This window comes from Mercurialis annua, linkage group LG8, assembly GCF_937616625.2.
Source record: "Mercurialis annua linkage group LG8, ddMerAnnu1.2, whole genome shotgun sequence".
NCBI lineage: Eukaryota > Viridiplantae > Streptophyta > Magnoliopsida > Malpighiales > Euphorbiaceae > Mercurialis > Mercurialis annua.
The window spans coordinates 8116953-8178161 of record NC_065577.1 but is presented as its reverse complement, the minus strand read 5'-3'; the positions used below and the strand labels follow the sequence as shown (position 1 = coordinate 8178161).

General features: G+C 31.2%; 5 protein-coding genes across 6 annotated transcripts; 1 reads left to right on the top strand and 4 right to left on the bottom strand.

Moving 5' to 3' along the window:
* Nucleotides 1-9063: 9063 nt before the first annotated feature.
* On the bottom strand, nt 9064-11632 carry LOC126659628 (pectinesterase-like). The gene is made up of 2 exons (XM_050352941.1): nt 10433-11632; nt 9064-9970 (listed from the first exon to the last, which is right to left on the bottom strand). Exons 1-2 carry the CDS (start codon nt 11448-11450, stop codon nt 9264-9266), a joined length of 1725 nt encoding a protein of 574 aa, XP_050208898.1. The 5' UTR covers nt 11451-11632; the 3' UTR covers nt 9064-9263.
* Nucleotides 11633-27171: 15539 nt separating this feature from the next.
* On the top strand, nt 27172-29760 carry LOC126660646 (pectinesterase-like). Its single transcript, XM_050354225.2, has 2 exons — nt 27172-28308; nt 28803-29760. Exons 1-2 carry the CDS (start codon nt 27333-27335, stop codon nt 29498-29500), a joined length of 1674 nt encoding a protein of 557 aa, XP_050210182.1. The 5' UTR covers nt 27172-27332; the 3' UTR covers nt 29501-29760.
* Nucleotides 29761-32921: 3161 nt separating this feature from the next.
* Nucleotides 32922-37247, bottom strand: LOC126660647 (partner of Y14 and mago). 2 transcript variants are annotated; one of them, XM_050354227.2, is made up of 4 exons: nt 36933-37247; nt 36611-36730; nt 33943-34173; nt 32922-33462 (listed from the first exon to the last, which is right to left on the bottom strand). In XM_050354227.2, the coding sequence occupies exons 1-4, from the start codon at nt 37119-37121 to the stop codon at nt 33319-33321; spliced, it is 684 nt and encodes a 227-aa protein (XP_050210184.1). In that variant the 5' UTR covers nt 37122-37247; the 3' UTR covers nt 32922-33318. The 2 variants fall into 2 exon arrangements, with proteins under 2 accessions (XP_050210184.1, XP_050210183.1); XM_050354226.2 differs by having other exon boundaries at nt 33943-34188; nt 36933-37246.
* A 3642-nt stretch (nt 37248-40889) lies between these two features.
* On the bottom strand, nt 40890-45192 carry LOC126661184 (uncharacterized). Its single transcript, XM_050354999.2, has 5 exons — nt 44760-45192; nt 42973-43909; nt 42765-42860; nt 41996-42132; nt 40890-41376 (listed from the first exon to the last, which is right to left on the bottom strand). The coding sequence occupies exons 1-5, from the start codon at nt 44969-44971 to the stop codon at nt 41211-41213; spliced, it is 1548 nt and encodes a 515-aa protein (XP_050210956.1). The 5' UTR covers nt 44972-45192; the 3' UTR covers nt 40890-41210.
* Nucleotides 45193-46301: 1109 nt separating this feature from the next.
* Nucleotides 46302-57307, bottom strand: LOC130014950 (GATA transcription factor 26-like). Its single transcript, XM_056104105.1, has 4 exons — nt 57268-57307; nt 52276-52620; nt 51084-51334; nt 46302-46370 (listed from the first exon to the last, which is right to left on the bottom strand). Exons 1-4 carry the CDS (start codon nt 57305-57307, stop codon nt 46302-46304), a joined length of 705 nt encoding a protein of 234 aa, XP_055960080.1.
* Nucleotides 57308-61209: the final 3902 nt, after the last annotated feature.

The following is a 61209-nucleotide window of genomic DNA, read 5'->3' as shown; positions in this document are numbered from 1 at the left end:
TAATTTTTTTCCGTTTTCCACCTCTCATACCTAACTAAATTTCGACAAAGCCGGTTATGATACAATTTCATTTCATCCAACAAAAGTTTATTTCACTGACAATATTATCTTATTTGTCAATGTTAAAATAAAAAAAATCAGTTGATATCAACATAAAGTCAACATAAAATCAACAACACTGTAACATTACAATGATTCAGCAATCAATCATCATCAATAAATTGTTTTGCAGAATAAAAAAACGCAGAAATACAACAAAACACAAAAAATGCAGAAAACAACAGAATTTTATTACATAAAATCACAAAATTATTCTACATAACATGAAATAAGTATTAGATTCTTTAAATATACTCTTTATACATGTTTAATGGTGGATAGACAGTAAAAGATAAACAAATTACAGATCTGAAAATGAAAAAAAAAAAAGAACAACAAATTTCAGATCTAAAATCAAAAAGATAAAAGAAATATGGCGCGGCGAGACAAAGACGAAACGGCGGAAATAGAACGGCGGAGGCGGAACGGCGGAAGCGGAACGGCGGAACGGCAGAGGCGGAACGGCGGAAGCGGAACGGCGGAAGCGAAAGAGCAGAAATCGTGGAAATTTTCTTTCACATCTCAAAAGAAATCATGGAGAAGAAGAAGAACAATGATTGAGAGAAATAAGAAAAATCGTATAAAAGAAAAAAATTTGAAGTACAAGTTATTAAAGTAAGAAAATGAGGTAGGTAAAGTAAAGATTTAACTTGTACTGTATAAAAGTAAATGGGCTGCCAAAATCAGTATTTTATATAAAAAGCCCTTTTTTATACCAAATACGACATTTGACAGATTCTTTATAGGGCTTTTTACATAAACAACCTACTTTGTCAAATTTTTAACTTTTATACGGGTGCAGGTTTGGGTTTTCTAAACTATCATGTGCGGGCTGAATTATAACTTTTATACGGACTCTATATATTAAAGGGCTTTTTATATGAAATACTGTTTTTTCTCCAACATTTATTTTTTTACCACCTCTTCTAAATCTTTACATTTCATACCAGTTTTCTTTTCTTTTATACAATTTTGGCTTAATTCCTTAAAAAACCCTCACCTTGATTTTTTTTTTCGTTTATACCCCGACCTTGTAAAAACACCATTTGTACCCAATTTTGAGTTTTTATGTTTCATCTCTATCCAAAAGCATTAAATTTTACTCTTTTCATTTAAAAAAGAGTTTAAAACAATCCTTCATTTTTAACTTATATACTAATTAGATATTAAAGTTATTAATAGTACAAAAATACCATCTTCTTCAAAAAATTAAAAATAATAATAATTTTTTTTAATCTTTTTTAAAAATAATTTCGAATTTTTTGTTTATTTTTTTAATTTTTTTTAATTTTTTTAAAAAATATTTCTAACAAAAAATTAAAAATAACAATAATTTTTTTTATTTTTTTTTATTTTTTTATTTTATATAATTAAAAAATTAATTAATTATTTGGATATATTTGATCATTTTTTAAATTTGAGGATTTATTTGTATTTTTAAAAATAAAAAAAAGTATGTTTTAACTCTTTTCTAAATGAAAAGAGTACAATTTGATACTTTTGGGTAGGGATGAAACATAAAAATCCAAAATTGGGTACAAATGGTGTTTTTACAAGGTCAGGATATAAACGAAAAAAAAGTGCAAGGTGGGGGTTTTTTAAGAAATTAAGCCTACAATTTTTTGAAAAAATTTTACTTTTTATATTAATTCACATTTTCCATCATTTTCTTTCATCATTTTTAATTATTTTTTTAACCATTATATTCTTGCACTTAATATTTATCACATATTTTAATTTCAATTTTTTTCAATTTTTTCAATTTTTTTTGGATTTTGACTTTTTTTTACTGCTGATGTTTTTCGTCAGTTTTAATATCAACATGAAATCAACACGAAATCAACATATGTAATAAATTCACTAATTTAAATTTTTCAATCTTTTTTTGCACTAACTTTTATTTTTTAAACATTTTTTCAATTTGATATCAATTTTTTTATTTTATTTCACATATAATGTGTTCTTTTTTGTTAATATTAAATCAAGTAAATATCAACATAATATCAACACAATATCAACATAAGATCAACATTATAACATTATAATAATTTAACATCATTATTGTCTTCTTCACCGATGATAAAATCAACAAAATATCAACCGAAAATCAACACAATATCAACACTGTAATATTACAATAATTCAACATCATTATATGTCTTCTCCTTGAGGCTACCATATCATTTCTAGTCTCAATTTGATTTAATTTAATTTTTTTAGTTGATTTCACAGACATATTATCTTATTTTTCAATATTAAAATATAAAAAAATCAGTTGATATCAACATAATATCAACATAAAATCAACAACACTGTAACATTACAATAATTCAGCAATCAATCATCATCGAGAAATCGTTTTGCAGAATAAAAAAACACAGAAACACAAAAAAATGCAGAAATAACATAATTTTATTCTATAAAATTACAAAATTATTCTACATAACATGAAATGAGTATTAAATTCTTTAAATATACTCTTTATACATGTTTAATGGTGAAAAAAAAGTAATAAATAAACAAATTACAGATCTGAAAAATAAAAGAAAGAACAAAAAATTTAACATCTGAAATCAAAACGATAAAAGAAAGCTAACGGCGAGACGAAGGCGGAACGGCGGAGGCGAAACGGCGGAGGCGGAACGGCGGAGGCGGAACGGCGGAGGCGGAACGGCGGAGGCGGAACGACGAAAATGGAACGGCGGAGGCGGATTGATGCAAAGAACAAAAGGTGAGTTGAGAGAAAAAGGCGAGAGAAAATAATCTTGTTTATGAGGGTTTGTGCTATTAGGGTTCTATTTATATGAATGGTATAAAAGTAATAATTTTTTTTGTATGGTAGTTTTAAAATGTCAAACATGAGTCAGTATAAAAGTAAATCAAATTTGAATGTTGGTTATTTCAGTAAAAAAACCCTATATTAAACTCTAACAGCATACAAATCATAATTTCATTTATTTTCTCTCTCCTCATCATTCAATTCTCTCTTTCTCTCAGTTCATCTTTCTCTCTCTTTTTTACCGTTCGCCGTCTTCCGCTGAGCCGTCCTTTGTTCCTCCGCTCCTCCGTCATCGTTCTCATCACCGTCTCCGTTGTCATCTTCGTCAACGCTATCATCTCCTCTGCTCATCGTCGTCATCTATTTGATTTCAGATCTATAATTTATTCATTGTTCTTCTTCTTCTTCTTTTTTATTTTCAGATCTACAATTTTTTTACTATTTTTTCACCATTAAACATTTATAGAGATTGTATTTTAAGAATATAATGCTAATTTCATGTTATGTAATATAAATTTATGGTTATATGGAATAAATTTTTGTTATTTCTGCATTTTTTTGTGTTTGGTTGTATTTCTGTGTTTTTTTATTCTGCAGTTCGATTTATTGATGATGGTTGATTGCTGAAATATTATAATATTACAGTGTTGTTGATTTTATGTTGATTTTGTGTTGATAATCAGTTGGTATTTCCTTAATTTTAACATTGAAAAAATTTATTCTAAAAAAACATTAGCAAATTAGATAATTTTGTGCGTGAAATAAACTTAAAAAAACAAAATTTAAATGAGATTAGATAAAGATATGTTAGCATTATCATGTTGACATATTGTTGATTTCTTGTTGATATTTTATCGATTGTCACAAATTTTTAAAAAATTATGTTTTATTTTATTCCTTATGTTGATTCGTTGTTGATTTATTGTTGACATTACGTTGATAAGTATTTCAACTTTTTTTGATTTTCAATTTTATGTTGACATGTTGTTGATATACTGTTGATAACATGTTGATTTTTTTCAATCATTGAAAGAAAAATAAAGTTAGTCTTAAATTGATGTATTAATGAACTATTAATATGTTTTTGATAATATGTTGATTGTTTTTGACTTAAACCAATCAATGTTCTCATTTTACAAACATTATGACTAAATTAGCATTAATTGTTGATTCGTTGTTGATTTATTATTGACATTATGTTGATAAGTATTTCAACTTTTTTTGATTTTCAATTTTATGTTGACATGTTGTTGATATACTGTTGATAACATGTTGATTTTTCAATCATTAAAAGAAAAGTAAAGTTAGTCTTAAATTGCTGTATTGATGAGTTGTTGACATGTTTTTGATAATATGTTGATTGTTTTTGGCTTGAATCAATCGATGTTCTCATTTTACAAACATCTTGACTAAATTAGCATTAATTGTTGATATCGTGTTGACATTATATTGATAACTTGTTAATATGATAGTAGTAATTCTACTAAAAAACAACAAAGGTACAAAATGTTTAAAATAAATGAATCAGATAAAAATATTAGTAGAGTAAGTAATCAAAATAATATGAAAAAACAACAACAATAATTCAAATGAAAAAATAAAATTATTCTTACATATAAAAATAAAAATATATTAGATATACACCAACACAACAGTTCACAAATTAAAGAAATCTATCTCAAAATATTTTTTTCCCTCAATTCTCTTTGCAGCTGCACAGTTTCTTCAAAATCACTTGAATAATTGTTTTGCGTTCCACCTCTTATACCTAACTAAATTTTGACAAAGACGGTTACGATACAGTTTCATTTCATACAAAGAAAGTTTATTTCACAGACAATATTATCTTATTTGTCAATGTTCAAATAAAAAGAATTAGTAGATATCAACATAATATCAACATAAAGTCAACATAAAATCAAAAACACTGTAATTTTACAATAATTCAACAATCAATCATCATCAACAAATCGTTCTGCAGAATAAAAAAAACGCAAAAATACAAAAAAACACAAAAAAATGCAGAAATAACAGAATTTTATTATATAAAATCACAAAATTATTCTATATAACATGAAATAAGTATTAGATTGTTTAAAGATACTCTTTATACATGTTTAATGGTGAATAAACAGTAAAAGATAAACATATTACAGATCTGAAAATAAAAAAAATAAAAAATTTCAGATCTAAAATTAAAAAGATAAAAGAAAGATGGCGCAACGAGACAAAGGCGGAACGTTGAAGGCGAAACGGCGGAAGCAAAGGAGGAGAAATCATGGAATTTTTTTTTCACAGCTCAAAAGAATTTACTGTTATATAAGTAAGAACAGTTGAGATAATGATGAAATAGAGATGAAAATGAGAGAAGCAAGAGGAGTCGTGTAGTAGTGGAGATAATGCACAACAAAATCGTGGAAAAGAGAAGCAAAAATGGTGGAGAAGAATGAAGAAACCGCCAATTGAGAAGGAAAATAAGAAAACGGTAAAAAGAAAGAAGTTCAAAAGAAAAGGTTAGGTTTCATAAAATTGATGGTGTGAAAAGTAAAAATATGGATTGGACTGTATAAAAGTAAAGTCTAACCCAAATCCTGTATTTTATATAAAAAGCCCTTCTTTATATTTATACAGTCCATCTCATTTTTTTACTTTTCCCATTATCTTTTTTATTAAATATAACCTAACATTTCAGCACCGTGCATGAATTTGAGAAAAAGTGGTAGTTCGTGCATGAAAATGAGAAAATTTAAACTGCATGATTAAAATAAAAAAATGTGTAAAATTCGTGATTTTTTTAATATTAACCCTTATATTTATAGCTAGTTAATTAATATTCCATCCGTTTCAAAGTAATATCCACTTTTCTCTTTTTATACAGTTTAAGAAACACAAGAGTATATTCGTGTCAATATATGTCTAGCTAATTTTATGGGAGTACTATCATAATGAGTATATTTTATATTACTAGTGTAGCTTTACGTGTTTCACACGTGGCTCGTAGTGTGACTCGTCAAATTATCAAATGATATTTAAAATTGTATTAATAGTAATTAAAGTAGTTTATCTTATTTAAAATTTTATATAATTAAAAATAATTAAAATACTAATTATTAAATATTTTAAGTAGTCTATTTTAGTTGGTACTCTAAACAATTATTTTAATATAATAGTTTATTTTAAATAGAAACTATATCACGCTCGTGATTTAATATGACCCGCTATATATAATTTTAATTTATTACTATTAATAATATTTGTGTTTTTATATAATGTTTTATATAAGTTAAAATAATACCATCCACGTAATATATAAATATATTGAACTTTAATTAATCTAACAAAAAAGACTAAATTAAACAAATAGAATAATATAATATTATTTTTCATATATTTTTACACATTAAAATTATGTATAGCTCGTGACTACTAACCTTTACTTTATATTTAACATTATGCATGCTCAGTGCCAATGGAGATCCACATAGTGAAGATAAAAAAACAGAAGGACTCGAACAAAGCAAACATTAGAGCATCTCCATTATATATGCTATATAGTATGCTATTTTTAGCACAAAATATAGAAAAATGCTAAATATAGTACGAATTTTAAATTTGATCTCCAATGCATAATGCTATATTAAATGCTAAACTATTAATTTAATATTAATTTATTTTATATATAAAAAACGTAAAATATTTATTTATAAGTTTTATTTTAATTTTGATGTTTAAATCTCATTACTAATCACTAATTACATATTATAATATAGATATTTAATAAATAAATTTAATAGAGCATAATATTATTTTTAAATTTAAATATACATGATAAAAATATTATAATTTTTTTTTATTTAGTATGCTATTAGCTAATTATTTGAATTATTTTTTTAATATTAATTATTATTATAATTTATTAATTTAAATTTAAAAAAATTATGTATTATGGTAAATAAAATTGCTATAAATAATATTTTTATAGTTAATTTAAATGGATAAAGATTTAGCATATGCTAAAAAATGTGCCAAATTTAGCATGAGTTTTAGCATGTGCTAAATTTAGCACGTCATATAGCATAGCAATGGAGAAGCACATTTTCATTTTAAATGCTAAATTTAGCATTGTGATGTTGATTTAGCATAGGAATGGAGATGCTCTTATCAAGCAAAGAAACGTTATTAAACAGCAATAATTAGTTTCCTATCTAATTTGAAACATATATAGGTCTAATTACAAGGTAGTTTATTTTGTTAAGTATTCTAAGTGGTAGTACTAGTAGTTTAGTTTAAATGAATAAGTGTGACATAACTAATTTAGCCGGCATCTATGAGAAAGTTATTTAAATAGAATTAGTCTCTTTATATTATTTAGATATAAATATAAATTATACCCTTAATGAAGACTAATTTTGTAATTTTGCCTGTCCCCCCCCATCCGTGCTTTTATATATAGTACTAGTTTTTCGCCACGTGCTACGCACGTGAGCGATATTTATATGACCCGTTATATATTAAAAATATTGAATAATATGATATTAATATGAATTGAATTATTAAATATACTTGTAGCACATACAAAATATTTGTATGACTAATTAATATCAATTAGATTATTAAATATAAAATTTCACAATCCTTAAAAATTACTAAATTAAATTAGTTGTCCTTGAATTTTATGTTTTAGCATATATAGATTTATTATCATGTTGTAACTGACATAAATTAGATGAAAAAGTGATACATTAATGGTTGCAAACCCTAATAAGAAAGATCTACGTGGGTCAAACAACATTCATGGTGGCTATTATAAATATAAATGCCCTATGACATAAAAAAAATCAAAATCAATAGAGACAAACTAAGTTAAAGGATAAAATTGAAGATTAAAACGATTGAAGTAAAACAGAATATACTTAATAAATCAAAATAAAGTTTTGATACAAACCATATATTCTCACCAGAGTCATAACTCATTATCACACAACTAACATAAATAATGTAATTGTTCTTAGGCAATTGAGATATCAGTCCAAAAACAAACTATAATAGCTAAAGTTTATATCCATGTCACACGTACCTTAGTAGAAGCAAATATACAATCAATCCCTTTGATGAAATTCTTCTAGCTATTCGTTTTCTTATTTAACTTTTAGGTTATGTATAAGGTTTTTTATTTAATTTATACAATTGTTATAGATAAATTTATGTGTAGTAGTTTAGTTTAACTTAATAACCGTGGCATGACTATTTCAATTAGAATTAGTTTCTTTATATTAATTGACACTAAAAATGACAATTATAATTATTTTATTATTTTCCTAAGAACTTGTATTGTATGAGTTAAACTTTTGTAATTAAACTCTTAATTAATTAATTATAATCTTTTATTATTAGCTTTGTTTTAAATAGTAATTAAGCAATCAAAATATTTTATTATTGGCTTTGTTTTCAATAGTAATTAAATAATCCTACTTTCAAACGTGTATTTGTGGATAAAATTATAAAGAATCTTTATTATGTTATTGAATTTATTCTTATTAGAGTTATAGTTAGACTCAACTTCTCTTTCTTTATTAGAACTGAAGTCGTACTTAGTTTCATTTTTTTAATTTAGTGTTTATTTATTTATTAGAATTAGACTTGTATTTAATTTAGTAAATTTTTGAATTATTGGAGGCTAATACTGTAAATTTGCTTGTCCCCCCCTTCACACTTATAGAATAGTTATAGATAGATAGTTATAGATAGATAGATATGTAGCTCACATGTCCCGTTAAGTCTTTATAAGTAATTTTTGTATTAAATACACATGTTTTTTTATCAAAGTATTAAGACAAATTCTATCTATAGGTCTCTATACTTTAGACTCTCTCTTTTTAGAGGTCCTTATATTTCAATTTTTTATTACTTGATCCCTTTACTTGTTTATTTTTTAATTTTTATGTGGCTGGAGAGAAAAAAATCATAAATAAAGGGACCGGAAAAAACTATAACAGAACTTGAAAATCGAAAAATAGATAGAAAGGACCAAGTAATACAAAATTAAAATATAAAGACCTCCGTAAAAAAAAGTTTAAAGTATAGGGACCTTCAAATGGGTTTAGCCGAATATTAAATACACATGTAGATTTCACATACACATACATATTTATATAATATAGAAACATTAATAAGACAGAAAACAATGGATCAAAAAGAAACAATACATTAAAAGTACATAAAATAATACAAACAAACTAGTAAGATTAATTTTAGGCATATAATAAATTTCCATTTTTGCCTAAGTTTCACCAAACACTATAGCTAATTATATCCCCATACACCACATTTTGATACAAAATCATCATCATCATCATCATATATTACTAAATCATATCATTTAATTTCATGCCTTAGTGCTAGTAAAGCCCATGCTGAAGGGTATTCCTGTCCCATTAAGCCATTCAGCACCTTGAATAAAAGGTCCAGTAGTCCATTGTTCAGCCTCCTTTTTATCAGTAATGACATGAAAGCCCTTCCATGCAACTCTCTTATCAGTTGCAGAAGCTAAACCAGTATTTGCATACTCAGCGTAATCTAGTGTGTCCAGGAACAAATCTCCGTTCCATGGAGCCCATCCGTCGGGCTGAATCACGTCTGTAATCTCCGATTCCATCACGATCGTCCTCGAAAACGCCTTCCAAGGCCGTCCGAGGTACGATTTAGTGGTATTTCGTTCGGGGAATAACTTGTCTTCAGCAACGATCTTGCAGTTTTGGATTACTAGTCCGGTTGTTTCGTGTACCATTGATCTGCCGTGTGCGGTGACTGTGTTTAACTGGCCTTTCAATGGTAACCGGGCGATGATCTTTGAATTTTGAATGACGACGGAGGCGTCTCCGAAGATGAAATCGACGGTGCCGGAAATGGAACAGTTGTAGTAGAATTGCCTGTGAGCTTGAGTGTATAAGGTGTCTTGATAACCGTCGATATTGCAGTCGAAAAATGATGCCCTATCTGCTTGTACACGTAGTGCTACGGCTTGGTGACCTTCGGGACCTGCTGTGTTTTCGAATGCCATGGATTTGGCCATGAATCCAGCTCCGAGAGCAGCTGCAAGATTAACATACAAATTATACTTCATACAAATATAATACCATGTCGGATTGTTCCGTTTGATTTTGAAAATAAAAAGTTAGTTCCATTTTAATAGAAACCGTATCGAAAAATAAAATTAATTTTGGTGATATCTCATAACTTTTCGATCTCATCTGACAAACGAATCATATTTTTAAGATATATTGCTACATCAGTCGCCAAATCATTTGTTAAGTGAGTACATCCAACATAACATTTTACATAATATCATATTTTTATAATATTATATCACTCATTGTCACATCAACTTATTTTAAGTCGATATGGCGATCAGATGAAGCATATTCTTATAACATGTTATCACATTGATTACTAAATCAGTCGCCATTAATGTGAAGTCTTATATAGGAGCATATTCTTAAAATGTTACCATTGACATTAAAAATTTGGAAAATTTGTGTTCATAATAAAACTTACCAAATGTTGCAGATCTCATGGTTTTCCATCCAGTTTTATTGCTATGGTCACCAGTGATAATAGTCTTCAAAGGTCCATCACCATACATGAACACATTAATCATCTTCTTATCAACAATCACATACTCCTTATAAACACCGGCCTTAACATAAATCACGAACGGATCCACATTCTTCTTAGGGTAAGTAGCAAGAGCTTCAGTAATAGTCTTAAAATCACCCGTACCATCCTGAGCAACGGTCAAATTAGGCTTAACACCGCCCACGCCCGCATCACCCACCGCCATAAGCCTACGCTTGGCGGCGTTAAACCACGTTGGATAACCCTCTTCGTCGATCGAAAGAAGCCTCCGGGAATTCTCGCTGATGTCGGTAAGATCAAATTTGAGATCGAAAGTCGACAGCATTTTCGCCAACGCGTTAACAATGGCTAACGCATTGCTCGTAAGCTGCGTAGAATCGACCATACCGTCTTGCATTTGGGATTTATATTTGCTGTTCGGATCACCGAATTCATCTAAACAAGTTGATTGGTATGAAACAACAGCGCTTAGCCAGTTTTGAAGCTCAGCTATTTTTTTATCCATCGTGTTCATTGTGCTTTGTCCCACGGTCGAAAACGAAGCTTGAAGCTCTTGAACCGCGTCTTGTAATAAATCTTTACAATCTTCTAACGACATTTTAGTATCATCATCTTCACTTCCCTTAGCGTTAACTATTAAATTGTCGGATAAATTCAACGATTTGCTTACAGCTTCTGCCGTAGCTAAAATGGCTGCTTTTACATATTCTTTAGGATCTTTAGTATTGTTTACAGCGCTCAGACTTTTCTCACAGATATCTTTGTAATCTGTTGGCTGACATATTTGAGCTACAGATTTTGATGAGGTGGAAACCTGTTGGGCCGCTTCGCTCTCTCCGGCGCTGTTATTATTCCGTTGAACCACCGCTACGATCCCGATCACCACCCCAACTACAAGAATCAATGAAAAAACTGATACAACAACTTTCCCTACCATTTTTTCTTTATTTTTTTTTCTTTTTTTGAAAATTTATGATTTATATTTAATATTAATATAACCCGATTCCCATCAACGTATTCGATCGAGCGGTTTATAATGCGAATCGGAGAGAAAAAAATGAAACGAGGAAGAAGAGGGAGGACTTTTTCTTTATTTTTCCAACTCTAAGTAAGAGTTATAGAGGTTTGCATGTTTAGGGCAAACTTTATAGGGTTATAGGTTTTCCAAGAAAAGAAAGTTAGGGTAATTAATGGTTCATCGATTTTCCAGTTCATATAATAAGTATTTGTGGCTTGAAAATGAGAATAGTTAGTAAAGAGTTGGTAAATAGAAAACAACCTTAAATTAGTGGTTAATTTGTTCATAATCACAAGGACATTAGAAACTAAAAATAGTTAGAATAGTGTTTATTATGTATGGTGTAAAATGATTTATTATAATTTGAAAATATATAATATATGCTGTCATGATCAAGGTTTATGGATGCTTATGGATATTTTTTCCAATTAATTCTAATTTAAAGTAAACTTTTATAGAGATATGAATTGGTCGTATTATAAAATAGGGAAAATGTACCTTTTTAATGACTCAGAAAATGTATATTTTCAGAAAAGGACTATAGGTCATTTGTTATGTATACACAGTGGTTCAGACAAAAAAATGTATACACAGTGGCGGATATAATTTTTTTTTTTATAATTATATTGAAAATTTATAAAATGAGTAAAATTGATAAACTATTAATTTTTAAATAGGTATACTATAAATTTTAAAGTAGTAAGTTTAAACTATATAATTATATACTATTTTTTTAATAGAATTTAAAATTATAAAATGAACAATTATCAATTATATGCTCTTTTTACTATCCACCCTCATTTACAATATATATATATATATATATATATATATATATATATATATATATATATATATATATATATATTATCATTTTGGTCCAATATACTTATTATGTAAATAATGTTATTTTTCAAAATAAATTCGGAAAACAATATTTATAAAAATATTGATAAAAAAAATTGAGGTACTGAAAAAAGTGTGTATAAAAATATTAGAAAAATACACATAAAAAAACACTAAAACATACATAATTGATGGATACCGAATCCTATTGTAAGTATAATGGAGCCGAGTCACAGGAAATCCATTCTCAGATGATACCGGACTCCCCCTGAAGATCCGAAGATAGGGAAGAGACGCCGAATCCTTAGAGATTCGGAGATATGCTAATAAAAACTGAATCCTTAGAGATTCGGAGATATGCTAATAAAGACCGAATCCCACATGATCCGCCCAAAGCGCGTTAATTCCGGGATTCGGGTAATCGACTGAGAATGGAAGTATTGTCCTATTCGGACACAAACACTATATATGGAAGGATAAACTCTACTTTAGGAAGATAAGACTATTTAGGAAGACGTTCCTAAATAGGACTCTTATCAGATTAAGGTAGATCACGACAAATCAGGAGAATCCCTACGATATCGCCGAATCCCTGCAAAGTAGGATTCACCTGCCTAATACAACTCTACTAGGTATATTCGACTACTATAAAAGGAGCACGAGGTATGCCTAGAATCACAATTACATTCATATACACAAAACGCTGCTCAAAGCTCTAAACTGACTTTAGCATCGGAGAGTTAATCGGACAACCACCGTCCGGTTAGCTTCTACCCTGTTTTGCAGGTCTTACTCACCGGTTCAGAAGGCAGACTCCATCAATTAGCGCCGTCTGTGGGAAAGGCTTAACTAAACTTCAAAAGAAGGAGCTTTTCTGAACTCAAAAACAAATCTCATTGAAGAAGATGACTTCTGAAAGAGTAAATCTGAAAGACAAACAACCAATGGACCCAAAAAACACTCCGGAGATAATCAACGTGACGGAAGACGGGCTTCACAACTCCGGGGGAAAAAGCAATACCGGAGGGCCCTCTTTTTCAACACCTCAATACCAAACTAATCCGATGAGGGGAAGCAACTCAATTGCTTTCAATCTGGGCACTGAAGAACAACAAGCACCAAGCGTAACAGCACAAGATTCACACAACGAAATGCTGAAAAAGATACTAGAATCAGTACAGGCAAATCTAGACAGATTGGCTAGCGAAGCCAAAAAAACGAACGACAGGCACGAAGAAACCATGAAAATCCTAAGGGAAAATTTCAGCCCTACAGCTCCCAGAAGAAGAGGAAGAACAGAAAACGCAAACCCAAGCCGACGAGAGACAAGAGCAGAAAACAATAAGAGCAAGGAACCCCGAACCAGAGGGAATGGAGAAAGAAACGAAGCAAGAAACCAGCGAGAAAATAGAACCAGCGACGAGGAAAGTCCGAACAGAGACAAATCTAACGAGGAATCACCAGAGACACCCAGAAATGAGCACAACCAGGAGGACGCCCGGAGTGGTTTGAATTCAAAGAGAGACGAACGGAGGGAGAAGGAAAAAGAAGACGCCCCGCCAAAGAGCAAGCGACAAGAAAGAGATGCAGGGAAAGAGCAAACTAAGAAAAAACACCAAGAAGGAGAGGGCGAATCGTCCGAGACACCCCAAAAAAGCAAGGCCACATATGTGGTGGAAGAAGATTTGGAAGAGATGATCGCCAAAGCACTCAAAAAACTAAAATCTGAAGAATTGGATATAGACGATCTCAGGTTGAAAGGATCACCCCTCTCGCCCGAGATCATGGAGGAAACCATCCCACACAGCATGAAGCTACCGATCCTGCCAACTTTCAATGGGGAAGGAGACCCCCGAGACCATACTTCTAGATTCACAGCGACCATGGGGCTACTCAGCGTATCAGACGCCATTCTCTGCAGGGTTTTCCCTACCACACTCACGGGCACGACCCAGAGATGGTATAACAAATTAAAACCAGGCTCGATCAAAAGCTTCGCTTCGCTTTCAACAGAGTTCCTTAATAGATATCTCACAAACATCCCGGCTAAAACCACTACCAGCATCCTAAGATCCTGCATCCAAGAAGAAGGAGAAACCCTGCGAAGCTACATCGAACGATTCAACAAGCAAGCTATGAAGATTGACAACCTGAACGTCGACATGGCGACAGAAGCATTGCGAGAAGGGACGCGATTCGGAAAACTGGTGGACAAGCTACTAGTCAATAAGCCCACGACTTTCTCGAACTTAATGGGCATAGCCCAGAAATACTTCGAGTTAGACGAAGGGCGAAGGGCGATGCGTGGAAAGGAAGCAAAAGGAAAAGAGTCAAAAGAGAGATCCAGAGAAAAAACCAAGTCCAAAACTGATGACAGGAGAGGAAGGCCAGAGGAGAACAGACGATTCGCCCCCCAGACAAGATATGAATCGAGATATGATCCCAGAGATGACGAGAATAACTTCACTCCGCTAAACACCAGCCGAACTAATGTCCTCATGTGGATCAAAGAAAACGCCAAAAATGTGGTATGGCCACCAAAGATGAAAGCAGAGGTAAGAGACACCAGAAAATACTGCAAATTTCACGACGATTACGGACATGAAACGGATAGCTGCAGAGACTTAAAGGTCGAGATCGAAAGGATGATCGACACAGGCGAGCTGAGGAAATTTGTGGCCCGAAAAGAGAAGAGCAATGACAAAGGAGAAAAAAGAAGCAGAGAAGACAAGCCGAAAGAGAAAGAAGACGAGCGCCCATCCAAAATTTTGGGAACCATACACATGATTAATGGTGGAGGACATAGCAGCTCCACGATCAGGAGAAAGCAGAGGAAGGAAGTGATGAACATACGAGAAACTCACATGCCACCGGTGATCTTTGATGTAGAAGACTATGAATACGTCAAAGCGCCCCACAACGATGCTTTGGTAGTAACTACTATCATTGAAAATTGGAACATGGAGCGAATCCTAATCGACGAAGGAAGCGCGGTAAACCTCATGACAAACGCAGCATACAAAATGCTCGGAGGAACGGCATCAAGGCTACGCCGAGTCCCAATTCCGTTATCAGGACTCGGTGGCCCCTCCATCACTCCACTGGGAGCAGTCACCTTGGAAGTAATAATCGGCCCAGAAAGAGGAATAAACAAGAAAGTCATGTCACTGTTTAACATAGTGGACATGGAATTAACATACAATGCCATCCTAGGAAGACCTTTCCTCCATGATTCGGCGGCAGTAACTAGCATAAGAGCGTTGGCAATGAAAATACCAACCGAAAAGGGAGTAGTGACGCTGAGAGGAGACCAAGGAATAGCCAAGAAGTGCTACGACGAGTCAGTAGTGGATCTCCAAGAAAACAAGACCGAAAAGAAGGAAGAATAGGAACGGAAAACGACCCATCATCGGTAACGACTTTACGTCTTACCAGATGGCGTCAAATCTATCTTTAATATTTTGTATGCCATCTTTTTATCAATAAAAGTTCAATTTTCCTACTATCTGATTAGCCAGACGAACCAATAAAGAAATAAAAATCAAGAACAGCCACGAATGATTAAATCAAAGATGAAAGAAGAAAAAATAAATTAAAGATCAAACTCAAGAAAGGCAAAATCACCAAACAAGGCGAATCAACACGAAAAGGCTAATAGCCAAGAAAATGAGTTTAAATTAACTCAAGGCAAAATCGCCAAACTAGGCAAATCGCCACAGAAGGCTAATAGCCAAGAAAATGAGTTTAAATTAACTCAAGGCAAAATCGCCAAACTAGGCAAATCGCCACAAAAGGCGGATAGCCAAGAAAAACGAGTTTAAATTAACTCAGAAAAGGCAAATCGCCAAAAAAGAGTTTAGATTAACTCGAAATAAAAACAAAAATAAAAGAGTTTAGATTAACTCTATAAAAAAAGCAACGCCAAGAACAGGGTTTAGAATAACCCTCGAGGCAAGACAAGTACATAAACAAAAAATTGATATAAGGCGAAAGCGCACTTTCGAAGAAACACGAAGAAAATATATTCATAAATTGCGAATTACAAAAAACAAAATTCGTACATTAGCAAATACAATCAAAATAAAAACTACTGGACACGGTCTTTAGATATCTTGACAAGAAGGTCACGAGCGATGGCCTGGGGATCCAACCCATTAACTCCAGAAAGATCAATATTAGGATTCTGCTCTAGAAGCTTCCTCCCAATCGCAAGGCGATACTTGCTTATCAAAGCAGAATAAAAAGCTTTCGTATCCAGCAAACGGATGTGAAGACCTTCAACCTCCGATCTTAGCTTATCCCTCTCCCCACCAACAAGGGAATTGATTCGAATAAGCTCCTCAATCTCTTGAGTCAAGTCATCGGTTTTCTTCTCGATCACTTTAACTTGGCGATCGTTAATCGCATCCTGCGCCTTAAGTTGCGCCAAAAGGGAATCATGCTCTTCCAAAGATGCCTTCAATTTTGCCCTTTCAGACTCGGAAGTCGCCAAAAGAGAAGATAGACGCTCGACCTCCTCCTCGGCACACTGTCGGCGGTCGTTCAATACCAGAACAGATTGAAGAGCCTACAAACACCAAAAACAAATAAGTAAGGAAACAACAGAATATAAAAAATATATTATATTCAAGAAAGAAAACACTTACAGAGAAACCATGAAAACAAGCCAGATCGGAAAGCTCCTGACCCGGCCTAGCACAAAACCACGTGACATCATCAGGAATCGCCAAAGTTCGGATATATTCCGCTAGCACTCTAGGATTCAGCAAACTAGCGGGATCCTGACCTTCGACCCACTGCACCAAATCTGGAGCAGAAGAAGAGCTTCCAGGAAAACTCTCCCTCGATGGAGAACCATCGCCAACTCGACGTCTTTTCCTAGACGGAGAATCTAGGTCTCGACCCAAAGAAATCTCTCCCGAATCAGCAACAACCAGCCCATCTGAATTCACACCCCCAACTCCCCCCGAGACGGTAAATGATGCTAGAGGGGGAAGTAGCGATGGAACCGCCTCGTCACCTACTGGATCAGCCAAGTCATCATCATCATCTACAACAATAACCTCATCACCCGCAGGCAACGCTATCTCGACGGGAGCAATGGGAATATCAGCAGGAGCCACATCCACATCAACGTCGCCAGGAATAATGTTGGCGATATGAACGTCAGGACCACCCATCGGAACGTCCAAATCTACTTGAAACCCGGAAAGGAAATCGTCAGAAGAAGAAGACATCCTACAAAAGAAACATCAAAAAGAACTTAAGCAAATTAATATACCTTGAACAAAAGAGTAGCAAAGATCCGCCAAGCCTCGAGGAGGATCCTCCAAAGGAAACCATCGACGCCGAAGATGACTATTGACCAAGACATCTAGAACGCGACGCGATATAGCACCACAGAAAGATATGTCAAAAGCAAGTTTTGACTCGGATAAACTTAAAGGAGACGGACAACTCTGAACTTGGTGAGAAGAAAAACCATCCGAAAAATGAAGAAAAACAAATTTATGGTAAACAATAAAGAAACGCCTTCGCCAGCGACTGGTTAGGCAAGGAAGATAAATACGAGATCGCCCTTCTCTGCCAAGGGCGAAAACGAAGCAACCATCGCACTTCCTAAAGTCTACGAAATGATACAACACGTTGAGAGAAGGGGCACAACCCCGAAGTCTACACGCCTCCGAAAAGGCGAGCACTACTTTAATCGTACCGGGATAAAGTTGTCCCAGAGCAACCTTTAAATCCCTGCACACTTCTACTAAAAATGAGTCTAAAGGAAACCTAAGACCAGCAGCAAATTGCTCTTCGAAGAGAACCGCCCTACAACAAGATCCTGGAGAATCGGAAGCAGCCATATCGGCACCGGGTAATATTACCCTATAATCGAAAGGAAAGCTATACTTAAAATAGATATCTAAGACTTCACTCCTACGAAGCTTTGATCTGGTAAAAGCCATGGCAGCGCATGCATCTTCCACTCGACTAAGAGGCATCCTAGAACAGGAAATCACAAATATAAATACAAAATAAAGATCAAACAAGAAATATATTGAAGAACACATTGAAGAACACATCGAAGAACACCAAGTACAGAAAAGGAATTTCCAGAACGATGATCATGAAGAACATATACAAGGAAGAAAACCATATTAACATCCAAGTAACAAAAGAGAACATACCTGAAAATCTGGATAAAACAAGTCACGAAGAACCAAATAATCAGACAAAGAACGAAAAGGAAATAGCTGCAAGAAATAAGAACAAATACGAAAAACAAGTAAGAGGGAAAAGAAGAAATGCAAAGAGATTAAATACGAAGAGTTTTTGAATAAATCATTAATCGTTAAATCACTAAATGTCGACACGTGGCAACACAGAATCTTACTAAAGAAGAAACGTCATCCACAAACATATGAAACGACTCGCCCGGAATATAAAGCGACTCGCCCGTATAAGGGAACTCAGCTCCAAAAGAGCTAAAATCCACTAAGGCATAAATGCCAAACTACTTCAGCTCACTTGCGGGGGGGGGGGGGGGGGGGGGGGGGGCTAATGATGGATACCGAATCCTATTGTAAGTATAATGGAGCCGAGTCACAGGAGATCCATTCTCAGATGATACCGGACTCCCCCTGAAGATCCGAAGATAGGGAAGAGACGTCGAATCCTTAAAGAGTCGGATATGCTAATAAAGACCGAATCCTTAGAGATTCAGAGATATGCTAATAAAGACCGAATCCCACATGATCCGCCCAAAGCGCGTTAATTCCGGGATTCGGGTAATCGACTGAGAATGGAAGTATTGTCCTATTCGGACACAAACACTATATATGGAAGGATAAGCTCTACTTTAGGAAGATAAGACTATTTAGGAAGACGTTCCTAAATAGGACTCTTATCAGATTAAGGTAGATCACGACAAATCAGGAGAATCCCTACGATATCGCCGAATCCCTGCAAAGTAGGATTCACCTGCCTAATACAACTCTACTAGGTATATTCGACTACTATAAAAGGAGCACGAGGTATGCCTGGAATCACAATTACATTCATATACACAAAACGCTGCTCAAAGCTCTAAACTGACTTTAGCATCGGAGAGTTAATCGGACAACCACCGTCCGGTTAGCTTCTACCCTGTTTTGCAGGTCTTACTCACCGGTTCAGAAGGCAGACTCCATCAATAATAAACACAAAAAGCGCAAAAAAAAAAGAATTGGAAACCAAAACTATATTGAAAAAACACCACAAAAACAAAAAACACACCTAAGATATACTTAAAAAACATTTATTTATAAAAGCCAACAAAAATCAACACTCCACTAATCAACAGTGCACTTGGTGACTGCCGTTGACTGTCGCCGTTTATAAAAAGTTTTGGCCGAATTCTGGCGACTGGTCATTAGACTCTGATAGTATTTTTTTTAATGTTTAGGTTGTCGCAAAAGAATAGGAACCACATGAAGAAAAAATAAACTTAAATTATACAACAACTCGTTATTTAAATGTTTTTTCTGGTTGATTTATATTTTTTTTTGAAGAAAACTTATATTTTTTAAATGTAGTATTTTTTTATAAAAAAAAAACTAAAATAAAGTCTTATAGTAAATTAAAATCCAAACCGTTACGGTGTTGCAATTTTATTCAAATTTTTCAATTTTTAAAATAATAACATGATTTTAATATTTTATTGTAATTTTAGTCAAATAAATTTACAATTAATTTAATTGTTTTAATTTTTAAAGTATGAATATAATTTTTAAAACTTTACAGTATTTATATAAATAAATTTTAAAAATATGTAGTGTACTTTCTTTTTAAAATAAAATTATTTCTCAATCAAAAAGTTTAATTAGTAAAAAAATCAATCTCTCAATTTATGATTATAGCAAATAAAATTATACAAATAATTATAATTAATTTACAGAAATTGTAGTAAATATAATAACAAAAAAATTAAAATAAAAAAAGCTATAAAGTGTTTTAATTATTAATTTTTATTTTCAGTTGTCATTATTACTGTATGGCGTTTGTTTAGTGAGTCTTTTTATAGTCTAAAAAGGATATCAATGAAAGGACCATTTTAACCCAAGACGCATGTGAGTTGCTAAAATACTCTTCTGGCTTAAGTGAGATCGGGATTCGAACCGTTCTCATATATGCAGCCGTTTAAAACTTAGGCCAGAGTTTTACCTCCCGCAAAGGACCTATCCGGATCGGATAAGGATTAATTTAAATATGAAATTTAGGTTTAAAGATGTTGTTTTATAGTATAAATCTATTAAGAAAATTTCATGATCAAGACAAAAATAAAATAAAAGGACCATTTTCATATCTTTTAGTGTCTTTTTCAACTCAATCCTCTTTTAACCCTTTTACATGTAGAGTAAGTAAACCAAAAAGATATCTGAGGGATTAGGCTGATGGCCAAGTCACTCATTGTACATGAAGAGATAAGGGATTCGACCTTGCTTCTCTCTAAGTAGTTGTTTCACCTGTTTTAAAAAAATTATTAATTTCCGCTAACAACTAATTTAAAGTAGATTTATTTTTAAAAAAGATAAATAAAATAAACACAAAATACAGCCTATTTGACAGAATATTAGCCCTGTTAATGGATTTTACTTATTTAGTGAAATTAATAATTTTATTAAAAAGAATTAATAAAAGAATACCTTAATTTTTTAAAGTATGTATAGAATTATGGTTTTTTTTTCGAAATAAAAAATATTGACTTAATTTTATTATAAGGCTTAATAACCAAATAACCCTCCACCTTTTAGCTCTTTTCAGTTGCATCCCGACGTTGAAATTTTATCCAATTCACCCAAATTTGCTCCTTTGGGTTTCAATTCCACCCTCAAGGAAAAAGTTAAAATAAGTCATTCATTTTTAACTTTTTGTGTGGAAAAAAGTTCAAACAAGTACATTATAAGAGTTTTTATGAATTTTTTCCGAGTGGAAAAGAATCCAATTTGATTTTGAGGGTGGAATTGGAAACCAAAGGTGTGAATTTGGGTGAATTGGACAAAATTACAACGTTGAGGTGCAACTGAAATGGGGCTGAAAGGTGGAGCATTTTTTTGGTGATTAAGCCGTTTTATAAAATACCAAAAATAATAAAATATTGATGAATATTTTTTAAAAATATCATGATGAAATAACAATTTAAATATTTTTTCTATATTTATTTGCGCTGATCCAAAATAAATTTATGAGTTTTTTTTGGTCAAAAAACCATTTAATTATATTTTTTTAATTTTTATTTAGTTAATATTAATTATCTTGTTAATTTAGCTAGTATTTATCTAAATAGAAAGTTATATGACATTAGACTGGTTTTTTTATTATTGTTTATATTTAGCTAGCTTATTGTATTTGATATCTATCGATCAATAAACAATAACCATTTCAAAGCTCCAGTTTTTTGTCCTTAGTCCTTTGTTAACTTAGAAATTGTTGTTATGTTAATTTCACATGAGCTTCTTAATTTTTAGATTCATTTTATATAATGTAGTTTAGCTTAGTTTTTCTAGTTTAGCTTAGCTTCAACTACAAATGTGTTATGCATTCATTTGTTTTCTTTAGCCTTGTCCTTTCCCTTATCCATCTGTTTGCTTCTCATTGCATCCCTTTGCTGCTCCAATTGTGATTGTGTAATGCTAGGACCTCTATTCCATTGCAAACCAGATATTGAAAATTGTAAATTTTATACACTCACATGTGTACTTTACAATCCTTGTGAAACTGGAAGAAGCTGATTGCTGCACACGAGCCTGCCTTCTTATCTGCCTTAAATAGTTTTCATTAGGGATTGGAAACCTGTTTTTAGGATCAATTTCTACTAAGGAAGAACATGCAGAAAAGATGGTCTTATGACTATTTTAGTTGGCATTCCAGGCTGTGAAAAAATAATGCCAAATCATACATGTAAACTAATTGCCGAATCAACATGTAAAAAAATTGTCAAATCATTTGAAGAGAAAACACTTACATCTAAAGTAATTTGCCCTGTCTCATAATCCCCTTGAGGCCCACATCAAACTTCACTAGTATGCACTATTTGGCCTAAGTTCCTCATTGCAGACCCATCTTACATTCTCTGGCCTTGCCTCGCTCTTCTAACTGAAGGCCCACCACTATATGTTGTAGAAGAAGGCCCAGCACTGGTTGTTGCAGATGCATGCCCATCACTAGTTGTTGCAGATGCAGGCCCAGTACTAGTTGCTCCAAATGCAGGCCCAAAATCAGTGGATACTCTAGGCTAAAGCCAAGATGGAAAGTCAACATTTAGCCTAGCAATGGCAGTTTCCTTTTGCAACTCAATAATGTACAACCACTCAACACATTCACAGTAACAATTCAACCCAAAATACAAAAGTAATTCACAACCACTCAATCAAAAAGCACTAATAGATTACTTGATCTGGTCTTGTGAGATTCTGACAATTGATCCTGTTGTGACCTTCTTCTCCATATTTTTCACAGATTTTCTTCTTCCCGCTTTTGCTTAACCTTGTTGTAGATGTAGATCTTGGTTCATTAGACCCTCTTATTCTCTTTTTCCTTGGTCTTCATGTCATCTTAGTTATTGGGGGAGGTTCTATAGATTGGAACAAATGACATTTGAAGAACCTTCTTCCAGGAACTGGTTGTAGGCAGAATTGATATGCTATTTTGTACATTTCCTTTGAGTACTAGTTGCTTAAATGGTCCTTTGGTTCATCCTTAAGACTTAGCATAGCACAAATTACACGAGGACATGGGATTCCACTCTGTTCACATGCCCTACAAGTGCATTGTTGCTTGTCCAAAAACACAGTATGCTTGTCCTCTTCTTCACCATATTCAAAACCATTATCAACATTAAAAATTGTTTTACAATTTTTTGTTGCATATTCTTTTTAATCCTGGAACAGATCCATGCAAATAGGGCTCCAATTACTTCTCCATTTAGCATCTCCTCCTCTGTTATAGGCTATTCTCATCATTGTTTTCAGTCTGATCTCTTCAAGCATGGAAACAATTGGCTTGTTCCTTGCCTCTCTGATCCATGAATTGAAGCACTCAAATATGTTGTTGTCCACTGTCCAAGAGGCACATTTGCTGGTAAAGTAAGCCCTACACTAATTAGGAGGAGTATAATGCATAAGGTTTGTAACTGCATGCAGATTGACTTCACCAATTTATTTTAAGTTATCTTCAAAATCTTCCTCAAAGGTGCTCCATGCTACAATCCAAAACAGTTTCTCCAAGTCTCCTCAACTTAATACTATACACATAGTTAGAATGTACAATTTAATAATATAGATAGGAGTTATAACGTACCTTCTGCATATCAGTTATCAGTGTACATTTGCTGTTATCTTCAAAATTTAGATCCTTTACCAATAACTCCAAAAACCAGGTCCAATTTCTGGTATTTTCTTTGACTGTACTGCTCAGGCGATTGGGTACATTTGGTCATTGGCATCTTTGCCTACTGCTGCTAGAAGTTGCCCTTTACAGTGAGCCTTTAAAAAAACATCCATCTAGCCCTATGAATGGTCTACAACCAGCCAACTAGCCCATCGTACATGCTAAAAAACACACACATACATCCTATTAAACACTCTTTTTCCCTCCCTCAAACTTGACCCACAAAGATCTATCCTAATAGTTCTTATAGGATTACTTCTAATCAAGACATCTGCATATGCCTCTAAATATTCAAATTCAGCCTTATAGCTCCCATTCAACTCCTGCATTGCCAGTCTTTTTGCCCTTTTACATTTAGGAATTGGAACTCTAACTTTCAAATCATACTCTACTGATTGCTTAAACTCAACAATTACAATTTTTTCTTTATTGCCATAGCCACATACTCAGCAGTCCCTCTTCATCCCCAATTTCTGGCCCATCTGCAACCCCTTCTGGACCCTCTTTATCCTCTATTGCCAACTCTTCATCCATAATTGGCTTCTGTTCATCCTCTATTTCCACCTTTTCATGCACAATTGGCCTTTGCTCATCCCTTAGTTGCTCCTCTTCTTCCACAGTTGGCCCTTGTTCTTCCATAATTAACTCTTCTACCTCATCAACTACACCATGTACTTCGTCTATTGGTTCATTTAACTCCCATGCTGGTTCATTTAGTTCCCGCAGCAGCTCATTTACTGTCCCTGATGGCTCAGCCACATCCCCTAGCCTTTCAAGATATAGCATTAATCTATGAAACACTGGGTCATCTGCCCTATGATCAACATATACGTATATATCACTGCACCAGCTATTTTTCCTCATGTAGTTCAACATTTTTTTGGTATCATCATCACCATCCAATAGAAATACTCCATCATTTAGCTTTGTACAAGGCTTTAACACAAATATGTATTCAACATTTTTAAACCCCAATTTCTCAGCATATCGCGGCTGTAAATCACTCAACTTTATGTAGTTGGATCAAAGTTATATATTGTATCCACATCACCATTTGCAAGTCAAGATTATAAACTCATTCTCCCCCATAATTAAAATGTATATCAACCCCCTTCGTCCATTCTGAAATAAGCAAAAAGTAACATGGATAAATGAATTAAATTAATTTACAATACGAGCAACCAATTTATATAATTAAGAATTAAAAATTTAAGCCTAACTGTTAAACAAATATTGTTTTGCGAAATCCTAGGCTGTTTCCAGTATTTTAATTGTAGAAATAATGGTGGTCAACATTACCCCGTTGCTTTTAAAATAATAAACAAGAATAGAGAGGACCACATTACCTTGTTAAGTCCACGTTTTTTTCTGTCTTTCTCATCTTTCACCACTGACAGACCTTATTCTTTTTGAGTCAAAAAGTAGCGATTTAGGGTTTGAAATTAAAGAGAAAAAAAGAGGGGACATAAGATTCGACAGGGGTTTGAAGATTAAAGAGAAGAAAGAGGGGACATAAGATTCGACACAGAGATTTAATTTAGGGTTTTAATTTCTCTGATTTCGGTAGTTGGATTAATTGATTAGAGAAACAAAAAGAAAGGGGAGGGGAATCGTCTTCACACGTGGAAAATAGGGATGTAGATCACTAACCTTTTCTTAAATTACAGAACGGTAACTTAATAAACTTTTCTTACAAAATGATCAGTAAACTATAACTTTTGTTACAAAAATGTTTCTCTTGTTACGAAAAGATCACTAAATTTTTTGTGAATTACAAAAAGGTCATTGAGTTATACATTTTATTACAAAAAATCACTGAATTATGTTCCTTTTCGTAATTTCGGCTTGCCACGTAAGTAAAAATGTTGTATTTTTGCGTGAAAACGGTCTGTTTTTTTATGGGTGTACCCTTTTGTAATAAAAGGTATAGTTCAATGACCATTTTGTAAGAAAGGTTTGTTTAGTAACCTTTCTGTAATTTGAAAAAAGTTTGGTGACCTACAGAGATGAAAAATAGAGATTTGCCACATCAGATATACTACGGCTATTTCAATCCATGTCAGCATGTTCACAACGAATGTGTAACACCGTGAAATTGGTGTGTTTTTCTGATACTTTTTAACGACGTCAGGATCATATTTGAGATCGCAAATATATTAGAGGCAATAAGATACACGGAGCATACATGAGGGTCATTTTAAAACTTTTTTCCAAAATATAACATATATATATATATATATATATATATATATATATATATATATATATGTATATGAAAAATGGTCTATATATAATTCTCGATATAAACAAACATTTTCTCTAATTATTATCCTTTTGTTGAGTAGTTCCATTTCATACAGTGTTTATCCTGGGATATTAAACACCCTAGGTCACTGAACTGATCTGTTATTACAGAAAGGGTATTAAACCTTATTTTGTTACAAAACGATCACTGAGTTATACCTTTTATTATAACGGGAGGTCACTACGGCGGATTCGGTTAAATTTTGTTACAAAAAGGTCACTAAACTTATTGTGAATTACAAAAAGGTCACTAAGTTATATTCCTATTTGTAGTTCCGGCTTGCCACATAAGCAAAAACGGTGCGTTTTAGTGTCAAAACGGTGCGTTTTATATGAGTGACATCGTCATAATAAAATATATAGTTTAGTGACTTTTTTGTAACAAAATAAAGTTTAGTACCCTTTCTGTAATAATAAGTAAGTTCATTGACTTGGAGTGTTTAATATCCGTTTATCATGTGTTAATATTAATTAATGCACTTGTTCAGGAAAATATATTTATTTATAATGCATAAAAAATGTTTATATAAGCCGGTGCTCTTGTAGCACAATGGTAACAACCACATGCAATTTGGTAAGAGGTCTCGTGTTCGAGTCTTACTCTCTCCTCCCTAATTATAAAAATAAATGTTCATATAAATAATAAATATGATACTTTTTGACTAAATGAATTAAAGAAAAACTATTAAAATTATTAATTCTCCCCTAAAATTTAATAGGTATGTATCATAAATCCAACGAATGGTTGTAAAACAGCCGGTACGAAATAGTAAAATCTACATATTGGATGGTGAAGTATTTTCCTAGTATCCTCAAAATTCCTACTCACAAAATTGTTTTTTTCTTAAAAGTTTATACTAAATTTAGAGAGAAACTAGAATTACCTTTGGCTTAAAATGACTTGTTTCTATTTAGAGATCATTTAGCATTTTCTTATCCACAGTACACACCTAAATCAACTGAACAAAAGGTCTACCATTCAATTCTTTAAGGAATATTTCATGCAAAATTAAGGTTTGATAAATTAAGAAAATTCACAATCCTATAAATACCAACATTTTCGATATCATCATCATCGTCACCAATAAAGACATAGAGAGTAAATAAAAAAACTCTCTTCCTCTCCGACTTTAACCCCTTTCACATCGGCCCATATCATTTGTCGGTAGGGGCCGGTCACCAGAGGGAGAGATTAAAATAAATCGAAATTACGAAAAAAAAATTAAAAAAATGATCGGAAAGATAGTAGTTTCAGGGATTTCCCTGATTCTTGTCGTCGGTGTCGTTATCGGAGTGGTGGCAGCCGTCAACAGGACCAGCGTATCAAATACTGTTGAAAATTTGACACCACACATGAAAGCTGTTACACAATTGTGCGGGCCTACTGATTACAAGGAAGCTTGCACACAAACCCTAGGTGCTATTAATAGTACCGATCCTAAAGAGCTAATCAGAGCAGGAATATTAGCAATTTCATCTTCATTTACAAAATCATTGAACTTGAGTGATGATCTTGTCGTAAAAGCCAGCGGGTTACCTCGTACGAAACTGGCTTTGGAAGATTGTAAAACATTGTTGAACGATGCAAATGAGGAGCTCCAAGAAATTCTTGGCAAAATGAAAGATATAAACATCAAAACCCTAGCGGACCAAGCTGATGATTTCCGTATCTATCTAAGTTCTTTGATTTCGTATCAAGAATTGTGCATGGACGGATTCGATCAGGAAAACGAGATGAAATCCGCGATGCAGAAAAGCACGGAATTCGGAAATCAGCTTACGGATAACGTGTTGAACATTCTTTCAGGAATTTCTGATGTTCTGAGATCTTTCGGTCTTGAGATTAAGCTTCCAGGCACGAACTCTCGTCGTCTTCTTCAGGCCGACGGGTATCCAACCTGGTTGTCCGGTCCTGACCGTAAGCTCTTGGCGGCTCGCGACAATGGCAAGCTTCCACCAAATGCAGTTGTGGCTCGTGACGGGAGTGGTCAGTTTAAATCCATTAACGATGCTATAAACTCATACCCTAAGGGACATAAGGGCAGATATGTTATCTATGTTAAGGCTGGACTTTATAATGAAGCCGTTAAGGTGCCAAAGACTCACCAGAATATTTACATGTACGGTGACGGACCTAGACACACCATAGTCACCGGAAAGAAGAGCTTCGCCAGCGGTGTTAACACCTGGAACACCGCTTCTTTTGGTAAGTTTTCCATCATAATAATTTTAAAATGGTACCAAATATTTTCCCTCTATTTCAATTTGGCATCAAAACTTTAATTTCTATCAAAATGGTAGTTTTTAAGGTATAGATAGTACTCCAAATTTTTCAAATCGGTTTTAGGCGACCCAAAAATCGACGGCAATATAATAAAAACTATTCTCTTACGTTAGATGTCACGTAAGATGATGATTACTATGACAACTGTTGAGAGTATATTTTAATAGTATGTTTCATTCGATCGTATTTTTAAATTGAAAATTGACGGTATAATATTACTATCTGAGTAATATAAAATATTAAAATAATTCTTCCATACGAATTGAAGTTTTGGTACTAATTAATACATAGGGTAAATTTGTATCAACGATACTGAAATTGTCTTCAGGATTGTGAGTTAACAAAATAGAACTCAGTGAGTCAGGCATTATCAAAACTAACCCTAATTTTATCTGAATTCTGATGATTAATTACAGTGGTTGAAGCTGATGGTTTCATATGCAAGTCCATGGGATTCCAAAACACAGCCGGACCAGACGGTCACCAAGCCGTTGCCCTCCGAGTCAACTCAGACATGTCAGTTTTCCACAACTGTAGAATGGACGGTTATCAAGACACACTCTTATACCAAGCCAAACGTCAATTCTACCGTAACTGTGTCATCTCCGGCACCATCGATTTCCTCTTCGGTTACGGAGCCGCCGTCATTCAAAACTCACTGATCATCGTCAGGAAACCAAACGAGAACCAGTTCAACACAGTAACAGCCGACGGCAGAAAGGAAAAGGGCCAAAACACCGGACTCGTCATCCACAACTGCCGAATCGTTCCCGAGGCGAAACTCGTCCCCGACAGACTCACCACCAGAACATACTTGGGCAGACCATGGAAGGCACATTCAAGAACCGTGATCATGGAGACTCAACTCGGTGACTTCATCCAGCCCGAAGGATGGATGCCGTGGGCCGGAAGCGAGTTCCTCGACACATTATACTACGCTGAGTACAGCAACAGAGGACCCGGGGCCAACACTGCCCGGAGAATTAAGTGGAAGACACTTCATTTCTTGACCAGGAACGATGCACAACAGTTCACTGTCGGAACTTTCCTTCCTGGTTCGAGGCAATGGATTGCCGGCGCCGGAGCTCCGTTCTTGGTTGGGTTCAAGAGATAGAGTGTAAGATAGGTATGTACAAGCCATAGAAGAGGAAGAAGAAGAAGAAGATCATTGCCTGAAATAGTTTGTGTTGTTTGTTTTTCTTTGTCTTATATTGTGGTATTGGTTTATTTTTGCTTTTGTTTTTGCACATTTGAATAAAGTGAAAAAAAATATGTTGCTTCGTATATAATAATTATGTGTTTATGTATTGGTGGTCGTTTGTAACAATAATAATATAATATGTTATATATGAAGCTTCATGATCTTTTTGTTTATTTGTATTCAATTATTTGTCACTAATAAAAATTTAGTTGTTTCAATTATTACTACAATGAAGAATGAAAACTAAAAATTACAAATAGAATATTTGAATAGTAGTTGTAGCAAAGTTATAACTAACAAATTGACTTATAAAATATAAGTGACAATCAAATAATAAATTATTTTTATAGCTTATAAATTTCAAAATAAAAAATTAACACATAGTATTATCTAATATTTATTACTTAAAATTTATTTTATACATGAATACATTTTTTAAAATTTTCTGAGTAATAATTTTTTATAATTTAACTTTAATTATATCTGGATTTTAAATTTTAATTTAATAATTTAACTTTAAAAAATACTTTGAGTATTTTTAGCATTGAGAGAAATACTCCTTATTTTAAAAAAGAAGAAGTTAAGATATGCACAAGGAAAATATTATGTTTTAAAAAATTTGTTCGATGCAATTCGGCTATTGCACTTAGAACATTTCCAAAGATGTTCTTTATTATAAAGAGCATCTTTTATAAAGTAAATAATATTTTAAAAATAAAAACTTATACTTTTAAAGCTTAATAGCGTAAAAAATCACAAATTTTTTATTTTGATAAATTTAGACACTAACTTTTGATTTTTTATAGTTTTAGCACCGAGTAATTTTCTGTTAAAAAAATACTGATGTGAACGCCGGAAAATGGTTATTTCGGTGCAGTGGCGTATTTAGTAAAATAATACAATAATAAGATAATTTTTTATAATTATTCTCGACAGATTTTCATTTTTAAAACATATTTGATAACTACTCTATTAAACATATTAATTTCAATATAGGCCATTAAATAATATTCCATCCACTAGTCGCTCATTTTACTTCTTAAATTACTCTGTATAATTCGTGTTGCATATATAAATTTGTTCAAGTGTCGAGTATGACAACTTATTAAATTTGAGTGTGAATAAATTTTATTTTTTATATCTCAATGCAATTTATTGAAAAAAGTATATATAAGATTAAATTATTAAATAAAATTAAACAAGCATAAACTTTTGAAATTTAATAGTAATTAATAAATTACAAATATGTAAAATTTTCTTCTCTATATTTATATTATTTATGGTCTAATTACTTAAAAAATTTGTTCGATGCAATTCGGCTATTGCACTTAGAACATTTCTAAAGATGCTCTTTATTTTAAAGAGCATCTTTTATAAAGTAAATAATATTTTAGAAATAAAAATTTAAATTTTTAAGGGTTAATAGCGTAAAAAATCACAAATTTTTTGTTTTGATAAATTTAGACACTAACTTTTGATTTTTTGTAATTTTAGCACTGAGTAATTTTCTGTCAGAAAAATACTGATGTGAATGCCGAAAAATGGTTATTTTGGTGCAGTGGCGTATTTAGTAAAATAATACAATAATTAGATAATTTTTTTATAATTACTCTCCACAGATTTTCATTTTCTAAACATATTTGATAACTACTCTATTAAACATATTAACTTCAATATAGGCCATTAAATAATATCCCATCCACTAGTCGCTCATTTTACTTCTTAAATTACTATGTATCATTCGTGTTGCATATATAAATTTGTTCAAGTGTCGAGTTAGATAATTGAAAAATAACAACTTATTAAATTTGAGTGTGAATAAATTTTATTTTTTATATCTCAATGCAATTTATTGAAAAAAGTATATATAAGATTAAATTATTAAATAAAATTAAACAAGCATAAACTTTTGAAATTTAATAGTAATTAATAAATTACAAATATGTAAAATTTTCTTCTCTATATTTACATTTTATATATATATATATATATATATATATATATATATATATATATATATAAATAAAAACTCATAATATATACACTCGGCGATTTATTGATACTCGGCATTTTAAAAGGAATAAAAATTTACATTATAACATTATACTGTTTATTCATTTTTAACGTAAAATTTATAATTTTGGTTTAAAACAATAATTTAGGATTAAAAAGTTTGTTTACTATTATTTTAATTTAAAAGTGTAAATCACATAATGCGTAAATGAATTAGATAATAAATTTATTTATTTTATAAGATAAATACAATAAAAACAATCTATAGAAGTTTTTTAACTAATTTTTATTAATAATGGGTCTACAATATTAATTTAGTGGGTTTTTGATTTATATATACAGGTAATTTTATTTTTCTCAAAAGAGGTGGGTCCATATATATACTTACATTTGTCACTATTCTAGTGTACACATCAGCAAATTTCCGACAGAAAATTACCCGGTGTCTAAAATTGCAAAAAAAAATCCTATAATTCATGTACTAATTTGCCAAAATTAAAGTTCCATGTTAAATTTACAAAATGCGCTAAAATTTGTGATTTTTACGATATTAAGCCTATTTTTAATTTTAGTCTAATGGACTCTCTAATATCAGCTCTTTATTTTATTTTATTTTATTTTATTTTTATAAATAATAAAAAAATTAAATAATATTAATGTTTATTTATTTATTCTCATGTTAAAAGATAAAAATATAATATTTTAAACACAAAATAACTAGTTTCTTTTTAATATATGAAATTTTTATTTTTAATTAAAAAATGAAATAGAGTGAAAATGACTTTCTAAGTGTATAGAATCATTTTCAATCTCTAATTTAAATTTTAATAATAAAGAGTCATTTATTGTGAAACTCTTTAAAAAGGAATTTGACCATTTTAAAAAGGTCATTAGACATGCTCTTATATTAGGGAAACTCTTACCTAGACCTGGTCCATGAATTTTCTATGTACCTATTCAATGAGGTGTTAGAAAATCAAACACAATTTTCTCTCTTTTCTCATTATTTTATTTTTCTTCTCATTTCTCTAACACTTCATTGGATGGATCCAATTTTTCATAAACCAGGTCTAGGTAAGAACTTCCCCTTATATTATTAGTAAAAATCAACTCTTTTAATTTAACCAACTCTGTTTATATTTCAGTTAAAAAGATTTGATTTGCACTGATTTTTAATTGGAGTTTAGCTGTATAAATATTCTTTTACCAATAAATTTAGGGGTGTATTTGCACAGTGTTAATGAGGAACCTATAATGACAAAATTACAAATACAACTAAATAAAAATGAAATAAAAATTAAAAAAATTAAAATTCATAATATGAAAGTACAAAAAGAAGAGTCATTGCACTAAGAATCAACTTTACACATATTACAAATCCATGCACGAAAAAGGCAAAACGTCTGTCTACAAAATTTGGGAGTGAGAATTGAATTGGAGATCATACATTTCTAAGAAACATGGAACTTGGAATGATTAATGCTAAGCTAATCTCTGAAAGACCACTAATCTGGATTAGTCCAGTTGCTAATAGCAAGATGAGGTCTACAAGAAGAGAATGAACCACAGGGTTCATAGGCACACACAACTACAGTTGGAAAAATCTGGATGCAAGAATCTTTTGATCCCACAATGCAAGATTGTTCATATCTTAGAAAAGAAAAAGAAATCTTAATTTAAAAGCTACACAATTTGTTCCGTGTTGAACAAATCGGCACTCATGATGCTGCCTGTTCGGAATGTTTACACTCTAAAAGCTTTAGCTCATGTTGCCAGCCCTCCAATTTTGACAACTTCTCCATCTGCTCCGCCTTCATATCCTGTGAAGCAATTTTCTGCAGCTGAGCTTCTAGAAGTCGAATCTGGATAAAGTGACGGACAGAACAATCAGATGAGCCAATCATATAAATGAGTTTAGAGCTTCATCATAATGTCGACAAAACCCAATACCCTCGAGCTTTAATTGAAAACTAAAAACTGGAAAATATACAAGAGATCCCAAATTGTAATGGTAATTATTTTGGAAAATATACAAGAGATCTCAAATTGTAATGGTAATTATAAAAAATAATTTGAGCAATGATCATGACAAGTTGAGATGGAAAAATTATGACATGCACAATCCCAGAAAATTACCTAATTCAGACCAAATATATGTTTAGTGTATTTATTTTGTCCATTTTCATATATGTGTTTGCTTATGCGTTTTGTAAAGTACATGTAAATATATGGAATATCCAAAAAGGGGAAGCTAGACAAATAACAATATCTTAAAAGGGCATAATCTAGTGAAGAATTATAAACATCATTCTAAAAATATGCTAGGGCATGATTAAGCATACCTTCTTTTTAAGCGCCCGAATTCTTTTATCGGTGTCTTGAGATAGAACACTTGGTTCTGAATTCCCTGACGTGTCTCCAGGGGCGCTCGCAACATGATTGGCAGAGACATCTAGCTCATTCATCTGAGTTGTCAATAACTTCACAGAATCAGATGCATGACTTACAGTTTCCTCAGGCAACAGTTCTTCCCTTTTCATATCCCCATCTGATGATGCTTCCAAGTTCTTACCCTTGTCAACAGCGGCCTGCCAAAGTCAGTACACAGCTGAATTTTTACTGAAATTTGGTGCATAAGCAAGTATTGAAAAAACAAAAACAAAAGAAATCATCAGTTAGGAATTAAGCAGTATTACAATCAATAGATGGAGTAGGTTGCACAGTGTTTTAAAAACCAAACCGGTGGCTGCACTGGTTCCTGGTTCAACTTCCAGTTCGGTTGAGTAAATTGTCCATAATTTTTTTTGACATGGGTTAGGGTCTAACCGGATGAACTGCCGGTTCAACTGGGTCAACTCCCGGTTCAACCGGCAGTTCAATACGGGTCAACCGGTGGCTGTTTTCAGGCTTTTAGGGTCAACCGGAACGGACAGCTGTCCGGTTCCCGGTTCAACCAGCCGTCCGGACTGGTTTTTTAACTGGTTGGTTATACGTGCGCAGCCAATGCAGCAAAAGTTACTAGAGTCTAAATTTGGGTTGGACTGTTGGATAGCATTCATTCCTCAATGTACATAGGAGCATTCATTCCTCAATGTACACAGGGTTACTGAATCTGAGATATTGTAAGGTTATCAGTTAATTAATAACAAAAAATATAACTCTCTATTTTTCTCTCTAGCACATTCTCTCTCTACTTTAATCCTAGTCAGTTATTCAGTTTCCTTTCCCTTTATTCTCATTCCCTTTCCTTTTGCTAGCTATTCACGGTGTTCTAATGAACTTGTTTACAAAATATAAAAGCCCTATAATCATATTATCAGAAAAAGAATTTAACATGATAAGACTTTGCAGAAAATTCAAACAAAAAACAACTGCACCAGTAGCCATTCATTACACAATAATGAAACAGAAACCAACAAGCATATTCATGGATTTCATAAACATACAGCATTTGTAAGCAACTATCATAATTAATATTCTTTAGCTATTAGCTGATGGAATATAAATCTAATAGCTGACGGAATATAAATCTAATATAATTGTTAGATAATGAGAGAAGGAATGCCGAAATAAACTTCTGGACATCCCTGGAATTCTATTGAGCCCTTCTCAATGCAGTACTTAAGTGTATCTTCAGAATGCATTGAAAAATACCTAGTTCAAAGAACCCAGACTTCATGCATATATCATGGATCAATTTTAAATGAAGTCTGTAGAACTTGACTGATTATTCATTAGCAGGACATACAATTTCTTATTACATGTCTTCCGCAATCATTCTACAGTGGGAGGTAAACATTGAGGACACATAGCGAGTTCATAACAAGTAATTCCATCCCTTGGGAAACCATAGAATTATTGGCGGACAAATATATTCCCACTCGAGGACTTATCTCTACAGCTATAGCTATGTTCGGTTCATGGAATGGAATAACATGGAATAGAATAGCTATTCCATAAGGAATGTAATAGCTATTCTTTACTTGTTGAGAGTCGTAGTTATTCCACAAAATCATGGAATAGCAATTCCATGTAGTTACTATTCCATGAACCAAAGCAAGGAATAGCTATTCTATACTTAATAGCTATTCTATTCCGGACCAATTCCGTGAACCAAACATAGCCTGCCAGCAATCATTGAGTTCCAAATATGAGTGTCATGCTCATGTTGTATTAAACCCTTCGTTTGAAAAAATTTCTAGACAGAATTGCGAAATGATGTACATAAAGATCCCCAACACGTGAAACTGACTTAATTGTAATGGAATTTAGCAACTGAGAAATTAAAAAGTTGATCCATAAGTTAAGATAAAATCAATGGTCTCTCCTTCCCTTCTCCCATTCCTCAACTTAAAAATACAAAGGAAGTCTGAGACTCTGCCCTAATTGAAGGATCAATCAAATTCCTAAATTGCTCCCTATATCTAGAAAGTCGGATATTTCACATGGAGGTGTGCAAAAATAGCTGAAAGGTGTTGCAAAAATTGCTGAAAGGTATTGCAAGCGAGCTGAGACAAGTAATTTCCCAACAACTAAGCAAGCACTATGCGCATGTTTTCATAAATATGGTCTCATTCACTAAGAGGAAACACCCCGGTTTTAATTTCCCCCAAGAAATTTGCTAACACCGTACAAGGTTAGAGAAATTAATCTTGCAGTGATCGAAACATCCTACATTATGATTTCGTTATATTCTTAGACCTATTAAACATAAATTCTCAGGAATTGGAGTCAATTATGGCTAGTGAAGGAACAAATTGTGAAATTGCTTTGCATTAATTTAGGAAGTTCATTGATCTCTCATGACTATAATTTACAAATGCATTTGATTTAGTAAGTTGGACCACAAATGCACAACATGCATGAGTTGCAACAATAACAAGAATCAACCACCTAAAACAGTTACAACCCACAACCGCCCAAGATTACTTTCGTCCTTTTAACAAACACAAAGACGATTAACCATATAAACATATAGCACATTACCAAAAGCATAAGCAAGGTATATACCTGTAATCTCTTCTCTTTCTTTCTTTCATTCCTCCTCTCCGCCTTCGTCTTCGGTTTTGCATCGTAATCCGGATCATAACCCGGCGGAACTAGCTGCTGAGATTGCATCTCTTTTTTCCACTACATTCCAAAAAATAACAACCCCTGTGAATTTATACCTCGGCTTTTCAATTCCATACACTATCAAAAGCTTGAATTATCTACCTAAAAATTCACTATTCAAAATTAAATCATACATAACACTACAAAAATTCAAATGAATTGAAATCTGACAAATTTCTGAATTCAAATAAGGGCTAATTAAAGCAATTAAAATACATACCAAAGCACCTTTAGATAGATAGATGGGAACTTCTTCTTGAGGGACAAAACCGGCACGAATCTTAATAGGTTTACGAAAACTACCGTCGGGTCTTCGAGTCGGGGCAAGTAGTTTTTCTCCTTCTTTTAGGGTTTTGCTTATCTCTGCTAATTTCTTGATTTCATCGTCTTCTCTGTTACTGCTGCCCATTTTGATCTTTAATTTAATTGAAATCAAAATTTAATTCCAATTTTTTTTCTCGCAAATTGATCTGAATTGATTCTGAATCAGTCAGTCGATAGCTAGCTGCTGCTATTGCTGTAGAAACTAAAACTTGGTAAAAAGATGAAGATACTGTCTTAGACTTTTGATGAAAGCATTTATGCCCCTAAACTATAATTAAGTACAACTTGATACTTAAACTTTGTAAAATTGGTGCAAATCAATCCTTTTCTTAACAAAAAATTAAGCGGAATTGGTTTGATTTCTAAAATTTACTCTATGAAAATTAATGTTTATTTAATATAAATATATATATTATTACTTTAATTTAACTACATAGTTCTTATTTTTTATGGTTGAAAATATATTTTTTCACTTTAATTTTAACTCCTAAAATCTCATATATATATTAAATTGTTTGCTGTTATAAATTAAAAAAATTTGAATAAATCGGTTGAAATAATTATATTTGAAAACATTTGAACTTTAATTATATTTGAACTACATATTATATTCAAAATAATTTTAATTTTAATTAAACTTTGTTTTATAATTTATTTGTCATGTGTATTGTATTAGTCGTATTTTTAAATATATTAGGATTATACTCTTAATTTTATTTAAAATTAGTAAAAAGTGCAGATACACCCTTAAAGCTTATGAATAATTTTTTATATCCCTAAATTTTAATTCGATAAAACTAGAGCCTTAAAATTAAAAAATTGGATCATCCTCTTGAACGAACCATTCATATTTTCATTAGAAAATAGATTATTTGCACGAAATTTAGATATTTAAGAATATGATTGCACTGAGTAAAGTTAAGAAGTGTAAATATTTTTTTTAGTTTAATACATAGTTTAATCCCTGAACTTATATCCTATTACCCATCTAACCTCTAAACTTAACGTGTATCCTATTGAACCTTTGAACTTGTTAAATAATCCTTTTTAACCCCTGAAACAGAAATTAAGTCTCAAACGCGCTGACGTGGCAAAAGACCTTTGACCGGGATGCCAGCTCGTTTGCCACATCACCAAAAACATAACGCTTAATACATCGTTTGACCCCTGAATTTATACTAATTTACCTATTTGACCCCTAAATATTTTGTTTAGCCCATCACACCTCTAAACTCATTAAATTATCATTCTTAACTCATGAACTTGAGAGTTTTAAATTTATTTCAATTTACATTTTATTTTTAATATATATTTAGTTTAATTAATAATTACTAACAAAAAAATATTGTTTTTCCATACTTTATATACTATTTGTTTAAATGATACCGTTTATTTTGTATATATTATCAATTCTAATAAAAATCCAATAAAAAATAGTTATAATTTATTAAATAATCATTTTTATTTAATTTAATATTTATTTTTATTTATTTTGCAAAAGACGAGATAAAATATGAATGATCAGGTGAGACTTGTTAAATAAATATTATATAAGAAAATAATAATAAAATAATTAAAAAATAAAATAAAATAAAATAAATATTAAATTAAATTAAATGAAAATAATTACTATATAAGGTATAACTATTTTTCATTAAAATTTTATTAGAACTGATAATGAATACAAAATAAATGCAAAATAAATGATATCTATTAAAGAAATATTATATAAAGTATTGAAAAGGAATAATTATTTTATATACAATTATTTTATTAATAATTATTATTAAATAAAATATATATTAAAAATAAAATATAAATTAAAATAAACTTAAAACATTCAAGTTCAAGGATTAAGAAGGATAATTTAACAAATTTATAGGTTTGATAGGTTGAACAAAAAATTTAGGGGTCAAGTAGATAATCTAGTATAAGTTAAAGGGCCAAACGACGTATTAAACGATTTTATTTTGTCCACCTAAGCTTTGCTTTTCTGCCATGACACGCCAATTTTTGTTTGAACACACGCGCTAAAGCCAGGTGGACAAATAAGGGTTAAACGTTTTTAAATTATCAAATTCATGGGTCAAAAAGAATTATTTAACAAGTTTAAAGGTTCGATAGGATACACGTTTAGTTTAGAGGTTAGTTGGGTAAAAGAGTATAAGTTCAAGGGTTCACCTATATATTAGCCTACTTTTTTTTCATCAAAAATTTAAGGGCATATAATATATATGCATCTTTTAACTTTATTTTTCCATTAAAAAAAGATTTATTCACAGTGTTTTTATAAGTTTAAGGGTCAGATTGCAGTGAATTGAAGTTTAGAGTTAAACTTAATTGAGGCACTATGATGAACAATATAGTTTCGATGTGAAAACTATGGCATTTTAACATGAGGAAGTATGTGATTGTCTCAAACATCCATTGGTAATTCGATTCGTCAAAAATTGAAAGTTAGCACCTGACATCGCTAAGACTTAAACTTTAGCAAATCAATAATTATGTCATGTCATTCATTTTTATTAATTTTAGAAATAACCATTTCCAGGTTCTTAAATTATACCTATTTTGTTTATCTGATCCTTAAACTATTTTTTATCCTTATCATGTCCTTCAATTAAGTGAAAACACATTTTTAAGTCTCTGAATGATAAAAACGACGTTGTTTTGTTATTTTTGAAAATACAATTTGATAACCTAAACGGCGTCACTTTTGGCACTTAGGGACTGGAAAATGGGTTTTCACCAAATTAAAGGACCAAATAAGAATAAAAAATAGTTTAAGGACCAGATAAATAAAACAGGTATAGTTTAAGGACCTAAAATTGATTTTTTTCTTAATTTTACACTGTTAAAATTTGTTAGTTATGTACGCATGAGCAAGTTAATAGTTATATATACTGACATCTAACATTGGGAACTTATTTGCACTACTTTAAAAACGTTAAGGGCACAAGTGATATAAAACAATTAAAAGAATTTATGTACTCTTTTTGAAAAATTTAAAGAATTTTTCTATGCCTTCTAGCTTTATAGTATTGTTATAGTTTTTAAAATACTATATTAATTATGGTAATTTTTTTTATATACTACTTAGACCTGGCAATTTTAAACACGAATACGACACGACACGAAATTAAACGGACTTGAGTTTGATGTAAATGAGTTTAAGTCATAAACAGGTTGACCCGTTTATGACACGATTAATTTCATATCTAAATGGGTTATACACGCCTAACTTATTTAAACACGGTTAATTAGTTTTATTTAGATATTATTTATTTTTATAATTTAAATGTTATTAAATTCTTAATTTTAATTAAGTTTTTTATATTATATATAATTAAAATAGTATTTATCTCAGAATATAGTAATAATTCCTTTTTAGCATTATATTAAACAAATTTAAAAACTAGTTAAATAATTAGACGGGTTTAAAAGTGTAACTTATAATGGATTAATTCATTAACACGTTTAGATAAACGTGTTTATACATGTCGTGTCGTGTAACCCGTGTGATACTCGTGTCGTGTTTGGATTTCGAATATCAAACCCGATTAATAATCGTGTCGTGTTCGTGTTTAGCCTAATCATGTTCAGCCTAATCGTGTTCGTGTTTAGCCTAATCATGTTCAGCCGAATCGTGTTCGTGTTTAAACAAGTCTGACCCTGCAAACACGACTATAAAGAAAAAAACCATCAAACTATCAATTTGGAGGAAATAAAATAAGAGTTAAATTTTTAAATACTTTAATGAAAAAATGATGTAATCAAAAATACACATTTTGAGATTTAATTACAAGTGTTAAATGATTTTATTAACTATTATACTTGTATCCAAAGTTACATATAATATAACATAATCATTGGATTAAATAGCACAACTCAAATTGGGTTTTCAAATAAAGAAATACAGTATCTACTATACTCCTATTGAAAGAAAAAAAATGTAAACACAACTTTATGCAAGCCATTCTTAATTGATATAATACATTGATACAAACTAGGTGTTACAGGAGCAATAAAACAAATCGGCAGTGTAATTGTAGATCAGATTTAGTCAAAATTTTGAACCTCAACAGACAACAGGCCGAGAGAAGGGGTAATTACCTCTTTGAGCTCAGATTGACAGGTATATGAGGTTGAGATTCGGAATATGTTTTGCCAAAAGTCACCGTCTTTTATCTTCTGCTTCGGTTTCATCTTCTTGATCATACACACCAGTGCTCGTTGCATTCTTTTCGACCAAACTGATATCACCCTCGGGCTTTCCCCTTGTTAGTGATTGAGCTTCTTCTTCATCATATTCTTCTCCTAATTCTTCTGAGTAGGCATACCTACATAATGAAAGTACGTGTCAGCATTCAAATTTCAATTGTACCAAATGCATATTACCGTGACCCCTAATCCTGGACCTCGAACCCCCAACCATCAGCCCCAAACCCTGGATCCCTTACCCCGACCCAATACTCAGATCAAGGACCTCGTCCTCAATCCTAGATTCCGGATCCAAATTTATACATTTAAAAGGAAATTTATAATATAATGTAATTCAATATACAAATATTAAAATTAATATAAATTCTTGTCACATAATTGATATTTCAACAAATGAACCAAATTATGGAATATGAATTGCTATGTTATTTATTTATTTTCTATTCAATAAGGATCTTAATCTGTTCCTTATCAATTCAACTCATTAAACCAAACATAGCCAAAATGCCACAAAACATTTCCATGAAAATTTCATCTTGATACCTTTTCATTCTAAGAAGAACAAAACAAAAATTTAGAAGTACAAAATAAAGCAATCTTTTATTATTACTTATTTGATTAAAACAGTCATTTGGCAATTTCATTTCAAGAAAATTTACAAATAATAAATGCAGCATGTGTCCAAAATTTGTGCAATGAAAATTGATCAAATTGAAGAACATTTTGGATTCACTATACCGTTGTGAGCTTTGAGAAGGAGCCCAAAGATAGCAAATAACACAAAGCAAGGCATATGCAAGAATGTCCCAGAATGCTGTAATGATCCAAGCACTTTGCCACCGCTCATTGAATGGATCAGTTGCTTTGAAGTAAACCTGTGAAGTGGTAACCAGATTCTTAGAAAGTGAGCAATGAATATCAAAAAGACCAATGGAGCAATTTAATGCATTTCTTGCAAGAAAACAACACTGTTTTGGGGGACGAAGGTTTCCACCCATAAAGCAATGATAACTGATGATGTCAAAGAGAAAAAAGAAGCTTATAATGAAAAAAGAGGTGATACAGATTATCATAGGTTTTTGACCATCTTTAACGTTCGCACCTAATGCAGCAGCACCATACTTGAGATAGAGGATCTCAATGTCTAATCAAGTCTGGTTAGGGAATATAGCTTCTTGTATCACTGACAAATGCTAGTAGTGTGCATAATTAGCACGCCTATGAGATATATGCTTAGTCAGTATTTACATAGCTGTAATAGATTTAGATATTCAATTTTGGCAGATTCAATTTTAGAAGATTTAAGTGCTTCTCTCCCAGTAAAAGTACACTATATGTCCAATACAAAAGGAAAAAAAATAGAAAAAGTATGCCATATATATGATGCTGTGGTTTCGTTTGAAATTTTTCATGATGTATAATTCCTCAATAGTAAAGGAGGCAGATAATATAAGTACATAAAATGAACTTTCAAAGAAAGCTATGTGCTCTTTGCTAGGTGTCATACCTCATAAGCTATCCAAGCAACAGAAGCTATCACTGCTGCAGCTAGTGCATTTGAGAACTTCCTGTAAATATCCAACTTCACAGAACTTCGTTTTGCCTGCCCAATCAGTAATTTAGTGCAAACAGTTGGCATTAAACATGATTGGAAACAAAAATAACAAACAGTGATAATAGCAAATAGACACATGTAGAAAATGGCAAATGAATACCTGTAACTGCTCCAATGTTCTCGAAAGAGATGTAAATATCCACAATATCAAAAATGCATCCAGGAATGCATCAGGAAGGACGAGAAACAGTCTCGCTCTTCCGGCTATGTCATCAATGTTTCCCACATACTCTGTAATATCAAGTAATTCAGATGCCAAAAAATATGTAAACCCAAGAAGAAGCACCTTTGATGTAAGACCACCAAGAGTGGGTCTCACAACACCATAGCCCATTGAAACTGAAAGTATGAGAAGACGGGCAAGTGTTTTCCTAATAGCTCCAACTGTCACTACCCAAGTTGTAATTGCAACTGGCCTTGTTCCCAAGCTGTTAAAATTTGCATACTCAGAATACCAAAGAATCATCTCAAATAATCCTAAAGCAATAACAGCTGTAATGCAATGTTGAAGTTGCAATATATCCTTCCAAAACCTCATATACTGAGTTGACCAAATGACACTAAGCAAAAGATATACAAGAGACATAAACACATAAAACTTCATTAAAGGGGCCATCCTACCAGGCAAATAACCATCAGGATTCTTCCAAACTGTCTTCCCACTCATTACCAATCCCTTAAGTTTTGGATCACAAGTGATAAAGAACAAGTTATACATTCCAGTCTCTGTAATGTTAACCACTTCATTCCTTATCTCTGTTGTTAAGGAGTTAGCACTGAATTGTACATTCAAAACCATAGGCCAATTCACATGTGTTGCTGAAGGTATCCTAATGACTTCACCTTGTTTGCAACCTTCTATTTTAGCAAGATCAGGAGTGCAACAAATTGATCTTTGTCCACCATAAGCCGAACCACCAATATTATTCCGGTCAGCTGCCTCAAACATCACAACCTGTATCAGCCCCGTACTATGTTCCATACTGGAATGCTCATCAGCTGCTTCCTTAGTCCTCCAAAAAGTGATATCTTTAAATCTGCTCAAAATGCATAAATAATATCAATAATCTTTTATTAATCGGAATGTACAAAATCAACAAGGGGAAGGGAACATGCAGGAAAATGGACGAGAATAAGATCATAAGTTCATGCCAAAATATGATGCCCGATAAGGTAAACAACATCTATTAGATTCAGGGATGAATAATTGCATCAAACTATGTACTGTTATTATCAAACTCTATCTCAGAGCATACCAGCAACTTTTACTACTTCGCATGAATTTACATTTTGGTGGACAAGCTATCTTCTAGCAAATGATTTAAGCCAGGGAATTCATAGAAATTGAAAGAATTTTATTCAATTCTTATGTTTCATCAGTTTCATCTAGACAATTCCTTCATTCGTAAAGATCATGCTTTGCCAATTATTCAATTTTGTTAATTTTTGTGTTTAGAAAAGAAAAAGGCATTCTGAAATAAATAAAATCAAGCATAACCAAGTCACATGATTTTGCAAGAAATTCAATGACTCAATTAAACAATGACATAACTTACAGCTATTAAAGGTCAATTTAATTCACACACAAAGAAAAAAATAAAAAAAAATTGACCAGGTTTAGCAACAATTCAATTCATTTCGATTAAAAAACTTGATTAACACATAATAATTTTTTAATTTACAAGTCCAATCCAAGCTCTTGCAGGCTCAGATCTCATTTATCAATCCTAATTTAAATCCACACCCAAACTTAATTCTTCTAAAACCTAAAATACATTTACTTACAAACAAATAAAACAAACAGCAGATTTCATAAGCAATTAAATATCAGAATTCAATTAAATTAAGAATAAGTTAAGTTCGCAAGTAGTAATACGCGAATAATACCTGATAAAAGAGCGTCCCGTACTGAATTGAGAAGCGACAATGCCTTCGCTACCGCCTGATAAAAGATAAGCATTTCCGACTTCGTTAAACACTTCCTTGTTATAAATATGAATTGAAGCGTTTGCGAGGTTGAAAATTGTTAAGAATGTGAAAATTCGAAGGGGGAGAAGAAGAAGAGTGTTGTAAGATCTGCCTCGGGATGTGAAATCCATGAGGCGGAGACAGAGAGAGGGGAGGAGGTTAGTGGCGGATGTGAGATGGTGGTAATGGTGGCCGGTGGTGGTGGGGTAGTCAGGTGGAGGTGTTGGTGGGGTAGTCAGGTTGAGGTGGTGGGTGTGGGGAGAGTGTTAAGGAAGCATAAATCAGTATCTGTCGGTTAGAGAGAGAAAGAGAAAGAGAGAGAGGGGAAGTTAGACGGGGAATTTACGCGCCAACTAGGACGTGAAGCCAGGATTTTATTGAACAAAGGATCACTTTACCCCCTCAACTTGGTATAAATTATCAAAAACGTCCGAATTTGAAAGATCTGGAAATCGGTTCTGGAAAAGGGGAAAAACAGGCGGTGCCGCCACACAGAGTGTCGGCGGTGGCACTGTGTACTGCTGGCGCGGGCAGAATGGGCCGGCGGCGTGACAATCTAGGACGGCGGCCAGTGACGAAACCAGACCCTAATTTGAGACTGGGCACAACATAATTAAAAAATTAACATTTTATACTATAAATAACATGCTTAATCAACAAAATCTACCAAGTTTTAACGAGTTTTGCCGGTTATATCCATACCTTCAAAATCGACACACTTAGCCCGACTCAGCATATTTAATACCTTTTATAGCATTTTTTAAATCAAACTAATTTTTCACCAAAATATTTGGTTATTATGTGGATTAGTTAGATGAGGAGTATTACCATGTCACTCAATCGTTGAATTGACAGTGACGTAGTCGACATATAAAAAAAATTCAGTTCAACTCAAAAAATAGCTATAACAGAAATCAAATATGTTAAAACAGACTAATAGATCAATTTTTAAAAGTTCAGATATAATTGACAAAACTCGTAAATATTTGGTAATTTTTTGTGATTAAGCCTAAATAATATACTATATATTTTAACTTTTTAAATTATAAAATAGGATATTATTATAAAAGAAATAATCTTTTTTTCAAAAGATAGGCATATTAATAAGAGAAAACATTATAAGATAGAAGTACAATTACAAATCCTGTATATATAACTTATAAAATTTTCTAAGGTAAATTTTGTTGAAAAGAATATGAGGAGGGCTCATGCATTTTTTTCGTCGTTTCAGCTCCATTTTTCATGCCAAAATAGATAAAAAAAACTCATAAAACGAAACAAGGGATACAAATATGAAAGAGTGTTTAGAGGTGATTTAAAACATCAAATTATAGCAATTTACAGCAGGTTAATGGCAAATAAGCTCAAAAATAACATAAACATGCATTCTAAGCATTTTAATTGACTGGATTTATAGAATTGAACATGAAAAATATATTAATCTAGCTATTAACATGCTTCTTAATCGATTTTCATGGTAATTATAGCAAAAACATCAAACTTAACTACAATGGCAGTTTTATAGCAATTCTGACAAAAAAAGATCATACAAGCTCATAAATATTAAGCAAATATGAATTGAATGACATTAAAAGTGATACAGGAATACAGAGGGTCCTCAAAATTATCATTCTTGGTCCTTGACTCGTTTATTGGAGACTCGTTTATTGGCGAAGTGGATGCGGTATCCAGCTTCGAATGGACTTGAAGCGTATTCGGTTCTTTTTTAGTCTAGAATCAAATGATATTTGTGTGTTTTGTGTGTGTAGTATTCGGCCAAACTAGGGGGGATCGATTTTTTTAGGGTTTGATTTTCTATCTCTGGTATGACCTTTAACTAGGATGTCTAACAGTGGTATTTATAGGGGTGGATTAGGGTTAGGATTTACTAGAGTCTTCTAGGGTTGAAAGTGTGTAGAGTGATAAGTCTTTACGTATTAGGATTAGTTGAAACCAGTGTTTTAAAAATCGGACCGTTGACAGAACCAGTAAAGTTGACGGATTACGGTCCGACCAGTCCGACCGGTTCAACCGCCGGTCTAACCGGTTTCATATAAACATGCATAATCTTTTCAGAAACATAAAAATATATATTAAAAATAAAATCAAAAAAAATTGTAGATGAATAACTAATTAAAAAGGGAAAGAAAATATGATTCAAAAGTGGATGCATTTTCCAAAAAAAAAAGGTACAGCCATTCCTTTTAAAACTAGGGTTTAATTATATCCATTGGATTAAAACTACATCAAATCATAACCATTAATAATTTATTATATATGTTCCAAACCTAATTCAACTTTTGTTTACTCTCATTTTCTCTGCAATAGCAGGCTTAGCAGCCGATACACTATTTTTACATTTCTTTCTTCTTCTTGTCAATTGATACCTTCTTCTTCATCATCTTTATATATTTAATAAATCAAATCCAAACTTAAAAAGTCATGTAAAAGAAATATAAACTATTGGGTTCAATGAAGTTTTTATTTTATTTTGGGTTCAATGAAGTTATCACGGATTATTTCAATTATTTTATTTCTTTTTATTTTAATTTGTGTTTTGTACGTCTCTCTCAGCTATTTTTATGTTCAATATAAAAAAATTTAAAATCAAAATTGGCCAGTATTAAAAAATTCAATGTAAAATTGTCTAATTTTCTTTTAAAAAAAAATGTATATATGTATGGATGGCCAAACCGGACGGTTCTATAGGTCCACTCCGATTCACCGGTTCTGCCGGTTTCTCCGGTTTAATCCGGTTCAATCCGGTTAGACCGAATTTCCAGTTTATAGGGGGTTGTTGGACCGGATAACTGGCCGGTTTCCGGTTGGATCGGTTCGACCGGCCGGTCCGGTCCGATTTTTAAAACACTGGTTGAAACCTCTTATTTTTTTTATTAAATTCGGATTTAAACTTGATTGTCAAGAAAAGTAGGGTTAAAGTCATTTTTGATGGTCAACAAAATTTAAAAAAGGTTCCTAGACCCCATAGGTTTCATTATGGTCAATTGTAGTCCGTAAAACTTGCAAATTGATATATAAGCTTTTAAGATAAACAAAAGTTGAGAAAAAAGCGTAAATTCTACAACAAGTTTTAACGCCTTGATGTTATAGACGTCGGGTAATGAACCAGAAAAATCATTTTTTAAGACTTTGAGTGGAAAATGTTAATCGTTGGATAATGCCGTTTAAGCTAAGATTTTCAAGAATAAGACGAGAAACTGGGTATTAAACTTAGGAGGGTACCGAACTATGTTAAAGTTTTAAAATGGGTACTGAACTTTTTTTTGTTACAAAATGGGTACTGAACTATGCAAAACGTTAAAAAATGGTACTCTCAGCCACTTTTTGCTGACGTGGCTTCTTCTTTCGTCCAATCAGTGGAGAACACGTGGCTGAGAGTGCCCATTTTGTAACTTTTGTATAGTTCAGTACCCATTTTGTAACAAAAAATAGTTCAGTACCCATTTTGAAACTTTCATATAGTTTAGTACCCTCACAAGTTTAATACCCACGAGAAACTATATTCTTGATACAAAAATCACTTGTAAAAAATTTATGGGTTCATACCAATAACTTAAATGGTATAAGTACAGGGCAGCAAACTGTCATGCCGTGAGTTTAAATTCTCCCACAAACACTCCCCCTTCCAACTATCCAAAAAAAAAGTACATGAATTTGATGGTTCTGATAAAGATTTTAACTTTAGCAAATGTCCTAAATCCGGGTTCAAAGTTTCAGATTGAAGATGGTGGAAATAGAGGCAAAATCAAAAGAAGTGAAATTTTGTATTAGTAAAATGAGAGTTTTTCCATGTCACCTGCAAATTGCAGAAAGAGAAAAGAGTGCAAGGGTATGAAAGCTGTGAGTGAGCTCTTGTTATAGATGAGTTGGCTCTTAATAGGGTGGCAATGGTGGCTAGGCCATGAATAGTAAAAGGGTGTGATTTAATTTTGGGAGTTAGGAAATGATGGCATGACAAAATAATGTGATGTGTCTTGTGCGCGAATGGCTGGTTTGGAGGAGGGAGGAGGGAAAATATAAACCTGTGACAAGCAAGGCAAAAAAATGGCCGTAAATCATTTAAAAACTACTCTGAGTCAACATTTGATACGTTCAGTAATCAAAATGTTATTCTTTAAGGGGCCGTTTGGTTCGCCATAAAAAAATTCATATTGCCGAGCCGAAGGGCTTCTGTACGTGATCGTAATATATCACGTCGCCGCTGTATTGAAGAATACCTATGCACTATGTTCCGGTTCACTGAACGGGGAAATGAGAATGGATATGGGAATGATTCTCATTGGTTATGTTTGTTTTGTCAAATTGTACTAGAGAATGGGAATGTGATTATCCTCTCAATGAGAATCACCCATTCCCCCTTACCCCATGGGAATGGACTTTTGAGAATGAGAATCAAAATTTTACAAAATATTTTAATAATAAATAATAAATATATAATTATTAGAAAAACTATTTTTAAATATTTATTTTAAAAAATATACTTAAAATTATAAAACAAAATTATTTTAATGTTTTTTTAAAATTTTTTAAATAATTTTTATTTTTTTTAAAAAAATAATTTTTAATTTTTTTTAATTTTTTCGAAAATAATTTTTTTAATTTTTTCGAAAATATTTTTTTAATTTTTTTAAAATAATTTTTTTAATTTTTTGTAAATTTTTTTAAAATAATTTTATTTTTTTATATAAAAAAATATTTAAAAAAAATAAATTTTTTTTAATAAATAATAAAAAAAAAATTTATTAAACTTTATCCATTCCCATTCCTACACTAATTTTGAACCAAACAAAAATTGAAAACAACCATTCCCATTTCCATTCCTTCTCATTCCGATTCCCATTTCGATTCTCATTCCCAACCTTGAACCAAACGGCCCCTAAAGTTTTTTCACCATTTCACGATTTCTGAAAAATGATCTCCCATAATCAATTATCCTGCAAAAAATGATTGTTGATGTTCTAAATTGCCAAATTTTACGAGTATAAAACAAGGCAAAAGCTCATAACTGTTTTTAATTAACCACTACTTAAATGAATTGATTCATCAATTATGCAGAGAGCATTTGGTTCCATAAAGTCATAAACAAACTATTCACGCATTAACATGAGAGGAATTCCAATCTGGTTTTGATGACAACTCTTCTTTGATCTCTAGGGCTGATATTGAGTTGTCTTCATCCGGTTCATTTCTGCATATTGGTGAAAATGCTACTATATCATATTAAAAAAATAAAAGTAGATGAAAAAGAAACACGAATTAATAATATTTAATGTGAATTCTATAATCTAAAGTATGTTACTGTAAATTTCCAATCTAATTATAAGTACTATATAGACACCTTGCGTTTAAAAGAGCCAAAGGCAGAATAGATGTTTGGATTCCTTCACTTGTACTGTTTTTGAAATTAAATCCATACACTTTTATTCATTAAAAAATGTGTTTCTAGAGGGAAGTTCTTACATAGATGAGAAAAAAGAGAAAATAATGAGAAGAGAGAGAAAATTGTGTTTGATTTTCTAACACCTTATTGGATAGGTGCATGGAAAATTCATGGACCAGGTCTAAGTAAGAATTTTCCTTTTAGTTTTGTTAAAATTGGGTAGCTTCATCACAAAAAAATACAAATCCATACTTAAAAAGAGATATAGTTTAGTTTTGAAATTTTCTATACTTAAAATAAATAAATTTATCCACCCACAACTTTAACTTCTTTATAAAATATATCATAATCTTTAAACTATTCAATTTGGTCTATCACTTTTTATATTTTTGCCAAATATATCGACAACTTCTTTGCTAAATATATCATAATCTTTAAATCTAATCAGCTTAGTCTATCACTTTTCAATTTATACTAAATATATCCACAACTTGTTTGAATCTGACGTAGCGCGACATTATATACGCCAAGTATCCTAAATTTTATACAAATCAACTTATACCAATGTGTCATGCCAGTAATACCAACCGAGTCATTGTATATTCGGCAAAGATTGAAAAAATGATGGACCAAACTGGTAACATATAAAAATTATGATAAATTTAACAAATGAACTAAAGTTATGGGTATATAAATTCGTTTCGCCATTCTTAAATAATTAAAACGAAATCTTCCAAGTTAGATTAAACTCGATAGATTTAGAAATTTTGGTTAGTAAGCTAATTTTTTTGTTTTTGGATCACTAGGTCATAAACAAATAAATAAGAAAAGATGCTACTCACATTAGCTTTTGAGTCTTTAAATGGCATAGCATTTTGATGAAGAAGAATGCTTCCAAGGCCTATTTCATTGCAACATATTTGGGGATTGTTGGCATTGTAGATAAGCAAATCTTCTTCAGTTTCAGACAAGATTGAATGGTTCTTTAAAATTCTATAAAGATCTCTTTGGAGTCTCTCAATTGGTGTAAGCCTGCGATATGCCACTAATGATCTCTTTCTTGATGACTTCCATAAGTTTCCTTGGACTTCATCTGCACAAATATCAGAATCTTTTGATATGTAATAAGCAATTTTTTTCTGTTTTAATTGAGGATACGATTCATTTAAACTTAATAAATAAAATTCTTAGTCATACACAATTTGGTGATTATAAAGACGTTCGTTTCGATTTGATAAGGGAAGTGTTGCTCGGGGGTCATGTCGCGTATATGATGGATTGATCCGAATCTATTTATTTCGATGAAATAAAAGATAAAAAAATTATTTTTATCAATAATCCTACGTATGTGAATAAAAGATACAGAAACAAGAGAAATAAGATTGTTTTTAGATTTTATTGAACCCGAGAAACAAATAATATTATAAAAAGAAAAAAATTATATTAGCGGTGTCTCAGTTTTTTTTTAATTTTCTATTTTGGTGTATGAATTAATGTTTCCATTTTTTTTAAATATCTCAACTAAGTATTTCAACCGTTTTTTATCACTGGCGTGCTAAAGGATAAAGAATAATTCTTTTTATTTTATTTTAATGTATACACCATTTTAATAAAAAATAATAATTGTATGCGCAATGATACCCATATATATATGAAATTAAAATGTTAAACTATATCAATAAATTTTAAAAATATTTTTTGGTCTTGTTTATAAAAGTTAGACGCTCATAGCATGTTTTGAAAATTTCAGATACTGTTGTTGTAATTTATCCTGAAATTTTCAATTATTGCATTAATGGAATTAATAAAAGTTCAGTTTATTAATTCGATCCTTAATTAATTCCGCTACGTATTAAAAAAATGCTGAAACTCGAATTCAAAATATAGCACATACGCTACGCTAAAGTCTAATGAATTAATCTATTCGATTTGATTGTTGTGAGGTATGATTTTTTTTACAAAAGTACCTTAACACAAACTAAAAAATTTATCAATATTTCTTACCAAATAAAATATAATGTAGACACGACTGACCTTGTATCTCATTGACATTCCCTTCTTCTACATTTTCGTAACTATTCTGGCGAGGATTCGATACAGGAGAGTGATCGGAGCTAGGTTTATCGCTCGTAAATTCATCGGAGTTAGTAGAATAACAGACACCATCATTAGTAAAGAGATCCTCAGATTGTTCTGCTCTTAAGTTACCGTTATGGTTTGAATGTTTGTTTGAGCTAATTCTTGGTCTCTTAGCAATCGGTTGGGTTTGAGCATGTTTAGGTGCATAGTTATCAAGACTTCCTCTATTTCTATACCTTGATCCACAAGCATTACATAACACTGGTTTCGTAGGTGGTCCATTTCTCCAAAGTGGTGTACCTATTCCAAACTAAAAATTTAGTATGTTGAATGAAATATATATATATATATATATATATATATATATATATATATATATATTAAAAATAATTTTTTAATAAAGCAAATTATTCTGAGATCTCTATATACCATAACTTACAGTTTGACACCTCTTTTTTGAAGATCCTACTTAATAGTTCCTCACTCTCAATTATGTAAACAATTAGGGGATTCCGCTAATTTTTTTGTATCAAATCGTTAACGAAATTGAAATGAGGTATCAAATCATTTAAAAATGAGGTACCAATATCGTTAATAAAATAAAAGTGAGATAACAAATCGTAAATGAAATTGAAAGTGAAATACCAAATCGTTTAGAAGTGAGTAGCTAATTATTAACGGAATTAATAGAAACCTCTAATTGTTAACGGAATCAAAAATAAAAGACCATTAAATATGATTTTCAAATACGGAATATTAAACTGTTAATTATGGTATATGTGAGGTTCTTAAAACAACTTGCTCTTTTTAATACATTACATGACATATCAATTAATTTTTTTATATTAGATTAGAATTATTGCAAGCTTTTAAAATTGGGTTATAATTATGGAAATTAGAAGTTTTGTTTGAATTTAAAAAAGTTTTAAAAATTAGATTGTCGTATCTATTAAGCCTAGAATTAAATAAATTAATATAATGAAAAAATATTTAGCGTAATGGAAAATAAAATATATTTATGCGAATGCATTAAATTGACGTAAAATGTGTCACATAAACATAATTTTATTTTAGAGGGAAGTTTTTAGGTCAAACTATGCATATATGACAAGTTTTTAAGTATGAATAAATATATTTAGAGTTTCGTCTCCCGCAAGAAACCTATTATCATGTGGTTTAGTTAGATTATGAGTAATTAGAAGTATTGTCACGTCATCAATTTGTTGAGTTGGCAGTGACGTGACAGACACGTTGGTAAAAAAATTGGTTTGATTCAAAAAATGTCTACGAAGATACTGAATATGAAGAAACGGGATAAACAGGGGATTTTTAAAAATTTGGATATAGACTAAACTCGCAAAGATTTGGTATTTTTTATTGAATAAACTTATTTATACTATATATAAAAGTACAATGAAAGGGGAGGGGATATGCACTTTTATCTAATATCTCTTTCTAATTTATTACCAATTCATTATTTATTTAGGGGTTTTATGGTGATTAATAATTTTAACTTTTTATAATTAGCAGTCAATAATAATTGTGTACAAGTCTAAATTTCACAATCCTAATACACTTATTGTGAGAAATTAAACACTATGAAGTTGGTAGTGTTTTATAATTTTCATAATCCTAATACTAGGGTTAGCAATTTCCTACACTATCCGTTTACAAGACACGACACGATTTGAAATTAAGCGGGTTTGGGTTGAGTTTATATGGATTTGAATCATAAACGGGTTCAACCCGTTTATGACATAGTTAAATAGCGAGTTAAACAGTTGGTTAAACCCGCCTAACCCGTTTAAGACACGTTTAAATATATTTATTAATTATAATTAATTAAATTATTATATGTGACCATATGTATTCATATAATGTATATAATTTATTAATTTTTGTTTTTTTTATCATTAAAATTTATGTTATTTTTGAAGGTTTGTTATTTGATTATACTTAATTAATTAAAAAATATGTTACATGTTAAACATAATAGTAATAACCGTGTTAAATATGTTACACATATGATCTGTTATAACTTGTTTTAATAAATGGGTTAGACAGTTCAACACGTGTTAACCCGTTTAATAAACGGCTCGTGTTCGGGTATGACATTTTAACACGATTAATTACACGGGTCATGTTTGGGTTGAAAAAATTTGTCTATTTTAGATGAATACACCATACATTTATGACACGATGACACGAATTACCAGCCCTACCTAATACGCCACCACTGTTTCAAGTTTTCTTTTTGTTGCAACTTTGCAAGTTTGAGTTGTATGGAAAAAATTAGGTTTTCTTGCAAGAACGTGAGGGCTAGTTATAATGCAAAGTCGCATCTCTTTGGTTGATAAAAAAGGGGTTAATGATTTTATTAGGCTATTAAATAAAATAATAAGTAATAATTTTAGACAGATTAATATGGAATTATTATAAGTATATTTGTTTACTATAATTCAAATAAATTCCAATAATAATTAATAAAATATTTTTAATATCAGAGAATATATATTATATATATATATATATATATATATATATATAATTTATAAATTCAAAAATCTTAAAATAAATTTGATTTAAATAAAATCTCCAACATAAGAATTAACTAATATATTTGATAAATTTGATAAATTGGATTGAGTTGATAAATTATAAGTGAATATTACTGAAGTTAATTAATTTTTAAAAAATTAATTAACTGAAGTATTCTATTTATATCTTATAAAATAAACTTAATAAATATATAAATTGACGAGTTATATTACGAGCCATGTGCGTAGCACGTAATCTATTTAAAAAATATGATTATGGATTTTTTTAAGAAGTAACTTATAAACCTTCGGCGTACAACATTAACTATATTAGTTCGATCTGTTAAAACAAAAAGACCATTCATTATAATTTTTTTTTAAATATTTTGGAGTTAAAATTAAATTTTATTGATTTAAAATAAATAATCAAATTATAATTCAAGTATTTGTATACTTTAGGTCTAAATTTATTGAAGTTTCTTATTCAATTTTTCACTTTGTTAAATAATATATTTTAATTTTAGGCCTAATCATGATATTCTATTTTTTAGATTTTTTTATTTTATTTTAAACTTTTAAAATCATTAATTTCATAGTATTTTTCATTTTTTAGTTCAATTATACTCATTTTTGTTTTCAAATTAGAGCGAAAAATTATTTCAATATGTTCTTTATATTTGACACATATATACTGAAAATAAACCCTTAATATTTTAAAAGATATTAAAAAAGCTTCAATACAACATCAAATTAATAGCAAATGTTTATTCGATCGGATTTTTGACATAAAAAAAGTAGTTAAGTCCTAATAAAAATCGAATCTAAATTAGTGAAACCAACATAACTGGCCAATTTAGTTTAATTTGAAAAAAAAATATTTTTTTAAATTTTTGTACATTTTATATCGGTTCGGCTATAAAAATTAATTTTATAGTTAAATTAATGAAACTAAACAATAATAATGAAATCGGAAAAAAAAAATCAAATCAACTGAACCGACCAATTCAATTTGGTTTGTTAAAAAGTTTGATTTAATTCAGTTTTGAATAATAAAGAATTTTAGTTATATTCGATAAAATTACAATTTTTAGTTCGATTTTGAACATAAAAATATTTGGTTAATTTTTATTGTAAGCTGAAATGATTCAGTCGAAAAAAATATCGACTATACTTACCAGATTTGTTTTTCTTTTGAAAAATTAATTTTTTAATTTTTTTAATTTTTTTAAATCTACCTTTTTAAAAAATAAATTAATAATAATAATTATACGTATTTAAAATTAATTTATTATTATTTAAATATTAGATGTCAAATTAAGATTTAATTTTTTATAATTGAAGTAAGAGATTTGAAATTCTTGTAATTAAAAGACAAAATTTAAAATGTAGAATTTGAAATTTAAATTTGAAATAATTTAACTAATTTTTTTTATAAATTGTCTTCTCATATATAGAAATCAAATAATATAACTAAAATTTTTGGTCTAAAATCGAACCAGACAAAAATTAAAATTTATCAAAAATTTATTTTGTTTTATAGTTTTTAGCACCCTTTTAAGACATTAAAGATTTAGTTAGAATTTTTCTAAAAAAATATATTTTGTTAGCCTATATGCTAAATATGAAGACATATTTAAACATACTTTCACTTTAATTTGAAAAAATGAGTGCAACTAAATTAAAAATTGAAATATAGAATGAAATTGACGATTTTAAAAGTTTGAAATATAAGTAGAAAAGTCAAAAAGTTGAAGTCTGTTTGAATGAGTAAATCTTAATTTTACCTTTTAATAAATTTCAAATTTATATAAATTAACTATTTATATGAACTATTTATTCTATTTAAATATAATAAATTTGATTTACATGAATTATTTATTCTGTTTTTATGATATAATTTTTTTAAATCTATTTTCAATTTATAAAATTTTATGTATATGTTCTATAAAATTTTTGATTATTATTGTAAAAAAATCTTCATCTTTCGCATTTTTTCCGATTTAAGCACATTGTAATAAACGTGGTACCCCGCATTCCATCTTTTTGTTTTTTGGCATAAAAAGGTTCAACCTTTCATTTTTGACATTTTACAGTTCAAATGTCTTATATGACGTTTTTGTCATTCAAAATGGTTAAAATGGCATTATTTTTCTGTAAAAAAGAAAAAAAAACTCTCAAAAGGACACTAGGCTATAGAATGAAATATTTGAAAATATTGGAAATGTAGATTGCCACGTTTAGTATAATATACTTAAATCGAAAAAAATATAAAAAATGGAGATTTTTTTATGACAATTACATCAAAATTTATTATAGCAAAACATTTTAGAAAATATAATAATATTGATCCCGCGCAATTACGCGGGAATATGACTAGTATACACATAATTTAAAGAAAAAGAATACTTACTATGGATACCACAGTGGTAACAAGGCCCTTGTTTTCCCATATCTTATATAATGTTCTTCCAAACACCTTTAATTTGCATCCAATTAACAGTCAAATTTTGATGAGCCTACAAGATCATGTAAGACCAAATAAGAAAATAAAATCTTAAATTTTTTAATTTTTAATACTTTCCATACAAATGATTATTTTGATTTACCTGAGTGTCCACCCTCTCTAAATTACCTCGACTGATAAATCAATTATCAGTTTATCGGTGTAGATATGCTTTAAATGCAAATGAATCTTAAAAAAATTCAAGTTCTTAGATTTTAGAGTGTTGAGGAAAATACAAGAATGTTGAGAAATGCAACTGAAGATATTGGAGATAGACTTTAAGGGTGTGTAAAAAGCCAACCAAACCGAATTAAATCGGCAAACTCGATTTGATTATGTTTGACATTCTAAGAAAATGATCGAAAATTCAGTATAATTTTAGTACAAACTGAATTCAAAAAATCAAACTGAACTTAAACCAATCGACTAGAATTGAACCGAACTAAAAATATTTCAGTAAATTTAAAAATACATGTCAACTAAAATTAGGAAATGGTGAAGAAATTCAACTTTCAATTGGCCATAAAAGTAAGATCCACAAATGGTTAAATATAATTTTGTGGGATTTTCATGGAAGATTAGAAAGAATGTAATGCATAAAGGCTAGCGTAAATAATGAGAATTAATTATATTATTTGCAGGAGATTTTCAGTGACAGTGAGTGTAATAATATATAAAGAAAACAACCAAGAATGTGTTGGGTGAATACAAAGATAAGATTTGTATTTAAAGTTTGATAGCTTTATATAGAAAATGCTTACAAACATTCGTCTTTTGTGAGCTATTTCCTTATTTAGTGCTATTGTTTTCAATTTGGGAGTGTTCTTTTCTTGTAGGGTTATTACGAAAATTATATTTTTTAATAACCAATATAATATTTTTATAGGGTCAAAATGAAAAAAAATCTTATTTTTATGCTTTTTGTTATTATTAAGTTAATAAATGTAGGATGTTACTAAAATAATTAAAGTACGAGTTCCAAATCATTTTCCATATATAAATTATCGTTAATTTATCTACATATATAATTCTATAATTTCAAGCCATTTCGCTCTTTTACGCATGTTTATTTCTCTTTTTTTATATATAAAAATAACATAAATATCAACTATTCATCTATAAATTATGAACTCAAAAATCAATTAAGGTATTAATTTTAAGTAGATATAACAATTTGCGCCTGCAAGTTACAAATATATTATGTTTTTTTTTTTGATAAATGATATTTGCATTAGCTCTACCTCAAGATGAGGAAGGCAAAAAAGCTAGAACAATCACGAATGGATACAAAAGAAATCCAAACTTCTAAAAACAAATATATTATGTTAGTCTAAATATTAGCAGCGAAGCCACCTTCTCGAATAGGCCGTCTCTTGACCACCTTTAAAAAAATTATACATTGGTATATTAAATTAATTAGTGTAAATTATATATATTAAATTTGTCATCCAATCTAATTTCCCAAATATATTTTTACGGAAACTAAGCTTGCTTGTAGTTGTTTTTTTTTTTGAGAACTCATCAAATTTCATTAATCGAATATGAAACAGTTACATTTGTAAGAAATTCGGGAAAATTCGAAATATTCAGATTTTTTTCTTTACGACATATGTGATATTTCGTGAATGGAAATGAAATTGTATGGATGACCTGAAAGTAGTGACAAACATCTAATATGTGATTTGATGAAAAGATTGTGTGTTATTTAGCGATTTTTAGCATGTTTTTTTCTCACTTTGAGAAGTAAGGAGGACGGGCCAACGAAAAAAGATGACTAGATCTTTTTTGGAACACGGTTGACGAATGTGGAGATGGAAAAAAAAGCAAAGTGCAGGGCAGCATATCCAAATGAGGTTGGGCAGATTATGTTATAAAAAAATTATATTTTTTTAATTAATTATTTTTTAGTGATAAATTAACCACAGATTAAAAATATGTCGTTAAATTTGTGGAATTAATAACAAATTCAAAAATCCAGATAGGTATGTTCTTCGAAGGACGAAGAAGACGGCCGGGCGGCGGCGGTGATGGAGGCGTTTGGAAAATGGTGGCAGCGGTAACGATGAAAAATTAAGAGGCTTTAGTTTTTTTAATAAAATTAATTATATTTTAATAAATTTATTTAGGTTTAATTATATATTTTTTTAATTAAATTTAAAAATTAAATTGAAACTATTTAGAATTTGAGGGTGTAAATATTTTTTGTTTGTACTTTTAACTTATTTTTTTCCATGGTGGCATATGTATGGCACGCCACGTCAGCACCAATAGGCATCACATAAGCAAAAAAAACTTGTGCTTTTTGAGGGTTGGATATTTTTGAAACGAAATTTTATGTTTCAGGACGATACAAATATTTTTGAAAGGTTGGACTTTTAAGGAATTTTCTTCAAAATTTGGTATTTTTTCGTTATTTAGCCTTTTGTTATTTTAATACAAATTAATGTTTTTTCTTCAAGCCACCACCAGTGATAACACTAAAAGAAAAACATAGAGTAATTCATTCTGCTGAATTTAATTGCTTGCTTCACCGAAATATGTAGAATAATAAAAATAATAATAGTAGAAGTCATGAACTCGCAAATAACATATAATAATGATAATTAAATGATTCAATTTTCAACTTATTACAATTCCAACAATTCTAAAATACATTTCAAAATCATCGGATCCATTGCAGATATTGCATTGGTGTTGTAGATCAGTAGTATAATGGCGGATTTATAATAGGTGGAGTTTGGCCGGACGGAGGAACTCTGCCTTTTGGCAATTTTCCAAAACTTATATGTCTAAATGATGGCGGCGGCGGCGAATTAATAATGGGCGGAGCTTGTCCGGATGGAGGTTCTTTGCCTTTAGGCTTCTCGCCAAAATTAATATGTCTAAATGGCGGTGTAATAGGCGGAACTTGTCCGGATGGAGGAACTGGGCCTTTTGACTTCTCGTCAAAATATATATGTCGAAATGTTGGTGGTGGCGGCGGCGAATTTATAATAGGTGGAGCTTGTCCGGATGGAGGTTCTTTGCCTTTAGGCTTCTCGCCAAAATTAATATGTCTAAATGGCGGTGTAATAGGCGGAACTTGTCCGGATGGAGGAACTGGGCCTTTTGGCTTCTCGCCAAAATATATATGTCGAAATGTTGGTGGTGGCGGCGGCGAATTTATAATAGGTGGAGCTTGTCCGGATGGAGGTTCTCCGCCTTTAGGCTTCTCACCAAAATTAATATGTCTAAATGGCGGTGTAATAGGTGGAACTTGTCCGGATGGAGGAACTGGACCTTTTGGTTTCTCGCCAAAATAAATATGTCTAAATGACGGTGTAATACTTGGAGCTTGTCCGGATGGAGGAACTCGACCTTTTGGTTTCTCGCCAAAATAAATACGTCGAAATGATGGTGGTGGCGGCGGCGAATTTATAATAGGTGGAGCTTGCCCGGATGGAGGTTCTCCGCCTTTAGGCTTCTCCTCAAAGTTTAACCTAGCATCTACAAGAAAACATGCCAAAGCAAACACCAAAACTACTATCAAACAGTTTGCCATTATTTTGATTTTGATTTTGATTTCTCAGCTAAACTGCTTAGTGCATGAAAATATGTTTCATCGGTTCCTCTTTTTATACACGCCTGACTCACCTTTTTAGTAAATTATTTGTGAATCTTAATATGGTATTTGATTTTTTTTAACGTTAGGATTTGCTCATGCAAAATTGGAATTAATGTAATTTTATTTCTATTTGAAATTCATTAATTCAACGCATGCCAATATTAATTTATTTATTTCATTACGACATTATGAGTTATGACAGCTTTCATAACATTTGTAATTTAAAAAAAATCCAAATTTACTTT

Coding starts and splice junctions, on each gene's coding strand:
- LOC126659628 (XM_050352941.1), bottom strand. CDS start 11,450: ATGGTAGGGAAAGTTGTTGTATCAGTTTTTTCATTGATTCTTGTAGTT. Junction 9,971..10,432: donor CATGAGATCTGCAACATTTG/GTAAGTTTTATT, acceptor TTAATCTTGCAG/CTGCTCTCGGAGCTGGATTC.
- LOC126660646 (XM_050354225.2), top strand. CDS start 27,333: ATGATCGGAAAGATAGTAGTTTCAGGGATTTCCCTGATTCTTGTCGTC. Junction 28,309..28,802: donor CTGGAACACCGCTTCTTTTG/GTAAGTTTTCCA, acceptor GATTAATTACAG/TGGTTGAAGCTGATGGTTTC.
- LOC126660647 (XM_050354226.2), bottom strand. CDS start 37,121: ATGGGCAGCAGTAACAGAGAAGACGATGAAATCAAGAAATTAGCAGAG. Junction 34,189..36,610: donor AGAAAGAGAAGAGATTACAG/GTATATACCTTG, acceptor TGACTTTGGCAG/GCCGCTGTTGACAAGGGTAA. Junction 33,463..33,942: donor TTCGGGCGCTTAAAAAGAAG/GTATGCTTAATC, acceptor CACTTTATCCAG/ATTCGACTTCTAGAAGCTCA.
- LOC126661184 (XM_050354999.2), bottom strand. CDS start 44,971: ATGGATTTCACATCCCGAGGCAGATCTTACAACACTCTTCTTCTTCTC. Junction 42,861..42,972: donor GAACATTGGAGCAGTTACAG/GTATTCATTTGC, acceptor CTGATTGGGCAG/GCAAAACGAAGTTCTGTGAA. Junction 42,133..42,764: donor TTGCTTGGATAGCTTATGAG/GTATGACACCTA, acceptor ACCACTTCACAG/GTTTACTTCAAAGCAACTGA.
- LOC130014950 (XM_056104105.1), bottom strand. CDS start 57,307: ATGGGAAAACAAGGGCCTTGTTACCACTGTGGTATCCATA. Junction 52,621..57,267: donor TTACCACTGTGGTATCCATA/GTAAGTATTCTT, acceptor AGTTTGGAATAG/GTACACCACTTTGGAGAAAT. Junction 51,335..52,275: donor GAATGTCAATGAGATACAAG/GTCAGTCGTGTC, acceptor ATATTTGTGCAG/ATGAAGTCCAAGGAAACTTA.